This window comes from Ranitomeya imitator, chromosome 4 (genome assembly GCF_032444005.1).
Source record: "Ranitomeya imitator isolate aRanImi1 chromosome 4, aRanImi1.pri, whole genome shotgun sequence".
Classification (NCBI taxonomy): Eukaryota; Metazoa; Chordata; class Amphibia; order Anura; family Dendrobatidae; genus Ranitomeya; species Ranitomeya imitator.
This window is the reverse complement of record NC_091285.1, coordinates 342,567,270-342,639,358: the sequence shown is the minus strand read 5'-3', so window position 1 is coordinate 342,639,358 and position 72,089 is coordinate 342,567,270. Positions and strand designations below refer to the sequence as shown.

At 44.9% G+C, this 72,089-nt stretch overlaps 1 protein-coding gene across 1 annotated transcript; it reads left to right on the top strand.

Moving 5' to 3' along the window:
* Positions 1–37,925: 37,925 nt before the first annotated feature.
* Positions 37,926–65,643, top strand: LOC138674512 (uncharacterized). The gene is made up of 3 exons (XM_069762339.1): positions 37,926–38,204; positions 64,404–64,823; positions 65,110–65,643. The coding sequence occupies exons 1-3, from the start codon at positions 37,926–37,928 to the stop codon at positions 65,641–65,643; spliced, it is 1,233 nt and encodes a 410-aa protein (XP_069618440.1).
* The last annotated feature ends 6,446 nt before the right edge of the window (positions 65,644–72,089 follow it).

Genomic DNA, 72,089 nt, shown 5'->3' with positions numbered 1-72,089 from the left:
CCTGGGTATCCGAGTTCCGCCAACGTCAGGCGGTCCTTGGTAGTGCTTTTAAGCGCGGGCACCTACAGCTTAGTAACCGGGTTTCAGCACCGTCAGCTGGTCCTCGGTCGTGCCATTGGCTCTTGCACACTGGGGCAACGCATCTGGGTTCCAGCACCGCCAGCTGGTTCTCGGCAGTGTTTTTGTCACAGGTACTCCCTCGTGCCAAGCCTGGTTTCAGCACCGTCAGCTGTTTCCGGGTTGTGTCAAGCTCACTGAGACGCCTATGCTTGCCCCGTCGTGGTGCGGTCGGGTTAGCCAACTCCAGGGTGCCTCCAGTTTAGGAGCTTCCTATGTGGGCTGCGTGAACTGGTAGTCAAGGCTGGTTCTGTAGTGCCAGTAGGCCCAGCCCCCCCTGTAGGACTGTTGGGGTTCGGTAACTGCGGCTGCCTCGCGGCCTAGCTGTTCTCTCCTCTCCTGTGGGCCTTCGGGTCCACCACCTGGTTCCAGCACCGTCAGCTGGTTCCGGGCCGAGCCTTTGGCTTAGGTGCCTCCTCCTGGGTATCCGAGTTCCGCCAACGCCAGGCGGCCCTTGGTAGTGCTTTTAAGCGCGGGCACCTACAGCTTAGTAACCGGGTTCCAGCACCGCCAGCTGGTCCTCGGTGCCATTGGCTCTTGCACACTGGGGCAACGCATCTGGGTTCCAGCACCGCCAGCTGGTTCTCGGCAGTGTTCTTGACACAGGTACTCCCTCGTGCCAAGCCTGGTTTCAGCACCGTCAGCTGTTTCCGGGTTGTGTCAAGCTCACTGAGACGCCTATGCTTGCCCCGTCGTGGTGCGGTCGGGTTAGCCAACTCCAGGGTGCCTCCAGTTTAAGAGCTTCCTATGTGGGCTGCGTGAACTGGTAGTCAAGGCTGGTTCTGTAGTGCCAGTAGGCCCAGCTCCCCCTGTAGGACTGTTGGGGTTCGGTAACTGCGGCTGCCTCGCGGCCTAGCTGTTCTCTCCTCTCCTGTGGGCCTTCGGGTCCACCACCTGGTTCCAGCACCGTCAGCTGGTTCCAGGCCGAGCCTTTGGCTTAGGTGCCTCCTCCTGGGTATCCGAGTTCCGCCAACGTCAGGCGGTCCTTGGTAGTGCTTTTAAGCGCGGGCACCTACAGCTTAGTAACCGGGTTCCAGCACCGCCAGCTGGTCCTCGGTGCCATTGGCTCTTGCACACTGGGGCAACGCATCTGGGTTCCAGCACCGCCAGCTGGTTCTCGGCAGTGTTCTTGACACAGGTACTCCCTCGTGCCAAGCCTGGTTTCAGCACCGTCAGCTGTTTCCGGGTTGTGTCAAGCTCACTGAGACGCCTATGATTGCCCCGTCGTGGTGCGGTCGGGTTAGCCAACTCCAGGGTGCCTCCAGTTTAGGAGCTTCCTATGTGGGCTGCGTGAACTGGTAGTCAAGGCTGGTTCTGTAGTGCCAGTAGGCCCAGCTCCCCCTGTAGGACTGTTGGGGTTCGGTAACTGCGGCTGCCTCGCGGCCTAGCTGTTCTCTCCTCTCCTGTGGGCCTTCGGGTCCACCACCTGGTTCCAGCACCATCAGCTGGTTCCAGGCCGAGCCTTTGGCTTAGGTGCCTCCTCCTGGGTATCCGAGTTCCACCAACGTCAGGCGGTACTTGGTAGTGCTTTTAAGCGCGGGCACCTACAGCTTAGTAACCGGGTTCCAGCACGGCCAGCTGGTCCTCGGTGCCATTGGCTCTTGCACACTGGGGCAACGCATCTGGGTTCCAGCACCGCCAGCTGGTTCTCGGCAGTGTTCTTGACACAGGTACTCCCTCGTGCCAAGCCTGGTTTCAGCACCGTCAGCTGTTTCAGGGTTGTGTCAAGCTCACTGAGACGCCTATGCTTGCCCCGTCGTGGTGCGGTCGGGTTAGCCAACTCCAGGGTGCCTCCAGTTTAGGAGCTTCCTATGTGGGCTGCGTGAACTGGTAGTCAAGGCTGGTTCTGTAGTGCCAGTAGGCCCAGCTTCCCCTGTAGGACTGTTGGGGTTCGGTAACTGCGGCTGCCTCGCAGCCTAGCTGTTCTCTCCTCTCCTGTGGGCCTTCGGGTCCACCACCTGGTTCCAGCACCGTCAGCTGGTTCTCGGCAGTGTCTTTTGCTCTTGTACCTTCTGCTCCCCATCCTGATTCCAGTACCGTCAGCTGGTTCCGGGCAGAGCCTTTGGCTTAGGTGCCTCCTTCTGGGTATCCGAGTTCCGCCAACGTCAGGCGGTCCTTGGCAGTGCTTTTTAGCACGGGTACCTCCTGCTTAGTAACCGGGTTCCAGTAACGTCAGCTGGTCCTCGGTAGTTCCATAGGCTCTTGAACCTTCGGGTAGCCATCCGAGTTCCAGTTCCATCAGCTGGTTCTTGGCATTTTCTCTGCCTTCTTGTACCTTCTGCTACATTTCCAAGTTGAAGACCCTAAAGTAGACGACCCGGAAGACCACCCCGATGACGACGACGACGACGACCTGGAAGACCACCCCGATGACGACGACGACGACGGCGGAGACGACGACGGCTGAGACGACGACGGCGGAGATGACGACACTGGAGACGACGACCCTGGAGACGACGACATGGAAGACCGAGAAGCAGAAGAACAAGAGGCTGCAGAACAAAGAGCAGAAGAACATTAAGCATAAGACTTAATATCAGAGCAAAAGATATTATCTAAATTATATGCAGAAGAAGACTAAGCAGTGTATGGGGGTGAGTCCGTTCCTCCTCGTGGTGCCCCTGGATAAAGCCTGATGCTGCAGGCCAAACTGAACGCGGACAAATGTAACTTTTGTGACTGGCAGAACGGAAGGTGTATTCTTCCAACTTTTATAGATAACAACTACGGGAATGCCTGTCACAAATGAGAATATGATGAAGAAGTAGAATAGGAAGAATAATAACAGTGGAATAAAAAGAATATGTAGAATAGGAAGAATAATAATAGTTGAATAAAATGAATATGAAGAATGTAATAAAAAAAAAAAAAAGGTAAAGGATGAAGAAGAAGATGAATAAGGTGAAGAAGAAGTTGATGTCAAAGATGCTGATGATGATGAAGATGAAAGTGTGGGAAAAGAAAAAAAAAAAAAGAAAAAAAAAAGGGGAAGGGCGTGGAATAGTGAAACATCAATATCTGACAAAATAAAAAAAAAATTTACATAGTCAATATCTTTGTCACTCCGAACGTCTTAAAAAAAAACAAAAAACATGCTATTCTATTTGATTGGGATAAACCTCTATGACTTTAATGTCTCCGCCACCTCCCCAAATACATCCGGCATTATTCTTAGTTCTTTTCCTTCATGTAGAATGAACCTACAAGGCAAGAAAGGGTTTATTTTAATTCCGATATTTTGGTCCCATTGACTTGCATTGGGATCGGGTATCGGTATCGGCGATATCCGATATTTTTTGAATATCGGCCGATCCTATCCGATACCGATACTTTCCGATATCGGAAGGTATCGCTCAACACTTATGTCAAGGTACATCCTTTGCAGGTTAATGACTTGCCTGTAAGGCCAAATATTTAACCCCAGACCAAAAATTTCCTCCCCCAAACTTAGGCTTTGTTTAGACGCTGCGTTTTTGAAGCATTTTTCAACTGTAACATTGCTTTCAACCGCTACAAATGCATTCACTGTGAAATGTCATTGTAACATTTAACACCCCTAGCTGGCCATGTGGTGTGTGACACATAAGCAGACCCATCTTGTTTCATTTATGAAGGAGGGACTCTTAGAGTCACAGAGCCTATTTTTACTGGTGCATCAGGCGGCATTAATCTTCTTTTACCCCAAGGGTGGTTTGCATGTTAATGACCAGGCCAATTTTTACAATTCTGACCACTGTCCCTTTATGAGGTTATAACTCTGGAACGCTTCAAGGGATCCCAGTGATTCTGACACTGTTTTCTGGTGACATATTGTACTTCATGATAGTGGTAAAATTTCTTTGATATTATCTGTGCTTATTTGTGAAAAAAACAGAAATTTGGCGAAAATTTTGAAAATTTCACAATTTTCCAAATTTGAATTTTTATGCAATTAAATCACAGAGCTATGTCACACAAAATACTTAATAATCACATATAACCCTTTCAATAGTAAAGTAATAGAAAAAAGGTCCAAGGGTATTTATGTAAAAAATCTAACAAATTTTATTTAATCAAAAGATGATAAAAGATAAATAACAGAATGACACTAAATAGCAGGAATAGAGGAAATATTAAGAATTATATCCATATAAAGATATCAAAAATGTTACATAGAATTGCACCAGTAGGAATCCTAATATATAGGGGATTAAGCACAATCAGTATGGCTAATTGCAGCAACAGCAATGTCTCCCATATAGTACAGGGTGGAGCGCGGTAATTTGCTGATTTGGGAATGAAATAAAAAAATTATGATCATTAGAAAAATTTATTTTATATTTTAATTATACTGAACAGTAATGGAATTTTTAAATTACATGGTTTTAAATAGTGTATCTGGCAAATGTCGACCTTCGCTATCCACACACTGCTGCATACGTTTTCTGAAGTTTTCATGAACTCTAACAAGCATGTCCACTGGTATTCTGCCAATTTCAGCTTCAATATTGTTCCTTAGGTCTTCCAAGGTGTTGGGACGGTTGATATACACCTTAGACTTCAGGTAACCCCAAAGGAAAAAATCGCATGGGGCTAAATCTGGTGAGCGTGCTGGCCAGTTCACATCTCCCCTCAAAGAGATAAGCCGTCCAGGAAACATTTGCCTCAAACAATTCATGGTAACCCTCGCTGTGTGTGCAGTGGCACCATCCTGTTGGAACCATGTATCCTCTAGTTCCATTGCCTCAAGAGCCGGCTGAAAATAATCCTGTATCATAGACAAGTACCGTTCGGAGTTCACAGTTATGGCATGACCATTATCCTGAAAAAAGTAAGGCCCAATGATGCCTACTCGTGATATGGCGCACCACACAGTGACGCGGTCCGAATGCAGAGGTCTCTCGTGAACTTCTCTGGGGTTTGTTTCACTCCAGTAACGCATATTTTGTTTGTTTACACACCCACTGAGGTGAAAATGTGCCTCATCAGAAAAAAACACAATTGCGTCACGGGGTATCGTTGCTAACATGTCTTCACAAGAGGTCCGCCGTGTCAAATAGTCCCATGCTGACAAATGTTGGACCACGCACATTTTATACGGGTGAAAATTCAGTTCATCATGAAGAATCCGGTGGAGAGAACGTCTTGAAATGCCAAGAGCAAATGATTGCTTCCGAGCAGAGCGTTTTGGAGATTGCAGTACTGCTGCTCTAACTCTCTCGATGTTTTGTGGTGTTGTAATCCTTCTCTCAGGTCCCCTTCGTACACATGACACATTCCCTGCTGTTCTGAATGCATTCACCCAATTTACAATTGATTGCCGTCCAGGAACACGTCCGCGTGGAGGAACAGCGAATTGTAAACGAAAAGCACGCTGCACTGCAATGATCGAGTGGGCATTTGAAAAATACGCTTCAACACAAAATGACCTCTCCTCACGTGTCCACTGCATGATGGCAACTGAAAGGCAGAGGAATACAAATCTCCCATCAGCCACTGTAAGCCACACCCACTCTCCCCTCTCTTCGACCGACAGTGCCGCCACAGCATGCAGTGCAAAAAAGCAAATTACCGCGCTCCACCCTGTATATAGTTACTCAGTCAAGTCTGAAAGTAAAGGGGTAGTGCTACATGTTAGAGCCAAAATAAAGTGCGATAGTGCGTACTATTTGTATGTCACGTAAGTGCTTCAGTGCAAAAATAACTGGCACCTAATAAAGTAGTGTAACTTACATGGAAATGTAGATGGTATGTAATGGATCCCCCACCTGCCGCCTCGACGCGCGTTTCGGAGGCGTCTTACTTTACTATAGAAAGGGTTATATGTGATTATGGTATGTTTTGAGTAGTAGTTATCACTGGTTATTGAATCTGCTTTTGGGGATTATTTGATTCAAAATACTTAATAAGTAACATTTCCCACATGTCTACTTTACATCAGCACAATTTTGCAACCAAAATTTTTTTTTGTTAGGGAGTTATAAGGGTTAAAAGTTGACCAGCAATTTCTCATTTTTACAACATTTTTTTTAGGGACCACATCTCATTTGAAGTCATTTTGGGGGGTCTATATGATAGAAAATACCCAAGTGTGACACCATTCTAAAAACTGCACCCCTCAAGGTGCTCAATACCACATTCAAGAAGTTTATTAACCCTTCAGGTGTTTCACAGGAATTTTTGGAATGTTTATATAAAAATGAACATTTAACTTTTTTTCACAAAAAATTTAATTCAGCTCCAATTTGTTTTATTTTACCAAGGGTAACAGGAGAAAATGGACCCCAAACGTTGTTGTAAAATTTGTCCTGAGTACGCCGATACCCCATATGTGGGGGTAAACCACTGTTTGGGCGCATGACAGAGCCTGGAAGCAAAGGAGCGCCATTTGACTTTTCAATGCAAAACTGACTGGAATCGAGATGGGACGCCATGTGGCGTTTGGAGAGCCCCTGATGTGCCTAAACATTGAAACCCCGCACAAGTGACACCATTTTGGAAAGTAGACCACCTAAGGAACTTATCTAGAGGTGTGGTGAGCACTTTGACCCACCAAGTGCTTTACAGAAGTTTATAATGAAGAACCGTAAAAAATAAAAAAATCATATTTTTTCACAAAAATTATTTTTCGCCCCCAATTTATTATTTTCCCAAGGGTAAGAGAAGAAATTGGACCCCAAACATTGTTGTACAATTTGTCTTGAGTACGCTAATACCCCATATATGGGGGTAAACCACTGTTTGGGCGCATGGGAGAGCTTTGAAGGGAAGGAGCGCCATTTGACTTTTCAATCCAAAATGGACAGGAATTGAGATGGGATGCCATGTTGTATTTGGAGAGCCACTGATGTGCCTAATCATTGAAACCCCCAACAAGTGACACCATTTTGGAAAGTAGACCCCCTAAGGAACTTATCTAGAAGTGTGGTGAGCACTTTGACCCACCAAGTGCTTCACAGAAGTTTATAATGCAGAACCGTAAAAATAAAAAATCATATTTTTTCACAAAAATTATCTTTTTTGCCCCCAATTTTTTATTTTCCCAAAGGTAAGAGAAGAAATTGGACCCCAAAAGTTGTTGTACAATTTGTCCTGAGTATGCTGATACCCCATATGTGGGGGGGAACCACCGTTTGGGCGCATGGGAGGGCTCGGAAGGGAAGGAGCGACATTTGGAATGCAGACTTAGATGGAATGGTCTGCAGGCGTTACATTGCGATTGCAGAGCCCCTAATGTACCTAAACAGTAGAAACCCCCCAGAAGTGACCCCATATTGGAAACTAGACCCCCCAAGGAACTTATTTAGATGTGTTGTGAGAACTTTGAGCCCCCAAGTGTTTCACTACAGTTTATAACGCAGAGCCGTGAAAATAAAAAATCCTTTTTTTCCCACAAAAATTATTTTTTAGCCCCCAGTTTTGTATTTTCCCAAGGGTAACAGGAGAAATTGGACCCAAAAAGTTGTTGTTCTATTTGTCCTGCGTACGCTGATACCCCATATGTTGGGGTAAACTCCTGTTTGGGCACACGGGAGAGCTCGGAAGGGAAGGAGCACTGTTTTACTTTTTCAATGCAGAATTAGCTGGAATTGAGATCGGACGCCGTTTCGCATTTGGAGAGCCCCTGATGTGCCTAAACAGTGGAAACCCCCCAATTATAACTGAAACCCTAATCCAAACACACCCCTAACCCCAATCCCAACAATTACCCTAACCACACCTCTAACCCTGACACACCCCTAACCCTAATCCCAACCCTATTCCCAACCGTAAATGTAATCTAAACCCTAACCGTAACTTTAGCCCCAACCCTAACCCTAACTTTAGCCCCAACCCTAACTGTAGCCTTAACCCTAGCCCTAACCCTAGCCCTAACCCTAACCCTAACCCTAGCCCTAACCCTAGCCCTAACCCTAGCCCTAATGGGAAAATGGAAATAAATACATTTTTTCAATTTTTCCCTAACTAAGGGGGTGATGAAGGGGGTTTGATTTACTTTTAAAGCGGGATTTTTTAGCGGATTTTTATGATTGGCAGCCGTGACACACTGAAAGACGCTTTTTATTGCAAAAAATATTTTTTGCATTACCACATTTTGAGAGCTATAATTTTTCCATATTTTGGTCCACAGAGTCATGTGAGGTCTTGTTTTTTGTGGGACGAGTTGACGTTTTTATTGGTAACATTTTCGGGCACGTGACATTTTTTGATCGCTTTTTATTCCGATTTTTGTGAGGCAGAATGACCAAAAACCAGCTATTCATGAATTTCTTTTGGGGGAGGCGTTTATACCGTTCTGTGTTTGGTAGAATTGATAAGGTAGTTTTATTCTTCAGGTCAGTATGATTACAGTGATACGTCATTTATATCATTTTTTATGTTTTGGCGCTTTTATACGATAAAAACTATTTTATAGAAAAATAATTATTTTTGCATCGCTTTATTCTGAGGACTATAACTTTTTTATTTTTTTGCAGATGATGGTCTATGGCGGCTCGTTTTTTGTGGGACAAGATGACGTTTTCAGCGGTACCATGGTTATTTATATCTGTCTTTTTGATCGCATGTTATTCCACTTTTTGTTCGGCGGTATGATAATAAAGCACTGTTTTTTGCCTCGTTTTTTTTTTCTTACGGTGTTTACTGAAGGGGTTATGCTGTGAGTGGATGGGCTGCCAAGAATTACAACGCACCATAAGACCCCTGTTATAATATGTCCAGGGGGGACTCCTGAAAAAGTGTTGCATTGAATTCAAGGCCTGCCCTGCTACCAAATCATATGCACCCCAATAAGCCTTTGAACCCACATACTGGATGGGCCCGTGAAAGTCCACTTCACAATATGCATTTTGTACTCCCGTACTCCTTTGTTTTACACATTGGCAGCAAGGCCAGCCCAGCTGCATAGTCTGTCATATGCACCCCATTATGCCTTTGAAACCATATACTGGATGGGCCCATGAAAGTCCTCTTCACAATATGCATTTTGTACTCCTGTACTCCTTTGTTTTACACATTGGCAGCAAGGCCAGCCCAGCTGCATAGTCAGTCATATGCACCCCATTACACCTTTGAACCCACATACTGGATGGGCCCATGAAAATCCACTCGTATTTTTTAATGGTATGATGGTTCCCTCTTTGCACAATTATTTACAGGAGAATTTGGCAATTTTATTTGCCATGTTTTAACACTAAGGTTCAGAAACGGCTTTAAAAAAGGCTAATACTTGCAATACAACGCAATTTTATTGCAAACTACAAAATTCAAGGAATAGTATGATTAAAAAGTGTGAGTGCGTACACTTTTGTACAAGTTAACATACACATATTAATAAGTACGTATAGGGATAAAATAAATATATTGATTATGTATATATGAAGATTAACTACATACAGTATACTTAGATCATCACCAAGAGGCTTTGAAACATCATCTGTCAGGAATATCTGAGAAGCAACACCAAGACAGTGAACCCCTGGGAGATAACCCACACTGCATGGATGTCCCCAATTATTGCAGGTATCAGCACACTGTACATGTACAGGTACCCCAGTTTTGGCATTTGTCTTAGTCATGTTTCTCTGGTCTTATATAGTGATTTACACTATGTAGTAACTCTAGTTTCACCCAGACCTTCAAGTGGACACTTTTCAAGGTTGGATGAAACTGAGATATCTGTTACGAAACTGCAGCTCAGAACTAGGAGAGATAGAGGAAAGCTGACCCTGCACTAGGACTAGGCTGAAACCCTATGATGGAGTGGGCAACACATTCCTTGCAAATAGACCCACCGATGATCCTAGTCAAAACTCAGCGAAGACCAATAGATAAGGGGAAGGAGGTCCCTAAAAGATCTAAGGACTGGGTACAAAAAACAGGTCACCTCCTATTAGGAACACAGAGAAGGCTGCAGAAACAAACTGAAAACAGAAACAAAAGATAGCAGAACCAGAGATCCCAGAACTGCAAAATATCAAACACAGAAAGCTGTCTAAGCACCAAGCCAGAACTCTAGCGGATTAACACTGTTGTCCAGCAAGGAATGGGAGGCAGGTGCTGGGTAATAAAGGGTGATACAATCACCTGACCAAGACAACCCAGCACCACGGAAAAAAGACCAGCAGCTAGAAAACCACAAGATGGCAGATGGTCAAAACAAAACAGATTCTAACAATATCTTGGACTCATCAGACGAGGGGCCATAAACCCCTAGAAAATAAAAGCCACAGGGATTTAGATCCACCCACCACTGGCATAGTTCAGTAAGCCAATGACAAACAGCAAACAAATAGAGGCTTAGAACTGTTTGTGAAGTGAATAAACAAACATTTATCAAGATTGTGTATCTATGAGGAGGTGGTGATGGCGAACTCAGTCGAGGGGTTCAAGAGAGGCCTGGATGTCTTCCTGGAGCAGAACAATATTGTATCATACAATTATTAGGTTCTGTAGAAGGACGTAGATCTGGGGATTTATTATGATGGAATTCTATAGGCTGAACTGGATGGACAAATGTCTTTTTTCGGCCTTACTAACTATGTTACTATGTTACTATGAGCATTGTCTGTTACATCTGTAAATGTTTTACAAGAAATGCAGCTATGTAATTTGTCTGAATGCATTGGGTATACAGTATTTTAATTGGTTACAAATCGCCATTTGTATATTCGCCATTTGTACATTTGAGGCTGCTAAAGTTATGGCTCTCAAAGAGAGAAACTAATATAGTTGACAAATAAATAGTTGTAATGGACTACTGAGCCAAACTAACAGCATTGCTTTATAAAATGTATATGAAGAGTATTGTGTCCAATGTGAGCAACCAGGCAACACAAATAGGAACTTTTTAAGGGAGCTTTTTAAGGTACACAAATGTTATCAAGTCTTTGACAACAAGGATGTGGTTTCACCCATGTGGGATACCTTTTTTAAAAATAGACTAGTGCCATCGCAGGCCCCTTTCCTAAAATTCACCGGCCTATAACAGTACAAAGCACGTTCACCCTGGTGATCTAGTGGCAGTTAAACAAGAGACATTGCAGGAGACAGAATTAAGAAGTAAGTCCAATGTAGTGATGTGGGTCACTAAGAATTGTAATGCAGTGCATAAGCTGTCAAACAATTCCCCAATGGGAGTACCTTTTTCAAAAATAGACTAGTGCCATCACAGCCCCCTTGCCCAAAATGCTCCATACAGAGCACGTTCACCCTGGTGATCTAGTGGCAGGTGAAGGACACACTGCAGGAGACAGACTTATGAAGTAGGCCCAATGTAATGTAATGCCCAATTCCCCAATGTGTGGTCTTTTCTTTACAAATTAAAATAGTGCCATCACAATTCCCTTGCCCAAAATGCATTGTACAGAGCACGTCCATCCTGGTGATCTAGTGGCAGGTGAAGGACACACTGCGGGAGACAGACTTAAGAAGTAGTCCCAATGTAATGTAATGCCGAATTCTCCAATGTGGTGTCCTTTTTTTTACTAAATTAAATAGTGCCATCACAGCCCCCGAGGCCAAAAATTCACCGGCCTATAACTGTATAGAGCAGGTTCATCCCTGTCATCTAGTGGTTGTGGATGATGATGATAAGGATAAGGAGGAGGATAAAAATAAACAGACCAAATGTGGAAGCATATACCTATGTGTGGTTGTGAAGAGGTGCATGAGAATACACCTCCCCAAAAGAGAGAATGTATTTGAGGTTATGTTTCGCTGATTTCACTTGGTGGTGTACAGAAGTCTTTCCCAATCCAGCCCTTGTTCATTTTTATAAGAGTTAGCCTGTCAGCATTTTCAGTTGACAGGTGGATGCGCTTATCTATGATAATTCCACCAGCGGCACTAAAAACCCGCTCTGACAGAACGCTAGCACCAGGGCAGGCCAGGACCTCCAAGGCGCAAAGAGCCAGTTCATGCCACATGTCCTGCTTGGATACCCAATAATTAAAAGACACAGAGGAATCAAGGAGGACGTTTGTACGATCTGCAAGGTACTCCCTCACCATCTTAACAAGCATTGCACTTCTTGTGACAGCACCCCTTGCCTATTTTGCGTCACGATGGGAGGGTCTGAGAAAACTGTCCCAAAACTTTGCCATTGTTCCCCTGCCTGAGCTGGATTTTAGTTCTGTCTCTCTCGCTTGGATTTCTTGGTTGTAAAACAAACTCTGATGTCTGCTGCCAGCATTCTCACATGGGAATTTTCTAAGTAATTCCGCTACAAGGGCCCTTGTACACCTCTCTGCCTCTGGTAGATGAGATTGAAAGTTCTCCTTGTAGCATGGGTCTAGAAGTATCACCAACCAGTAATGAGTGTCACCCAAAATTTTTATAATGCGAGGGTCAAGTGAAACGCAGCACAACATAAAGTCAGCCATGCGTACCAGACTGCTAACAAGCAAGACTTCTGTATCCTCACCAACAGAATGACTGACCATGCTGTCCTCCTCCTCCTCATCCTCTTCCTCCCTGTCCTCAGGCCATCCCCTCTGAACAGACGGTATGACAGCTGTGTTTGTTGTACCATCTATAGTGCATGAAAGTAGCTCCTGTTCTTCCTCCTCCTCACTGACTACCAATCCACAATGAGAAGACATGAGTCTGGGCTGAGTGTAATCCCCCTGTAAGCCAGTGAGCTGGAAGCTGCAAACGCTACTGACGCACGGCAAGGGTGGCTGAAGCTGTAGCTGACTTTCTAAAATGGGCAGACAGATGGCATACTTTCACTAGCAGATCTGGTAGCTCCAGGTAGCTTTTCAGAAAATGTTGAACCACGAGATTAAGCACATGAGCCAAGCAAGGTATGTATGTGAGCTCACCTTGCCACAGAGCTGCCACCAGGTTATGGCCATTGTCACACACGACCATGCCTGGCTGTAGGTTCAGCGGTGTCATCCAAACATCTGACTGCTCTTTCAGTGCTGTCCACAACTCTTCTGCATTGTGCGGTTTGTCACCTATGCAGATTAGCTTCAGCACAGCCTGTTGCCACTTGGCTGAGGCAGTGCTGCAGTGCTTCCAGCTTCTGACTGATGTGTTGATTTCAGTGATGAAGGATGAGGAGGAGGAGGTGCAGGAGCTGTAGACTGTGGGGGCAACCCTGATTGACGTAGGGCCAGCAATTCTCGGCATGGGGAGGATGTGTTCCATCTCAAGGTCCGACGGGGTCCCACCTTCCACTATGTAACCCAGTGTGCCATGAGTGAGATGTACCGTCCCTGCCCACAAGCACTTGTCCACATGTCCGTGGTTAGGTGGACTTTCCCTGTAACAGCATTGTTGAGGGAACGGGTAATGTTGTGGGACACATGCTGGTGTAATGCCGGTACGGCACACCAGGAGAAATAGTGGCGACTGGGGACCGAGTACCTTGGGATGGCCGACACCAACAGGTTGCGGAAAGCTTCCATCTCAGCGAGCTTAAAAGGCATCTTCACATGCACGGTGTCCTGGGGATCGGCTTCTCTGCAAAACAGTGGAAGAAGCAGTGGTGTGACCTGCAGGCAGTGGTCCTGGAGCCTGGGGTTCGGCCCACAAAGTCGGGTGCTTTGCTACCATGTGTCTGATCATGCTGATGATGGTCAGGCTGCTTGTTTTGCTACCCCTGCTGATGCAGACATGGCAGGTGCTGCAAATGGCCTGTTTGGGGTTATCATCAGAGTCTTGAAAAAATAACCAGACTCGGGAAGATCTAACAGTTGGAATGGCAACTTCCCTCATGTTGGTGTTACAGGGAACAGATGCACATCTTCTGTCTGTGGCCACCACACTGCTTTTTTTCTGCCTGTTGGGGTGATATACCACCTTCCCCATGTGTGCTGCTGCCCTCACTCTGCATGTCCTCCTGCCAGGTTGGGTCAGTCACATATTCATCCACTACCTCATCTTCCACATCCGCACCCTGCTCCTCCTCTTGACTTTCTGGCAATTGTGTCTCATCATCGTCCACCTCTTCTGAAACTTTCCCAACATTGCCTTCGCGTGACCGGGGCTGGTCAGAGCTTTGGGCATCTCTACATGTGATCTCATCTGTCCTCACTTCAAGTTGACCGGCCAATAATACTGAATCTTGAAATGGAAAGCTGAATAGCTTTTCAGAGTGTCCAAGTGTGGGATCAGTTGTTTCAGGGCACTCGGCATGGTGGAGGAATGAGGATCAGGGTGAGGAATATCCGGGCCAAACTCATGGCTACTCAGACTAGACCGTGTGGAACACATGGTGGTGGTGGGTAAGTGACTGGAAGCATTATCCGCTATCCAACCAACAACCGTTTCACACTGCTCTGGCTTCAATATTGGTGTGCTGCAGTCCCCTAGAAACTGGGACAGGAAGGTCGAGCGAGAAGATGTGGGTCTTTGTTGTTGCCCACTTTTGCCTTGGCCACGGCCTCGTCCTCTGCACCACCATCATCATCATGTCCACTTCCCTGTCCATGGCCCCTTGCCATGCCCATTTTAAATGGACTAGTGTGCTATTTCAAATCCTCAACACAAATATATTTATTAGTAGCGAAATAATAGCTGATCAGTACGCCTGCAAATCTACGATTTTTACAACCCAAACACCAGGCAGGCCTCACCCTGATAGACCAGACTGTATTCAATTTTTGGGGGCTTTTTTGTGAAGTAAATTTATGCTAAATAGTGCTGTATAGAATTATAGTATTAGACAACAAAAAAGGTGTACATCGTCCTACAATGACCAAACTTGGAGCACGCAGATATAAGAGGGCTGTCACAGAAATACTACACTGACAAATATGTGGCCTATTTTTATATGCTAAATAGTGCTGTATAGAATTATAGTATCAGAAAGCAAAAAAAGAGGTACACCGGCCTACAATGCCCAAATTTGGAGCACGCAGTTATATGCGGGCTGCAACGGAAATACCACAGTGGCAAATATGTGGCCTTTTTTAATATGCTAAATAGTGCTGTATACAATTACAGTATCAGATAGAAAAAAAGAGGTACATCGGCCTAGAATGACCAAACTTGGAGCACGCAGATATATGAGGCCTGTTACGGAAATACCACACTGGCAAATATGTGGCCTTTTAATATTTTTTTATGCTAAATAATGCAGTATATAATTTCAGTAACAGACAGCAAAAAAAGTATTCCTCCGGCCTACAATGACCAAACTTGGAGCACAGAGATATATGAGGGCTGTCACGGAAATACAACACTGGCAATTATGTGCCCTTTTTATTTTTTTATGCTAAATAGTGCTGTATATAATTTCAGTAAGAGACAGCAAGAAAAGTGGTCCTCCGGCCTTCAATGACCAAACTTGTAGCACGCAGATATATGAGGGCTGTCACGGAAATACCACACTGGCAAATATGTGGCCTTTTTGTAATTTTGGAAGCTAAATAGTGCTGTATAGAATTAGAGTCTCAGACAGCAAAACGGGGTCCACCGGCCTACAATGCCCAAAGTTGGAACACGCAGATATATGAGGCCTTTTTCGGTGAATTTAAAACAGAAAAAAAAGTGGCACAAGGATAACCCACACAATTATGCTACGTATACCTGACAAACTATGATTTTTCAACAGGCCTCAGTCTGACAGAACAGACTGTATATTTTTGTTTTTTGGGGGTGAATTTTTTGAAAAAAAAAATGCAACTAGGTATATAGTAAAGAAGCTGCAGCAGCAGACAGTTATGGAGCTTTGAGAGGGATGCAGTGGGAATAATGGAAGCACATACAGTGCCTGCAGGCCTTGCACTGATGTGGACACGCTGTGCCATGCCTACATAGCGCTGCAATATCGGGACCCACGAATTAGCCCTAAAAAGGACTTTTGGTTTCTGAGGAGTTGTGGATTTAAGAGTTGCAGACCTACACTAACTCTAAAAACAACGATTCTGACCCTATTTTGGCACCAGCTCTCCCTACTCTCGCTGAATCAGGAACAGAATGCGGTGAGCAGGGTGGCACCAGGTGTCTTATACTCGGGATGATGCTGTGCGGCCAAGCCAATTACTGCATGACCACAACAAAGATGGCTGCGGTGTTTCATGGCCTGGCAGACAATCCCTGCACTGTGATTGGGTCTCTAAAGTCTGCCAAAAACACTGAGTCGAGACACCAGTTACCGCAGAATAATCCCGGAAATGCTCGCTGCTCGCCGAGTACACCGAGCATAGTGGTACTCAGGTGAGTAACGAGTAGTGGTGAGCACGTTCGCTCATCACTAGTAGTAATGAATCTGTATCCTCACTCGTCAGGATGGCAGTACCATGAAACATAATGCAGTTGGTGATTATCCTTTGTCTTTGTCTATTGCCTGCTCACCCTCAAAACATAGCACGTTGCATGGAGAACATGGATCCAGTGCTAACAGGAGTTTGGGACCAAGAATCTGCAGGACAGTCAGGCATATCCACCTCCCCTGTTGCACGTTGCACTGGATCTTTCCCTTATTGCTTGTCGGCCCGCTTATTGCTAGTTCAAGGTGGTCCAATCCTCTCATGTGTGCCTCCCTCTGTACCTCCTCGACAGTCCTTTGAGCAGTGACCCCAGTGCCGTGTGAAGGTCTGCCTCTTTTGTGCGAGTTTCCCCTTTGCGTTCAGATGTCTTTCCATCTGAGGTCTATGGGTGTTTATTTTACACATGATAAGTTGCCAGTATCTCATTGAAATGCATAGTGGATAATAAAGAACCTTCTAATGAATATCACAGCAAGAGACTTCTTTGCAGTAGCGCAGCCAATTTTTAAACATGTTTTTTTCTGTTTTGGCAATTTAAAAAAAATGTTAGTGACCAAGATAACTACCTTTCTTTTCAATGACAGTCATAAGCCTTCCAGCCATGGAGTCTGTTAGTTTCTTAATCTGATGACAAGTATCTTTTTGATAGTCCAAACCAAAGACCCCGAACGCTGTATAGAGAGGTGAACTGTTTTCCTTCACCGTAAAATCTCCCATTTAAGAATGGCAAACACGTTCTCAATAGGTCTAAAGTCAGGTAAGGAAGGATCCATGTCATTATTCTTTAATCTTTAAGGCCTTTACTAGCCAGCCCAGCAGTTGAGTTCTTTGATGTATGCAATGGAGTATTGTCCTGCATAAAATTCACGCTTTTCTTGAAAGATGAAGACTTTTTCCTGCACCACTGCCCTAGGAAATTGCTTTCTAAAACTGGCAGTAGGTTTGTAAGTTGATTTTAAGATGAACTTGAACCCCAAAACGTCCAACTAACTCATCTTAAATCATGGCAGCCTATGGCAGTACCCCATCTTTACATTGCATGTGTCTGAGATGAGCTTGACATCTGTGCCTGTTACAGATCTAGCCACGGGCCCATTAATCTGCTTCATCAAAAATCACTCCCATCTTATCAGTCATAAAACCTTCGAAAAATATGTCGTCATAAAATTCTTGGCCCAGGTGATATGTCTTGTTTAACCCCTTTACCCCCAAGGGTGGTTTGCACGTTAATGACCAGGCCAATTTTTACAATTCTGACCACTGTCCATTTATGAGGTTATAACTCTGGAATGCTTCAACGGATCCCAGTGATTCTAACACTGTTTTCTCGTGACATATTTTACTTCATGATAGTGGTAAAATTTCTTTGATATTACCTGCGATTATTTGTGAAAAAAATGGAAATTTGGTGAAAATGTAGAAAATTTTGCAATTTTCCAACTTTGAATTTTTATGCAGTTAAATCACAGAGATATGTCACACAAAATACTTAATAAGTAACATTTCCCACATGTCTACTTTACATCAGCACAATGGGTGCATGGCAGAGCTCGGAAGCGAAGGAGCGCCATTTGACTTTTCAATGCAAAATTGACAGGAATTGAGATGTTACGCCATGTTGCGTTTGGAGAGCCACTGATGTGCCTAAACATTGAAACCCCCCACAAGTGACACCATTTTGGAAATTAGACCCCCAAAGGAACTTATCTAGATGTGTGGTGAGCACTTTGACCCCGCAAGTGCTTCACAGAAGTTTATAATGCAGAGCCGTAAAAATAAAAAATCATATTTTTTCACAAAAATGATCTTGTCGCCCCCCATTTTTTATTTTCCCAAGGGTAAGAGAAGAAATTGGACCCTAAAAGTTGTTGTACAATAGCCACTGATGTGCCTAAATATTGAAACCCCCAACAAGTGACACCATTTTGGAAAGTAGACCCCCTAAGGAACTTATCTAGATGTGTGGTGAGCACTTTGACCCACCAAGTGCTTCACAGAAGTTTATAATGCAGAGCCGTAAAAATAAAAAATCATATTTTTTTCACAAAAATGATCTTGTTGCCCCCAATTTTTTATTTTCCCAAGGGTAAGAGAAGACATTGGACCCCAAAGGTTGTTGTACAATTTGTCCTGAGTACGTTGATACCCCATATATGGGGGTAAACCACTGTTTGGGTGCATGACAGAGCTCGGAAGGGAAGGAGCGCCATTTGACTTTTCAATGCAAAATTGACAGGAATTGAGATGGGACGCCATGTTGCATTTAGAGAGCCACTGATGTGCCTAAACATTGAAACCCCCCACAAGTGACACCATTTTAGAAAGTAGACCCCCTAAGGAACTCATCTAGATGTGTTGTGAGAGCTTTGAACCCCCAAGTGTTTCACTACAGTTTATAACGCAGAGCTGTGAAAATAAAAATTATTTTTTTTCCCACAAAAATTATTTTTTAGCCCCTAATTTTGTATTTTCCCAAGGGTAACAGTTGAAATTGGACCCAAAAAGTTGTTTTCCAATTTGTCCTGAATATGCTGATACCCCATATGTGGGGGGGAACCACCGTTTGAGCGCATGGCAGAGCTCGGAAGGGAAGGAGCGTCATTTGAAATGCAGACTTAGATGGATTGGACTGCAGGCGTCACATTGCGTTTGCAGAACCCCTAATGTCCCTAAACAGTAGAAACCCCCCACAAGTGACCCCATATTGGAAACTAGACCCCCCAAGGAACTTATCTAGATGTGTTGTGAGAACTTTGAACCCCCTAGTGTTTCACTACAGTTTATAATGCAGAGCCGTGAAAATGAAAAATCTTTTTTTCCACAAAAATTGTTTTTAGCCCCAAGTTTTGTATTTTCTCATGGGTAACAGGAAAAATTTTTTATAATGCGAGGGTCAAGTGAAACGCAGCACAACATAAAGTCAGCCATGCGTACCAGACTGCTAACAAGCAAGACTTCTGTATCCTCACCAACAGAATGACTGACCATGCTGTCCTCCTCCTCCTCATCCTCTTCCTCCCTGTCCTCAGGCCATCCCCTCTGAACAGACGGTATGACAGCTGTGTTTGTTGTACCATCTATAGTGCATGAAAGTAGCTCCTGTTCTTCCTCCTCCTCACTGACTACCAATCCACAATGAGAAGACATGAGTCTGGGCTGAGTGTAATCCCCCTGTAAGCCAGTGAGCTGGAAGCTGCAAACGCTACTGACGCACGGCAAGGGTGGCTGAAGCTGTAGCTGACTTTCTAAAATGGGCAGACAGATGGCATACTTTCACTAGCAGATCTGGTAGCTCCAGGTAGCTTTTCAGAAAATGTTGAACCACGAGATTAAGCACATGGGCCAAGCAAGGTATGTATGTGAGCTCACCTTGCCACAGAGCTGCCACCAGGTTATGGCCATTGTCACACACGACCATGCCTGGCTGTAGGTTCAGCGGTGTCATCCAAACATCTGACTGCTCTTTCAGTGCTGTCCACAACTCTTCTGCATTGTGCGGTTTGTCACCTATGCAGATTAGCTTCAGCACAGCCTGTTGCCACTTGGCTGAGGCAGTGCTGCAGTGCTTCCAGCTTCTGACTGATGTGTTGATTTCAGTGATGAAGGATGAGGAGGAGGAGGTGCAGGAGCTGTAGACTGTGGGGGCAACCCTGATTGACGTAGGGCCAGCAATTCTCGGCATGGGGAGGATGTGTTCCATCTCAAGGTCCGACGGGGTCCCACCTTCCACTATGTAACCCAGTGTGCCATGAGTGAGATGTACCGTCCCTGCCCACAAGCACTTGTCCACATGTCCGTGGTTAGGTGGACTTTCCCTGTAACAGCATTGTTGAGGGAACGGGTAATGTTGTGGGACACATGCTGGTGTAATGCCGGTACGGCACACCAGGAGAAATAGTGGCGACTGGGGACCGAGTACCTTGGGATGGCCGCCACCAACAGGTTGCGGAAAGCTTCCATCTCAGCGAGCTTAAAAGGCATCTTCACATGCACGGTGTCCTGGGGATCGGCTTCTCTGCAAAACAGTGGAAGAAGCAGTGGTGTGACCTGCAGGCAGTGGTCCTGGAGCCTGGGGTTCGGCCCACAAAGTCGGGTGCTTTGCTGCCATGTGTCTGATCATGCTGATGATGGTCAGGCTGCTTGTTTTGCTACCCCTGCTGATGCAGACATGGCAGGTGCTGCAAATGGCCTGTTTGGGGTTATCGGCAGAGTCTTGAAAAAATAACCAGACTCGGGAAGATCTAACAGTTGGAATGGCAACTTCCCTCATGTTGGTGTTACAGGGAACAGATGCACATCTTCTGTCTGTGGCCACCACACTGCTTTTTTTCTGCCTGTTGGGGTGATATACCACCTTCCCCATGTGTGCTGCTGCCCTCACTCTGCATGTCCTCCTGCCAGGTTGGGTCAGTCACATATTCATCCACCACCTCATCTTCCACATCCGCACCCTGCTCCTCCTCTTGACTTTCTGGCAATTGTGTCTCATCATCGTCCACCTCTTCTGAAACTTTCCCAACATTGCCTTCGTGTGACCGGGGCTGGTCAGAGCCTTGGGCATCTCTACATGTGATCTCATCTGTCCCCACTTCAAGTTGACCGGCCAATAATACTGAATCTTGAAATGGAAAGCTGAATAGCTTTTCAGAGTGTCCAAGTGTGGGATCAGTTGTTTCAGGGCACTCGGCATGGTGGAGGAATGAGGATCAGGGTGAGGAATATCCGGGCCAAACTCATGGCTACTCAGACTAGACCGTGTGGAACACATGGTGGTGGTGGGTAAGTGACTGGAAGCATTATCCGCTATCCAACCAACAACCGTTTCACACTGCTCTGGCTTCAATATTGGTGTGCTGCGGTCCCCTAGAAACTGGGACAGGAAGGTCGAGCGAGAAGATGTGGGTCTTTGTTGTTGCCCACTTTTGCCTTGGCCACGGCCTCGTCCTCTGCACCACCATCATCATCATGTCCACTTCCCTGTCCATGGCCCCTTGCCATGCCCATTTTAAATGGACTAGTGTGCTATTTCAAATCCTCAACACAAATATATTTATTAGTAGCGAAATAATAGCTGATCAGTACGCCTGCAAATCTACGATTTTTACAACCCAAACACCAGGCAGGCCTCACCCTGATAGACCAGACTGTATTCAATTTTTGGGGGCTTTTTTGTGAAGTAAATTTATGCTAAATAGTGCTGTATAGAATTATAGTATTAGACAACAAAAAAGGTGTACATCGGCCTACAATGACCAAACTTGGAGCACGCAGATATAAGAGGGCTGTCACAGAAATACTACACTGACAAATATGTGGCCTATTTTTATATGCTAAATAGTGCTGTATAGAATTATAGTATCAGAAAGCAAAAAAAGAGGTACACCGGCCTACAATGCCCAAATTTGGAGCACGCAGTTATATGCGGGCTGCAACAGAAATACCACAGTGGCAAATATGTGGCCTTTTTTAATATGCTAAATAGTGCTGTATACAATTACAGTATCAGATAGAAAAAAAGAGGTACATCGGCCTAGAATGACCAAACTTGGAGCACGCAGATATATGAGGCCTGTTACGGAAATACCACACTGGCAAATATGTGGCCTTTTAATATTTTATTATGCTAAATAATGCAGTATATAATTTCAGTAACAGACAGCAAAAAAAGTATTCCTCCGGCCTACAATGACCAAACTTGGAGCACAGAGATATATGAGGGCTGTCACGGAAATACAACACTGGCAATTATGTGCCCTTTTTATTTTTTTATGCTAAATAGTGCTGTATATAATTTCAGTAAGAGACAGCAAGAAAAGTGGTCCTCCGGCCTTCAATGACCAAACTTGTAGCACGCAGATATATGAGGGCTGTCACGGAAATACCACACTGGCAAATATGTGGCCTTTTTGTAATTTTGGAAGCTAAATAGTGCTGTATAGAATTAGAGTCTCAGACAGCAAAAACGGGGTCCACCGGCCTACAATGCCCAAAGTTGGAACACGCAGATATATGAGGCCTTTTTCGGTGAATTTAAAACAGAAAAAAAAGTGGCACAAGGATAGCCCACACAATTATGCTACGTATACCTGACAAACTATGATTTTTCAACAGGCCTCAGTCTGACAGAACAGACTGTATATTTTTGTTTTTTGGGGGTGAATTTTTTGAAAAAAAAAATGCAACTAGGTATATAGTAAAGAAGCTGCAGCAGCAGACAGTTATGGAGCTTTGAGAGGGATGCAGTGGGAATAATGGAAGCACATACAGTGCCTGCAGGCCTTGCACTGATGTGGACATGCTGTGCCATGCCTACCTAGAACTGCAATATCGGGACCCACGAATTAGCCCTAAAAAGGACTTTTGGTTTCTGAGGAGTTGTGGATTTAAGAGTTGCAGACCTACACTAACTCTAAAAACAACGATTCCTTTGTCTTTGTCTATTGCCTGCTCACCCTCAAAACATAGCACGTTGCATGGAGAACATGGATCCAGTGCTAACAGGAGTTTGGGACCAAGAATCTGCAGGACAGTCAGGCATATCCACCTCCCCTGTTGCACGTTGCACTGGATCTTTCCCTTATTGGTTGTCGGCCCGCTTATTGCTAGTTCAAGGTGGTCCAATCCTCTCATGTGTGCCTCCCTCTGTACCTCCTCGACAGTCCTTTGAGCAGTGACCCCAGTGCCGTGTGAAGGTCTGCCTCTTTTGTGCGAGTTTCCCCTTTGCGTTCAGATGTCTTTCCATCTGAAGTCTATGGGTGTTTATTTTACACATGATAAGTTGCCAGTATCTCATTGAAATGCATAGTGGATAATAAAGAACCTTCTAATGAATATCACAGCAAGAGACTTCTTTGCAGTAGCGCAGCCAATTTTTAAACATGTTTTTTTCTGTTTTGGCAATTTAAAAAAAATGTTAGTGACCAAGATAACTACCTTTCTTTTCAATGACAGTCATAAGCCTTCCAGCCATGGAGTCTGTTAGTTTCTTAATCTGATGACAAGTATCTTTTTGATAGTCCAAACCAAAGACCCCGAACGCTGTATAGAGAGGTGAACTGTTTTCCTTCACCGTAAAATCTCCCATTTAAGAATGGCAAACACGTTCTCAATAGGTCTAAAGTCAGGTAAGGAAGGATCCATGTCATTATTCTTTAATCTTTAAGGCCTTTACTAGCCAGCCCAGCAGTTTAGTTCCTTGATGTATGCAATCGAGTATTGTCCTGCATAAAATTCACGCTTTTCTTGAAAGATGAAGACTTTTTCCTGCACCACTGCCCTAGGAAATTGCTTTCTAAAACTGGCAGTAGGTTTGTAAGTTGATTTTAAGATGAACTTGAATCCCAAAACGTCCAACTAACTCATCTTAAATCATGGCAGCCTATAGCAGTACCCCATCTCCACCTTGCATGTGTCTGAGATGAGCTTGACATCTGTGCCTGTTACAGATCTAGCCACGGGCCCATTAATCTGCTTCATCAAAAATCACTCCCATCTTATCAGTCATAAAACCTTCGAAAAATATGTCGTCATAAAATTCTTGGCCCAGGTGATATGTCTTGTTTAACCCCTTTACCCCCAAGGGTGGTTTGCACGTTAATGACCAGGCCAATTTTTACAATTCTGACCACTGTCCATTTATGAGGTTACAACTCTGGAATGCTTCAACGGATCCCAGTGATTCTAACACTGTTTTCTCGTGACATATTTTACTTCATGATAGTTGTAAAATTTCTTTGATATTACCTGCGATTATTTGTGAAAAAAATGGAAATTTGGTGAAAATTTAGAAAATTTTGCAATTTTTCAACTTTGAATTTTTATGCAGTTAAATCACAGAGATATGTCACACAAAATACTTAATAAGTAACATTTCCCACATGTCTACTTTACATCAGCACAATGGGTGCATGGCAGAGCTCGGAAGCGAAGGAGCGCCATTTGACTTTTCAATGCAAAATTGACAGGAATTGAGATGTTACGCCATGTTGCGTTTGGAGAGCCACTGATGTGCCTAAACATTGAAACCCCCCACAAGTGACACCATTTTGGAAATTAGACCCCCAAAGGAACTTATCTAGATGTGTGGTGAGCACTTTGACCCCGCAAGTGCTTCACAGAAGTTTATAATGCAGAGCCGTAAAAATAAAAAATCATATTTTTTCACAAAAATGATCTTGTCGCCCCCCATTTTTTATTTTCCCAAGGGTAAGAGAAGAAATTGGACCCTAAAAGTTGTTGTACAATAGCCACTGATGTGCCTAAACATTGAAACCCCCAACAAGTGACACCATTTTGGAAAGTAGACCCCCTAAGGAACTTATCTAGATGTGTGGTGAGCACTTTGACCCACCAAGTGCTTCACAGAAGTTTATAATGCAGAGCCGTAAAAATAAAAAATCATATTTTTTCACAAAAATGATCTTGTCGCCCCCAATTTTTTATTTTCCCAAGGGTAAGAGAAGACATTGGACCCCAAAGGTTGTTGTACAATTTGTCCTGAGTACGTTGATACCCCATATATGGGGGTAAACCACTGTTTGGGTGCATGACAGAGCTCGGAAGGGAAGGAGCGCCATTTGACTTTTCAATGCAAAATTGACAGGAATTGAGATGGGACGCCATGTTGCATTTAGAGAGCCACTGATGTGCCTAAACATTGAAACCCCCCACAAGTGACACCATTTTAGAAAGTAGACCCCCTAAGGAACTCATCTAGATGTGTTGTGAGAGCTTTGAACCCCCAAGTGTTTCACTACAGTTTATAACGCAGAGCTGTGAAAATAAAAATTATTTTTTTTCCCACAAAAATTATTTTTTAGCCCCTAATTTTGTATTTTCCCAAGGGTAACAGTTGAAATTGGACCCAAAAAGTTGTTTTCCAATTTGTCCTGAATATGCTGATACCCCATATGTGGGGGGGAACCACCGTTTGAGCGCATGGCAGAGCTCGGAAGGGAAGGAGCGTCATTTGAAATGCAGACTTAGATGGATTGGACTGCAGGCGTCACATTGCGTTTGCAGAACCCCTAATGTCCCTAAACAGTAGAAACCCCCCACAAGTGACCCCATATTGGAAACTAGACCCCCCAAGGAACTTATCTAGATGTGTTGTGAGAACTTTGAACCCCCTAGTGTTTCACTACAGTTTATAATGAAGAGCCGTGAAAATGAAAAATCTTTTTTTCCACAAAAATTGTTTTTAGCCCCAAGTTTTGTATTTTCTCATGGGTAACAGGAAAAAATTGGACCCCAAAAGTTGTTGTCCAATGTGTCCTGAGTATGCTGATACCCCACATTTTTGGGTAAACCCCTGATTAGGCGCATGGGAGGGCTCAGAAGGGAAGGAGCACTGTTTTACTTTTTCAACGCAGAATTGGCTGGGATTGAGATCGGACGCCATGTAGCGTTTGGAGAGCCCCTGATGTGCCTAAACAGTGGAAGCCCCCAATTATAACTGAAACCCTAATCCAAACACAGCCCTAACCCTAATCCCAACAGTAAACCTAACCACACCCCTAACCCTGACACACCCCTAGCCCTAATCCCAAATCCTATTCCCAACTGTAAATGTAATCCAAACCCTAACCCTAACTTAAGCCCCAACCCTAACCCTAACTTTAGCCCCAACCTTAACTGTAGCCTTAGCCCTAGCCCCAACCCTAGCCCTTACCCTAACCCTAGCCCTAACCCTAACCCTAGTCCTAACCCTAACACTAGTCCTAGTACCACATTTTGAGAGCTATAATTTTTCCATATTTGGGTCCACAGATTCATGTGAGTTCTTGTTTTTTGCGGGACGAGTTGATGTTTTTATTGGTACCATTTTCGGGCACGTGACTTTTTGATCGCTTTTTATGCCGATTTTTGTGAGGCAGAATGACCAAAAACCAGCTATTCATGAATTTCTTTTGGGGGGGCGTTTATATCGTTCCGCGTTTGGTGAAATGGATAAAGCAGTTTTATTCTTCGGGTCAGTACGATTACAGCGATAGCTCATTTATATCATTTTTTAATGTTTTGGCGTTTTTATACGATAAAAACTATTTTATAGAAAAAATAATTATTTTTGCATCGCTTTATTCTGAGGACTATAACTTTTTTATTTTTTCGTTGATGATGCTGTATTGTGGCTCGTTTTTTGTGGGACAAGATGACGTTTTCAGCGGTACCATGGTTATTTATATCCATCTTTTTGATTGTGTGTTATTCCACTTTTTGTTTGGCGGTATGATAATAAAGCGTTGTTTTTTGCCTCTTTTTTAACGGTGTTCAGTGAAGGGGTTAACTAGTGGGACAGTTTTATAGGTCGGGTCATTACGGACGCGGCAATACTAAATATGTGTACTTTTATTGTTTTTTTATTTATATAAAGAAATGTATTTATAGGAACAATATATATTTTTTTCATTCTTAGGAATTTTTTAAATTTTTTTTTCACATGTGAATATTTTTTTTTACACTATAACATTGCCCCAGGGGGTGGCATCATGTTATAGTGTAAGATCGCTGATCTGAAACTTTGCTGTGCACTGTGTCATATCAGCGATCTGACATGCACTCCTGGAGGCTTCACGGCGCCTGCTCCGAGCAGACACTGTGAAGCCACCTCCCTGCAGGACCCGGATGCACCCCGTGGCCATTTTGGATCCGGGCCTGCTGCATGGAGGAGGTAAGAGACCCTCGCAGCAACGTGATCACATCGCATTGCTCCGGGGGTCTCAGGGAAGCACGCAGGGAACCCCCTCCCTGCACGATGCTTCCCTATACCGCCGGAACACTGCGAACATGTTTTTTTTACCCTGTTGGTTACATGCAAGAAAACTTTTAAGAGTTCTGTGATCACATCCCAGTATCTTAGCAACTTCAAGAGTGCTGCATCCCTCTGTAATACTTTTAATAACGTTATGACTTTTCAGAGTCAGTTAACCCCTTAGCGACCGCCGATACGCCTTTTAACGGCGGCCGCTAAGGGTACTTAAACCACAGCTCCGTTAATTAACAGCGCTGTGGAAAAAGTAAATAGCGCCCCCCAGAGTCGGATATTATCCGGGGTCTCGGCTGCCGGGGGTAGCCGAGACCCCAGAGAACATGATTCAGGGGGTTTTGTACCGACCCCGCATTTGTGATCGCCGGTAATTAACCGTTTACCGGCGATCGCAAAAAAAAAAAAACGCGATTTCTTTTTAATTTCTCTGTCCTCCGATGTGATCGCACATCAGAGGACAGAGAAAAGGGGTCCCTGATCGCCCCCCGATACTCACCTATCTCCCCCGGTGCTCCTCGTGGCTCCCGATGGGCGCCGCCATCTTCAAAATGGCGGGCGCATGCGCAGTGCGCCCGCCGGCCGGCCCCGGGAGAATCTTTGGGGTCTCGGCTACCAGGGGTAGCCGAGACCCCAAAGAGCATGATCGGGGTCGGTTTTACCGACCCCTGTTTTGCAATCGCCGGTAATTAACTGTTTACCGGCGACCGCAAAAAAAAAAAAAAAGCAAAGTGTAATTCTCTGTCCTCTGATGTGATTGCACATCAGAGGACAGAGAAATAGGGGGATTCGGGGACCCTATCATACTCACCGGTGTCCCTGGGTCCTCCTGCTGCTCCTCCTGGCCGCCGGGGAAAAGAAAATGGCGGGCGCATGCGCAGTGCGCCCGCCATCTGTCTCCATCTGCCGGCCAGCAGGAGAAGAGCAGTTGGGGCTAAAATTAGGGTTAGGGCTAGGGTTAGGGCTAGGGTTAGGGCTAGGGTTAGGGCTAGGGTTAGGGTTAGGGTTAGGGTTAGGGCTAGGGTTAGAGTTAGGGCTAGGGTTAGGGCTAGGGTTAGGGCTAGGGTTAGGGTTAGGGCTAGGGCTAGGGTTAGGGCTAGGGTTAGGGCTAGGATTAGGGTTAGGGCTAAATTTAGGGTTAGGGTTGGGGCTAAATTTAGGGTTAGGGTTGGCGCTAAATTTAGGATTAGGCTTCTTTCACACTTACGTCGGTACAGGGCCGTCGCAATGCATCGGCTCAACATACCGACACACGTTGTGAAAATTGTGCACAACGTGGGCAGCGGATGTAGTTTTCCAACGCATCCGCTGCCCAATCTATGTCCTGGGGAGGAGGGGGCGGAGTTACGGCCACGCATGCGCGGTCAGAAATGGCGGATGCGACATACAAAAAAAGTTACATAGAACGTTTTTTTGTGCTGACGGTCCACCAAAACACTGATCCAGTGCACGACGGACGTGACGTGTGGCCATCCGTCACAATCCGTCGGCAATACAAGTCTATGGGCAAAAAACGCATCCTGCGGGTACATTTGCAGGATCCGTTTCTTGTCCAAAACGAGGGATTGCGATGGATGCCAAACGATGCAAGTGTGAAAGTAGCCTTAGGGCTAGGGTTAGGGTTGGGGCTAAAGTTAGGGCTAGGGTTGGGGCTAAAGTTAGGGTTAGAGCTGGGATTAGGGTTAGGGTTTGGATTAGGGTTAGGGTTGGCATTAGGGTTACGCTTGGGATTAGGGTTAGGTTTGGGATTAGGGTTAAGGTTAGGGTTGTGATTAGGGGTGTATTGGGATTAGGGTTAGGTTTGAGGTTAGGGTTGAGATTAGGATTAGGGGTGTGTTGGATTTAGGGTTTTGATTAGGGTTATGGTTAGGGTTGACATTAGGGTTGTTTTGGGGTAAGGGTTGTGATTATCGTTAGGGTTAGTGATTAGAATTATGGATCGGGTTGGGATTAGGGTTAGGGGTGTGTTGGGGTTAGGGTTGGAGCTAGAATTGGGAGGTTTCCACTGTGTAGGTACATCAGGGGGTCTCTAAACACGACAGCCAATTTTGCGCTCAAAAAGTCAAATGGTGCTCCCTCCCTTCTGAGCTCTGCCCTGCGCTCAAACAGTGGGTTACCCCCACATATGGGGCATCAGCGTCCTCGGGATAAATTGGACAACAACTTCTGGGGTTCAATTTCTCCTGTTACCCTTGTGAAAATAAAAACTTGGGGGCTACAAAATCTTTTTTGTGGAAAAAAAATTTTTTTTTATTTTTATGACTCTGCATTATAAACTTCTGTGAAGCACTTGGGCATTCAAAGTTCTCACCACACATCTAGATAAGTTCCTTGGGGGGTCTAGTTTCCAAAACGGGGTCACTTGTGGGGGGTTACTACTGTTTAGGTACATCAGGGGCTCTGCAAACGCAACATAACGCCCACAGGCCATTCTATCTAAGTCTGCATTCCAAAACGGCGCTCCTTCCCTTCCGAGCTCTGCCGTGCGCCCAAACAGTGGTTTACCCCCACATATGGGGCATCAGCGCACTCAGGATAAATTGAACAACAACTTTAGTGGTCCAATTTCTCCTGTTACCCTTGTGAAAATAAAAACTTGGGGGCTACAATATCTTTTTTGTGGAAAAAAAAATATTTTTTATTTTCACGACTCTTCATTCTAAACTTCTGTGAAGCACTTGGGCATTCAAAGTTCTCACCACACATCTAGATAAGTTCCTTGGGGGGTCTAGTTTCCAAAATGGGGTCACTTGTGGGGGGTTACTACTGTTTAGGTACATCAAGGGCTCTGCAATCGCCACATAACGCCCACAGGCCATTCTATCAAAGTCTGCATTCCAAAACGGCGCTCCTTCCTTTCCGAGCTCTGCCGTGCGCCCAAACAGTGGTTTACCCCCACATATGGCGCATCAGCGTACTCGGGATAAATTGGACAACAACTATTGCAGTCCAATTTCTCCTGTTACCCTTGTGAAAATAAAAACTTGGGGGCTACAATATTTTTTTGTGGAAAAAAAAATATTTTTTATTTTCACGACTCTGCATTCTAAACTTCTGTGAAGCACTTGGGCATTCAAAGTTCTCACCACACATCTAGATAAGTTCCTTGGGGGGTCTAGTTTCCAAAATGGGGTCACTTGTGGAGGGTTTCTACTGGTTAGGTACATCAGGGGCTCTGCAAACGCAACATAACGCCCGCAGACCATTCTATCAAAGTCTGCATTCCAAAACGGCGCTCCTTCCTTCCGAGCTCTGCCGTGCGCCGAAACAGTGGTTTACCCCCACATATGGGGTACCAGCATACTCGGGACAAATTGGACAACAACTTTTGGGGTCCAATTTCTCTTGTTACCCTTGTGAAAATAAAAACTTGGGGGCTAAAAAATCTTTTTTGTGGAAAAAAAAATATTTTTTATTTTCTTGACTCTGCATTCTAAACTTCTGTGAAGCACTTGGGCATTCAAAGTTCTTACCACACATCTAGATAAGTTCCATGGGGGGTCTAGTTTCCAAAATGGGGTCACTTGTGGGGGATTTCTACTGTTTAGGCACATCAGGGGCTCTCCAAATGCGACTTGGCGTCCAATCTCAATTCCAGACAATTTTACATTGAAAAAGTAAAACGGCACTCCTTCTCTTCCAAGCTCTGCGGTGCGCCCAAACAGTGGTTTACCCCCACATATTGGGTATCAACGTACTCAGGAGAAATCACACAATAACTTTTGTGGTCTAATTTCTCCTGATACCCTTGTGAAAATAAAAATTTGGGGTCAAAAAGATCATTTTTGTAGAAAAAATGCGATTTTTTTTTTCACGGCTCTACGTTATAAACGTCTGTGAAGCACATGGGGGTTCAAAGTGCTCACCACACATCTAGATATGTTCCTTAAGGGGTCTAGTTTCCAAAATGGTGTCACTTGTGGGGGGTTTCCCCTGTTTAGGCACATCAGGGGCTCTCCAAACGCGACATGGTGTCCAATCTCAATTCCAGCCAATTTTACATTGAAAAAGTAAAACGGCACTCCTTCTCTTCCAAGCTCTGCGGTGCGCCCAAACAGTGGTTTACCCCCACATATTGGGTATCGATGTACTCAGGAGAAATTGCACAACAACTATTGTGGTCTAATTTCTCCTGTTACCCTTGTGAAAATAAAAATTTGGGGGCAAATATCATTTTTGTAGAAAAAATGCGATTTTTTATTTTCACGGCTCTACGTTATAAACTTCTGTGAAGCACATGGGGGTTCAAAGTGCTCACCACACATCTAGATAAGTTCCTTAAGGGGTCTAGTTTCTAAAATGGTGTCACTTGTGTGGGGTTTCCACTGTTTAGGCACACCAGGGGCTCTGCAAACGCAACATGGCGTCCGATCTCAATTCCAGACAATTCTACATTGAAAAAGTAAAACGGCACTCCTTCCCTTCCAAGCTCTGCTGTGCGCCCAAACAGTGGTTTATCCTCACATGTGGGGTATCGATGTATTCAGGAGAAATCGCACAACAACTTTTGTGGTCTAATTTCTCCTGTTACCCTTGTGAAAATAAGATTTTGTGGGTGAAAAAATCATTTTTGTGTAAACAAAAGCGATTTTTTATTTTCACGGCTCTACGTTATAAACTTCCGTGAAGCACTTGGGGGTTCAAAGTGCTCACCACACATCTAGAAAAGTTCCTTAAGGGGTCTAGTTTCCAAAATGGTGTCACTTGTGGGGGGTTTCCACTGTTTAGGTACATCAGGGGCTCTTTAAACGTGACATGGCATCCGATCTCAATTCCAGCCAATTCTGCATTGAAAAAGTCAAACGGCGCTCCTTCACTTCCAAGCTCAGCGGTGCGCCCAAACAGTGTTTTATCCCCACATATGGGGTATTGGCGTATTCAGGAGAAATTGCATAACAAAATTTATTGTTACATTTCTGTTTTTACACATGTGAAAATAAAAAAAAATGGTTCTGAATTAAGATGTTTGCAAAAAAAAGTTAAATGTTCATTTTTTCCTTCCACATTTTTTCAGTTCCTGTGAAGCACGTAAAGGGTTAATAAACTTTTTGAATGTGGTTTTGAGAACCTTGAGGGGTGCAGTTTTTAGAATGGTGTCACACTTCATTACTTTCTATCATATAGACTCCTCAAAATGACTTCAAATGTGATGTGGTCCCTAAAAAAAATGGTGTTGTAAAAATGAGAAATTGCTGGTCAACTTTTAACCCTTATAACTCCCTAACAAAAAAAAATCTTGTTTCCAAAACTGTGCTGATGTAAAGTAGAAATATGGCAATTGTTATTTATTAACTATTTTTCTCTCTGATTTAAGGGCATAAAAATACAAAGTTTGAAAATTGCTAAATTTTAAAAATTTTCGCCATATTTCCGTTTTTTTCATAAATAATCGCAAGTAAAATTGAAGAAATGTTACCACTAACATGAAGTACAGTATGTCACGAAAAAACAATCTCAGAATCAGCGGGATCCGTTAAAGCGTTCCAGAGTTATAACCTCATAAAGTGACAGTGGTCAGAATTGTAAAAATTGGCTCGGTCATTAAGTACCAAATTGGCTCTGTCACTAAGGGGTTAAATCTCTTTAAATCTCTTTTTGGGCCCATTTTTGCCTGAGAAAAACAAGCTGCTTTATAATTCTTTATAAAGGGTGTTGATATCTTTGTTTCACCTTCCCTCATTACACAAATACGCATCACTTGATCTTGTTCAAACCAATAAGCATTTAAGTTTTGACAACTTGGAGCTGGTAAGTCTGCAAAAAATGAGGATTTGGTCCCTTGCCTAATAATTATGCACACGATGTAGAGCTGTCAACTCATAAAAGCAATGACCCTGAAAAGGGCCACACTATGCTAATGACTTATAGAAGGATTCTGCAATATTCAGTATGTCATCTTGTACTTTATGTACAATGAATGAGCTATATGTCTCTTTATGATGCAACATGCACTCTTCCATATGATCAAAGAGTGAAGAAATCTGTAAAGGTACCTTCACACATAACGATATCGTTAACGATATCGTTGCTATTTGTGACGTAGCAATGATATCGTTAAGGAAATCGTTATGTGTGACAGCGACCAACGATCAGGCCCCTGCTGGGAGATCGTTGGTCGCTGAGGAAAGTCCAGAACTTTGTTTCGTTGCTGGACTCCCTGCAGACATCGCTGGATCGGCGTGTGTGACACCGATCCAGCGATGTCTTCACTGGTAACCAGGGTAAACATCGGGTTACTAAGCGCAGGGCCGCGCTTAGTAACCCGATGTTTACCCTGGTTACCAGCGTAAAAGTAAAAAAAACAAACACTACATACTTACCTACCGCTGTCTGTCCCCGGCGCTCTGCTTCTCTGCACTCCTCCTGCACTGGCTGTGAGCGTCGGTCAGCCGGAAAGAAGAGCGGTGACGTCACCGCTCTGCTTTCCGGCCGCTGTGCTCACAGCCAGTGCAGGAGGAGTGCAGAGAAGCAGAGTGCCGGGGACAGACAGCGGTAGGTAAGTATGTAGTGTTTGTTTTTTTTACTTTTACGCTGGTAACCAGGGTAAACATCGGGTTACTAAGCACGGCCCTGCGCTTAGTAACCCGATGTTTACCCTGGTTACCCGGGGACTTCGGGATCGTTGGTCGCTGGGGAGCTGTCTGTGTGACAGCTCTCCAGCGACCAAACAGCGACGCTGCAGCGATCGACATCGTTGTCGGTATCGCTGCAGCGTCTCTGAGTGTGAAGGTACCTTTACTGGTAAATGGAGAATGAAAGACCTGCATATCTTGCAACAGGCACTAAACTACAGCTGCAATAGGATTAGATGATGTACCATGAGAGATAATGGAGTAAAAGAGTCTTCACAGATAGGGGACAGTTATACACAGTGTCTGAGATACAAAAGGATGAAGTGTGACTGTCATGCTGTGCAAGTAAATATTTAGAATTATTGATCTTATTACAGGCTGAAGCTTCCTTATGTGGGTGTAGGCCATCTATGTTATATTTGTGCAGTTTAAATATCCATGAAATAAAATGAATCTACCATAAATAAATCATCTAATTTAAAGTTCTGCTACAATATTTATAATATGGCAGTTTGGGTATATGTTTTTTTCACATGAGACTGGATTTCTTTTGCAATCCCCTTTAGCTAAGCTAGGATTTCCTACAAGCAATTAATTCAAGGAAATATTTAATTTTCAGATGGAATTGCATATAACAGCCAACACGGAGGCTCTGCTATTGCTTCAAAAATTACAGAGGAAAATTGGCAGAGGGATGTCATCACTTTTTACTTCACGGACGTGAATTGGCTGCTAGAGTTCTGTGATAAATTACTGACTTTATTTCTTATTGTTAATCTGACACTAGCAAAACTGTGTGATCAAATCAAATAAGCTTTCATTAAAATTGTCTGCTTGAAAAAATATTGCAATTTTAGCTCAATATGTAGATTGCTTTTAGTGTCATCGCAACTGCAACAGAAATAAAACAGGATAACGAGCAATATACAATAACTCTGAAATAGTTGCGGATACGTCAAACAAATTAGCATTTATTAGCGTCAACCCAGTATATTTGATTTTTCTTTTGAAGATGAAAATTTTAACGTTTAACTGCTCATTCTAAAGACTAGGGCTTTCCATTTTTTCTTACCTAATTATACAGTAAGTCAATGTTTAACAAGTTGAAAGAATGAAAGGCTTTTTTGCAGGGCACATTCATCATGCGTTGCTACATTTCTATTATGTTGCTGTGGTAACAGAGTCTTGTTTCTTCTGTTGTTCTCTCTAATAATTGCAATATCTTATTTCCAGTAAAAAAAAAAAAAAACAGCTAATCCTAAAATATATTTATTTTTACTTGTTCAGAAAGATTGTTGCCAATATAACAAATTTGCTTTCCACGATTATCTCAAAATTTAAGAAAGTTAATAAACTTTCAAAAATTGACTATGATTACTGTAGAGGTTTATACTCACACAGCTGCGGTTGAGGTAGGCACAGGAAATTGCTAAAAAGTCCAGGCAAGTTTATTCAACGTTCATAAACTGCTCCAGATGGCAAAAAAAAAAACACAGCCTTTTTCTGGCACAAAGTGAAAACAAACTGAAAATAAGTAGTCCATATAGTGCTGCGGATCCGCCTGCTTAGGTCTGTGTCTTTAGCAACACACACTGGAGGTCTCCACACCTCCAGCCGCAGACACTGAATGAGAGACTGTAATGGCCTGATAACTCTCTCAGCACTATATGTGCTGGTGCATGCTTCCGAGCTCACACCACCACAGCTAATAGCCGCGATTAAACATATCTCCCCTGAAGGACTTGACTGGCGGCCATCTTATACAACCCCTGGCAAAAATTATGGAATCACAGGCCTTGGAGGAAGTTCATTCAGTCATTCAGTTGTTTAATTTTGCAGAAAAAAAGCAGATCACAGACATGGCACAAAACTAATGTCATTTCAAATGGCAACTTTCTGGCTTTAAGAAACACTAAAAGAAATCAAGAACAAAAAATGTGGTAGTCCGTAATGGTTACTTTTTTTAACCAAGCATAAGGGAGAAATTATGGAATCACTCAGTTCTGAGGATAAAATTATGGAATCATGAAAAACAAACAAAAAAAAACACTCCAATACATCACTAGTATTTTGTTGCACCACCTCTGGCTTTTATAACAGTACTCTTCATCAATGTCAAACAGTACTCTTCATCAATCTGGCTCCAACTTTTTCTGATTGCTGTTGCCAGATCAGCTTTGCAGGTTGGAGCCTTGTCATGGACCATTTTCTTCAACTTTCACTAAAGATTGTCAATTAGATTGAGATCCGGACTATTTGCAGGCCATGACATTGACCTTATGTGTCTTTTTTCAAGGAATGTTTTCACAGTTTTTGCTCCATGGCAGGATGCATTATCATCTTGAAAAATGATTTCATCATCCCCAAACATCCTTTCAATTGATGGGATAAGAAAAGTGTCCAAAATATCAACATAAACTTCATCAACATTCACTTCATCAACTGCATTTATTGAAGATGTAATGACAACCATCTCCCCAGTGCCTTTACCTGACATGCAGCTACATATCATCAATGACTGTGAAAATTTGCATGTTCTCATCAAGCAGTCATCTTTATAAATCTCATTGGAATGGCACCAAACAAAAGTTCCAGCATCATCACCTTGCCCAATGCAGATTCGTGATTCATCACTGAATATGACTTTCATCCAGTCATCCACAGTCCACGATTGCTTTTCCTTAGCCCATTATAACCTTGTTTTTTTCTGTTTAGGTGTTAAAGATGGCTTTCGTTTAGCTTTTCTGTATGTAAATCCCATTTCCTTTAGGCGGTTTCTTACAGTTCGGTCACAGACGTTGACTCCAGTTTCCACCCACTTGTTCCTCATTTGTTGTGTTGTGCATTTCCTGCTTTGGAGACATATTGCTTTAAGTTTCCGGTCTTGACGCTTTGATGTCTTCCTTGGTTTAACCAGTATGTTTGCCTTTAACAACCTTCCCATGTTGTTTGTATTTGATACAGATTTTAGACACAGCTGACTGTGAACAACCAACATCTTTTGCAACATTATATGATGATTTACCCTCTTTCAAGAGTTTGATAATCCTCTCCTTTGTTTCAATTGACATCTCTCGTGTTGGAGCCATGATTCATGTCAGTCCCCTTGTACAACAGCGCTCCAAGGAGTGATGATCACTCCTTTTCGGATGCAGACTAACGAGCAGATCTAATTTGATGCAGGTGTTATTTTTGGGTATGAAAATTTACAGAGTGATTCCATAATTCTTTGCTCAGAATTGAGTGATTCCATAATTTTTCCCCTATGCTTGGTTAAAAAAGTAACATTTACTGACTACCACATTTTTTGTTACTAAATTACTTTAGTTTTGTGCCATGTCAGTGATCTGCTTTTTTTCCCACAAAACTGAACAACTGAAAGCAGGGGGGGGGGGGTTGTAATGGGCGCAGATGGATGGAAGCCCCCCATGACTGCGTTGCCAAGGGGAGGGGAGTCCATTCAAAGGGAAACAAAGAGTGGTACAGGGATTGGGTGGTAAAAGTAGGGGGGGTGGATTAGTAGGTTGAAGGGGCGGGGGCTGGGGCAGAAAGTGTGGAAACGGACCATTACCTCAATGGCAGTTGAGGTGAGAAGACCTGTCACAATTAACTCACCATGGCCACGGTAGATAGCCTCGTCGACCAGCTGAGGAGGGTGGCGCGGTCCAGGAGAGGTGGCTGGTTGGAGGAGCAGTTGACCGCGCTGCTGGGCGGCAGCGGGAGCCATGGCAGCAGGACGAGGAGGACAAGGCCTCCTGAAAGATTATCCCCCGACAATGTGCCGCACGGCAGGCGCAGACCGCGGAGCCCCTCCGGGGACCCTGCGGAGGCTGGGGGTCATGGTGCGGCAATCCCGCCCGGTCCCCCTGCCAGCAGGAATCCAAACGGCTGCTCTGCCGGCGCGAGTCGGCATCGCACAGTGGGGAAATCTCAGGTGTGGCTGGAAGTGAGGGCCGCACCGGAAGTGCGGCCTAGTCCCGGAGTAAGTGGAGCAGCGGCACTCGTAAGAGGCAGTAGCACCCGCCGTGATCAGCGTGAGTAGCTGCAGTGACAGCAGTGAGGGGGCGGAGTCAAGAAGGTGCAGCGGCAGCGAGGATTCCAGAGGCAGACAGAGCAGCGGAGGGTACCCCAGGATCGGTGCCGTCGGGGGTACCTGGCAGCGCGGTGGGATGGCAGGGTAGGTCGATGGCAGGCTGAATTCAGCGGTTCAGCCATGCCTGGGATGCGGGGGTCACGCTACGGGGGCAGCTGGCAGCGGGGCCGGACCGGCCGATGGGCCCAGATGACTACAGGCGGTGGACGGGTCTTGATCCAGCAGGAGGTCAAGGGATCGGGATGTTTCACCAGCTTCAGTCCCCACTGGTGACGTGGAGGACAGGGGTGCGGGCCAGGGGCAACAGAGCGGCAACGAAGACTGTGGATCAGGCAGCGATCACCAGGACGATGGAGAGCAGCAGGATTATGGAGGCCCGGCTGGTGGGGTCACAGCACCCGCGCAGCCTCGTGAGTATTCGTCTACGTCTTTTTTGGCACCGGGTGGTGTCCGGTCAGGTGAGATTGGGGGGAGTATGAGTTTGGGGGTAGGTTATGGGGCGCAGGTAGGGGTCGATAGTTCAGGGTTACCGGGCGTTAGGGAGATTTTGGCTGGAATGTCGCATTTTTTGAGGAGACTCGATGGGGGGTGTGGCAGATAGCGTTGTGGCGTCACCCGTGGGGGCTTGGCTACCAGGGGCTGGCTACAGAGCAGGGATGGCTGGCGAGACAGGGAGGTCCAGAGGTTTGGCTCCTGCGCCATCGGCTGGGGTGTCGGTGTCGGTTCAAACTGAAAAGGACAAAGGCAATTTGGTGAAGTTGGATGATAGGGCGAAAGGGGAGGTTTACGTGTGTTTTGAGGGTCCTCTCGGGGCTCATTTAAAGAAAGAGGTGAAAGAAAAAATTTGGAAGGATGAATATGTGGAGATTTTCTCCTTCCTTCCTTTAGAAAAATGTAACTTGGACAAAGGGAAAAGGATGATAGCAAAAAGGAAGATGAAGAAAAGAGACGTTGGCGTTTGATACCTCAGACGTTTGTGAACTGTCAGCAGGCTTTTGCTATTCTGGCAAGTGTTATAGGCGAAAAATTTCCAGAGAATTGCTCAGGCCTTTTTTGTTACTTGGATGCGATATGGGAAGCTCATTGGACTTATGGTTGCCAGGCATGGCTGGGTTACGATGAGCAGTTCAGGCAGCATAAGGCGGTCAGGCCTGAGATTAAATGGGATCAGAAGGACATTGGGCTGTGGTTAAAGGTGATGGCACCGGGGTGGAGGACAGGGTACACAGGGTACAAAAGAAAAAATGGGAACGTGTTGGCAATTTAATGACGGCCAGTGCAAATATGGGAACACCTGCAAGTTTAAACACGTCTGTTCCGATTGCAATGGGGCCTCACATGGGGCATCCAAATGCTTTAAAAAAGCAAGGGGCAAACCATCAGTGGGTAGCGGTCAAGGGGGTGACGCCAGTGAAGCTTCAAAAGATGGCCCCCTATCTAAGAAGGTACCCGGATCGCGTGAAGACAAAGGTTCTTTTGACGGTTTTGCTGTTGGTTTTAGGATACCTCACCCTAATCACGTGGTTCCTTTTTCTATGAAGAACTTGAGGTCGGCAAATTTACGCGCAGACATGGTGATGGCGAAGTTGCTAAAGGAGGTGGAATTGGAAGGATGGCGGTGCCGTTTAGCTGTTTGCCCATGGAGGGGGTGATCATTTCCCCATTGGGAGTATTACCTAAGAAGGAACCGAATAAGTTTCATTTGATTCAGCATCTGTCACATCCCAGGGGATGCTCAGTGAATGATGATATTGCAGAAGAGTTATGCTCCGTAGTATACACATCATTTGACGCAGCAGTGCAATGGGTTCGGCGGTACGGGCTAGGGGCTTTGCTGGCTAAAACAGATATTGAATCAGCTTTTAGGTTGCTTCCGGTGCACCCAGACAGTATTCCTTTATTGGGTTGCTGCTGGGAAGGAGGGTTTTATTTGGACAGATGTTTGCCTGTGGGCTGTTCGATTTCTTGTTCATTGTTCGAGACATTCAGTACTTTTCTTGAATGGGTTGTTAGAGACGTTTCTGATGTTCCCTCCGTCATTCATTATTTGGATGATTTTTTGTTTGTAGGCCCTCCTGACTCTGCTGTATGCGGGGATTTATTGGCTACTATGGAATGGGTAGCTGGGCAGTTTGGTGTGCCGTTAGCACAAGAGAAGACTGAGGGCCCCTGCACGGTTTTAAGTTTTTTCGGGATTCTTATTGATTCAGAAAAGATGGAGTGTAGGTTGCCGGAGGACAAGTTGTTGCTTAGGCAGGAAGTGATTAGAATTGGAAAATTAGTGACACTGAAGGAGTTGCAGTCGCTGCTCGGTCGTTTGAATTTTGCATGCCGTATCATGCCTATGGGCAGAATTTTTTGACATAGATTGTCTAGAGGTATGGCGGGAGTTCGGGCAGCTTATCATTTTATACGTTTGCATAAAGAGCATAAGGTGGACCTGCGGGTTTGGCAGCATTTTTTGGCAAATTATAATGGCAGGGCGTTGATCCAACAGGAGGATTTGAATGATTTTGATTGCGAAATTTACACAGACACGGCAGGTGGAGTCGGTTATGGTGCCTATTGTGGAGGAAAATAGAGCGTTGGGGTGTGGCCGGAATGGTGGCACAAGAATGGGTTTACCAAGAATTTGGCGTTGCTTGAGCTTTTCCCAATTGTGGTGTCAGTGTTTATTTGGGGCGACATCTTTAAAGATCGGCGGGTGGGGTTTCATTGTGACAACTTAGGTGTGGTGTCGGTGATTAATAGCTTATCTTCTTCTCCCCCCCCCCCCCCGGTTATCAGGTTGGTCAGGGAGTTAGTGTTGCGGTGTGCCTGGAATTGAATGCGTGGATTTCAGCTGTACATGTGCCGGGTGTTCAAAACTCCATAGCTGATGCTTTGTCTCGTTCGCAGTGGGAGCGATTCCGGGAGTTGGCACCAGGCGCGGAGGCTGCAGGAACAGGATGTCCTTCGGATTTGTGGCAGATTGTTGCGGACGAGGAGGTCATTTGATCCAGGCCTCGGTGTCGAGCCGAACATGGTCAGATTGTGAAGCGTCTTGGCATATGTGGGAAAGTTGGTTGGGTCAATGCGGCCCGGTTGAATCCGATAACGATAGGACTCTGGCGTTGCTGTTGTTGGTAGGCAAAGCGGCTGAATGGGGTTGGTCTGTGTCAAAGTTAAACAAATATATTGCTGGCAGGCAGGCATTGAAGGGTTTTAGGAAAGGCAACGTGACTTTTGATAAGCACAGGCCCATTTCTTTTGGGGTGTTGGAGCGATTGGGTGAGGCCTTGGTGAGTATTTGTTCTTCTCATTTTGAGGCGGTACTTTTTAGGTTGGCCTTTCCTTTAGCATTTTTGGGGCTTTGCGATTAGGAGAATTGGTGTCCCCCAATAAAGACAAGGCTGGGGGTTTGTTAGCGGAAGATGTTGATTTTTGGGCGGGAGGCATCATTTTTTGGATCAGGCGTTCAAAGACGGACCAGCTAGGAAAAGGAAAACGGGTGGTGCTAGGAATTGTTGCTGGTGGTTTGATGTGCCTGCAACGTTGTTTAGAAGCGTATTGGAGTTTGTGGCCAGAAAGGTCTGGCCCTTTGTTACGGCACAAAAAAGGGGACTTTTTGTCGTGTTTTCAATTTACGGAGATATTAAAAAAGGGATTGGGGTGTCTGGGTTTGAACACAGTCAGTTACGGGTCGCACTCGTTTAGAATTGGTGCTGCATCAGAAGCTGATGGTTTGGGCTTGGGAGAGGAGGTGATTAAGAGAATTGGAAGGTGGAGTTCGAACCGCTATTTGTCTTATGTCCAGCATTGAGTTAAGAGGGCAGTGGGGCAATTTTTGGCCTGGTGTTTAATTGTTGTTATGTTGTCAAGGTCGGACTCCCCTGTTGGCCTGGATTTTTGGACATTCCTTCATTTATTGGGGTGCGATTCGGGCTGATGCTAGACCGAATGGTAGGCAATTAGGTTTTAGTAGGGATGAAGTGGTTATTAGATGGCTGGGGTTTCGGGGCATGTTGTGGCATAGGTTTTTGTTGGAATTTTCTCGCGCCTCTCATTTGGATCGATCCCCAGACATTGTTGTTGTTCAACTGGGAGGCAATGATCTGGGAATAGTGTTGAGCATTCCGATACCGCAAGTATCGGGTATCGGCCGATACTTGCGGTATCGGAATTCCGATACCGAGATCCGATACTTTTGTGGTATCGGGTATCGGTATCGGATCCATAGTGAGGTGTAAAATAATGAATTAAAATAAAAAATATTGATATAATCACCTCTCCGGCGGCCCCTGGACATCATCGCGGGTAACCGGCAGGCTTCTTTGTTTAAAATGAGCGCGTAGGACCTGAGGAATGACGTCGCGGCTTCTGATTGGTCGCGTGCCGCCCATGTGACCGCGACGCGACCAATCAGAAGCCGCGACGTCATTCCTCAGGTCCTAAATTCCTAGAATGAGTGCGTTTAGGACCTGTGGAATGACGTCGCGGCTTCTGATAGGTCGCGTGCCGCCCATGTGACCGCGACGCGACCAATCAGAAGCCGCGACGTCATTCTCAGGCACTAAAATCCTCATTCTAGGAATTTAGGACCAGAGGAATGACGTCGCGGCTTCTGATTGGTCGCGTCGCGGTCACATGGGCGGCACGCGACCAATCAGAAGCCGCGACGTCATTCCTCAGGTCCTAAACGCGCTCATTTTAAACAAAGAAGCCTGCCGGTTACCCGTGATGATGTCCAGGAGAGGTGAATATATCAATATTTTTTATTTTAATTCTTTATTTTACACATTAATATGGATCCCAGGGCCTGAAGGAGAGTTTCCTCTCCTACAGACCCTGGGAACCATCAGAATACCTTCCGATACTTGGTGTCCCATTGACTTGTATTGGTATCGGATATCGGTATCGGCGATATCCAATACTTTTCGGGTATCGGCCGATACTATCCGATACCGATACTTTCAAGTATCGGACGGTATCGCTCAACACTATCTGGGAACAAAACCTGTGAGGGAATTGATTCGGGATATCCGTTTCGATTTTTTGCGATTATGGTTATCTTTTCCCGGCGTTCTGACGGTTTGGTCAGATATTGTGCCACGGTGGAAGTGGCGGGATGCCCGTTCTCAAAAAGGTATTAATAGTGCCAGGGTGAAGCTGAATAGGGCGGTGGCGAGCTTTGTTTCTCGGAATGGGGGCATTGCTGTACGGCATTTCGAGTTGGAATCTGGGATTGGTAATTTTTGGAGGGATGACGGGTTCATCTCAATGACATATGTATGGATTTGTGGGCGCTCGCGCTACAGGAAGGTATCAAGCGAGTGGTGGCGGTGGTGGGGCACTCACGAGCCTGAGGTGGTCAGGGCTGTTCATGTTTGATGGGGTGGGGTTCTTGGAGTTGCTGATGTTTTAACCCTGCTGTTCTGTTGGTCAAAAATGACCGACTTTGAACTTCAATATTCTTTAAAATATTCAAGATGTGGCTCTGAAACCCGTGGCCGACCGACCCATCCTCATTTAAGTCAATCAACCACAAGTTTCAGAACCGCATCTTGAACACCCCAAAAAATACCAAAGTTCAAAATAGGTCTCCCCAGACCGAACAGAACAGCAGGGTTAAGGGGGTGATCTGGCTTTCGGTTATGGGCTCTGGACGGGGAGTTTACCTCGGGAGCTTTGGGGTTGGTTTGCCCAAAACGGGTTACATGGTGCCCTCGAGCTGGTGGTTACGGCTGAGAGTAAAGAAGTGTTTGGTTAAAATTTTGTGGCGGCTTTTGCTTATTGTGACCCAGATTTTTTAGCTCCAAGAACCCTCCCCTCAAGTTTTATATATGTAATGGTATTATTTATGTCATTTGTTTGTTAATAAAATGGCCGCTGTGGCCAATTTATCCAAAGAAATTAACGTGTGTTTTGTTTATTTTAATAAGTCATAAGCGGAGTTTTTATTTAGTTATGGTAGGGGGGTGGAGGATTCGTTACAGAGAAGACCCAGTCTTGGCCATACGCAGTCAAGCAGGGGGGCTGTAATGGGCGCAGCTGGATGGAAGCCCCTCATGACTGCCTTGCCAAGGGGAGGTGTGTCCATTCAAAGGGAAACAAAGAGTGCTACGGGATTGGGTGGTAAAAGGAGGGGGGTGGATTAGTAGGTTGAAGGGGTGGGGGCTGGGGCAGAAAGTGCGGGAACGGACCATTACCTCATTGACAGTTGAGGTGAGAAGACCACCCACCCTCCCTTTGTTTGGTGTTGTTTTGGGCCCTTCCTTTTTTCCTGTGGGTAATTTGTAATCGGAAGGTTTTCTCCTTCAAGTCCATTCTGGGAGGTGGAGTTTTTTCGCATTGTCACAGTGGCTTGTTCGGCGGGGGGTGGGGTTCTTGGAGTTGATGATGTTTTAAGGAGGTGATCTGGCTTTTGGTTACGGGCTCTGGACGGGGAGTTTACCTCGGGAGCTTTGGGGTTGGTTTGCCTGAAACGGGTTATATGGTGTCCTCGAGCTGGTGGTTACGGCTGAAGGTAAAGAAGTGTTTGGTTAAAATTTTGTGGCGGCTTTTGCCTATTGTGAGCCAGATTTTTTAGCTCCAAGAACCCTCCCCTCAAGTTTTATATATGTAATGGTATTATTTATGTCATTTGTTTGTTAATAAAATGGCCGCCGTGGCCAATTTATCCAAAGAAATTAACGCGTGTTTCGTTTATTTTAATAAGTCCTAAGCGGAGTTTTTATTTAGTTATGGTAGGCGGGTGGAGGATTCGTTACAGAGAAGACCCAGTCTTGGCCATACGCGGTCATGAACATCCTCCAGGGTCGGTGATTCCATAATTTTTGCCAGGGGTTGTACTACCAACTACACTATATGGGTGGTCTTTGCTTTCAAACTCCCTTCAATTGTTTATAGATGTAAATAAATCCCACTGGTTTTCTTTACTAATGGGTTGTTTAGGCAATGGGAAGTCAGATAATCCATCTGTAAGGGAATAGTTAAAACATTTTTATTTAATGTGCAAGACAAAAATTAATTATATATTTTTTATGTTGGAATTCAAGTCAGATATAACAGGTGTGATATTATAAAAACAAAAGCCCTTAGCAAATTATTTTGTTTCAATAAAATCATAAAGAATTTGGATATTTTCAGTGAATTACCTATCCCAGTACATAATGTTTGGTGGATATTTGGAGTCATTAATGCACCTGTGTGTCATATGATCAAGAATAGATTAAAAATAATTTTATCTAGGAATTTTGTAATCTATGGAAAGGTGCATAAAAGTACAAGAAACGTTCCACTAGCTCATCTGTGCTCATGTCCATCGTCCCACTCATACAGTCATGGCCGAAAGTATTGACACCCCTGCAATTCTGTCAGATAATACTCATTTTCTTCCTGAAAAATGATTGAAAACACAAATGATTTGGTATTATTATCTTCATTTAATTTGTCTTAAATGAAAAAACACAAAAGAGAATGAAGCAAAAAGCAAAACATTGATCATTTCACACAAAACTCCAAAAATGGGCCAGACAAAAGTATTGGCACCCTCAGCCTAATACTTGGTTGCACAATCTTTAGCCAAAATAACTGCGACCAACTGCTTCCGGTAACCATCAATGAGTTTCTTACAATGCTCTGCTGGAATTTTCGACCATTCTTCTTTGGCAAACTGCTCCAGGTCCCTCATATTTGAAGGGTGCCTTCTCCAAACTGCCATTTTTAGATCTCTCCACAGGTGTTCTATGTGATTCAGGTCTGGACTCATTGCTGGCCACTAGGGTTGAGCGAAACGGGTCGAACATTTTCAAAAGTCGCCGACTTTTGGCTAAGTCGGGGTTTCATGAAACCCGATCCGACCCCTGTGCGGGGTCGGCCATGCGGTACGCGACTTTCGCGCCAAAATCGCGTTTCAATGACGCGAAAAGCGCCATTTCTCAGCCAATGAAGGTAAACGCAGAGTGTGGGCAGCGTGATGACATAGGTCCTGGTCCCCACCATCTTAGAGAAGGGCATTGCAGTGATTGGCTTGCTGTCTGCGACGTCACAGGGGCTATAAAGAGGCGTTCCCGCCGACCGCCATGTTACTGCTGCTGATCTGAGCTTAGGGAGAGGTTGCTGCCGCTTTGTCAGAAGCAGGGATAGCGTTAGGCAGGGTCCATTAACCACAAAACCGCTTGTGCTGCAGCGATTTGCACTGTCCAACACCACCCTCGGTGTGCAGGGACAGTGGAAGTTTTTTTTTTTTTTTTTTTCCCCTCAGCGCTGTAGCTCATTGGGCTGCCCTAGAAGGCTCCCTGATAGCTGCATTGCTGTGTGTACGCCGCTGTGCAAACCAACTGCTTTTTTCAAAGCACAAATCCTCTTGTTCCTTCCTTTCTGCACAGCTATCTTTTTTGTTTGTCCACACTTTTTATTTCATTTGTGCATCAGTCCACTCCTTATTGCTGCCTGCCATACCTGGCTGAGATTACTGCAGGCAGGGAGATAGTAGCTGCCTGCCATACCTGGCTGAGATTACTGCAGGCAGGGAGATAGTAATTGTAGGACATTCCCTGTTTTTTTTTTGTTTTTTTTTTTGGTGGGAGATTAAGATTGGCAATTTGGCATTTCTGCTAGAGTGCCATCCCTGTGTGTGCCATCTCTCTCACATAGTGGGCCATAGAAAGCCTTTTCATTTTTCTGTATTTTTTTTTGTGGGGTGTATAAATTCTCCCTGATAAAAATACAGTGGGAGATTAATATTGGCCTTTGGGCTTGTGTGCCAGTCCTGAGTGTGCCATCTCTCTCACAAATAGTGGGCCATAGAAAGCCTATTTTATTTTTTTTGGGGTTTTATAAATTCTCCCTGAAAAAAAGGGAGATTAATATTGGCCTCTGGGCTTGTGTGCCAGTCCTGAGTGTGCCATCTGTGCCAGCCCTGAGCGTGCCATCTCTCTCACAAATAGTGGGCCATAGAAAGCCTATTTATTTTTTTTTTTGGTTTTATAAATTCTCCCTGAAAAAAAGGGAGATTAATATTGGCCTCTGGGCTTGTGTGCCAGTCCTGAGCGTGCCATCTGTGCCAGCCCTGAGCGTGCCATCTCTCTCACAAATAGTGGGCCATAGAAAGCCTATTTAATTTTTTTTTTTGTTTTATAAATTTTCCCTGAAAAAAGGGAGATTAATATTGGCCTCTGGGCTTGTGTGCCAGTTGTGAGCGTGCCATCTGTGCCAGTCCTGAGCGTGCCATCTCTCTCACAAATAGTGGGCCATAGAAAGCCTATTTAAATTTTTTTTTGGTTTTATAAATTCTCCCAGAAAAAAAGGGAGATTAATATTGGCCTCTGGGCTTCTGTGCCAGTCCTGAGCGTGCCATCTGTGCCAGTCCTGAGCGTCCCATCTCTCTCACAAATAGTGGGCCATAGAAAGCCTATTTTATTTTTTTTGGGGGTTTTATAATTTCTCCCTGAAAAAAAGGGAGATTAATATTGGCCTCTGGGCTTGTGTGCCAGTCCTGAGCGTGCCATCTGTGCCAGCCCTGAGCGTGCCATCTCTCTCACAAATAGTGGGCCATAGAAAGCCTATTTATTTTTTTTTTTTGTTTTATAAATTTTCCCTGAAAAAAGGGAGATTAATATTGGCCTCTGGGCTTGTGTGCCAGTTGTGAGCGTGCCATCTGTGCCAGTCCTGAGCGTGCCATCTCTCTCACAAATAGTGGGCCATAGAAAGCCTATTTAAATATTTTTTTGGTTTTATAAATTCTCCCAGAAAAAAAGGGAGATTAATATTGGCCTCTGGGCTTCTGTGCCAGTCCTGAGCGTGCCATCTGTGCCAGTCCTGAGCGTCCCATCTCTCTCACAAATAGTGGGCCATAGAAAGCCTATTTTATTTTTTTTTTGGGTTTTAGAAATTCTCCCTGGAAAAAAAAAGGGAGATTAATATTGCCCTTTGGGCTTGTGTGCCAGTACTAAGCGTTCCATCTCTCTCTCTCTCTCTCTCAGTCAGTGGGCCATAGAACGCCTATTTTTGGTTTTATTTGTTTTATAAATTCTCCCTGAAAAAATCATTTTATTTTATTTGGTTTCTAAATTCTTCCTGATAAAATCTTTTTTTTTTTATTATTTTTTTTTCTAAAGTCTCCCTGAAAAAAAAAAAAAAAAACAGTGGGAGATTAATATTGGCCTTTCTGCTTGTGTGCCAGTCTTGACTCCTGGGTGTGCCATCTCTCTCTCTCTCTCTCTCTCTCTCTCTCTCCAATTGTGGTCCATAGAAAGCCTATATTTTTTTTCCTTGATTTGGGTTCTAAAATCTACCAGAGAAAATAACTACATCAATCATTGGTAGAAAAATATTGGCCTCTGGGTTTGTGTGCCACTCCTGACTCCTGTGTGCGTCATCTCTCAGTCAGTGGGCCATAGAACGCCTATTTTTGTTTTTATTTGTTTTATAAATTCTCCCTGAAAAAATCATTTTATTTTATTTGGTTTCTAAATTCTTCCTGATAAAATCATATTTTTTTTATTATTTTTTTTTCTAAAGTCTCCCTGAAAAAAAAAAAAAAAAACAGTGGGAGATTAATATTGGCCTTTCTGCTTGTGTGCCAGTCTTGACTCCTGGGTGCGTCATCTCTCAGTCAGTGGGCCATAGAACGCCTATTTTTGGTTTTATTTGTTTTCTAAATTCTCCCTGAAAAAATCATTTTATTTTATTTGGTTTCTAAATTCTTCCTGATAAAATCACATTTTTTTTATTATTTTTTTTTCTAAAGTCTCCCTGAAAAAAAAAAAAAAAAACAGTGGGAGATTAATATTGGCCTTTCTGCTTGTGTGCCAGTCTTGACTCCTGGGTGCGTCATCTCTCAGTCAGTGGGCCATAGAACGCCTATTTTTGGTTTTATTTGTTTTCTAAATTCTCCCTGAAAAAATCATTTTATTTTATTTGGTTTCTAAATTCTTCCTGATAAAATCACATTTTTTTTATTATTTTTTTTTCTAAAGTCTCCCTGAAAAAAAAAAAAAAAAACAGTGGGAGATTAATATTGGCCTTTCTGCTTGTGTGCCAGTCTTGACTCCTGGGTGCGTCATCTCTCAGTCAGTGGGCCATAGAACGCCTATTTTTGGTTTTATTTGTTTTATAAATTCTCCCTGAAAAAATCATTTTATTTTATTTGGTTTCTAAATTCTTCCTGATAAAATCATATTTTTTTTATTATTTTTTTTTCTAAAGTCTCCCTGAAAAAAAAAAAAAAAAAACAACCAAAAAAAACAGTGGGAGATTAATATTGGCCTTTCTGCTTGTGTGCCAGTCTTGACTCCTGGGTGTGCCATCTCTCTCTCTCTCTCTCTCTCTCTCTCTCTCTCTCTCCAATTGTGGTCCATAGAAAGCCTATATTTTTTTTCCTTGATTTGGGTTCTAAAATCTACCAGAGAAAATAACTACATCAATCATTGGTAGAAAAATATTGGCCTCTGGGTTTGTGTGCCACTCCTGACTCCTGTGTGCGTCATCTCTCAGTCAGTGGGCCATAGAACGCCTATTTTTGTTTTTATTTGTTTTATAAATTCTCCCTGAAAAAATCATTTTATTTTATTTGGTTTCTAAATTCTTGCTGATAAAATCATATTTTTTTTATTATTTTTTTTTCTAAAGTCTCCCTGAAAAAAAAACAAAAACAAAAAAAACAGTGGGAGATTAATATTGGCCTTTCTGCTTGTGTGCCAGTCTTGACTCCTGGGTGTGCCATCTCTCTCTCTCCAATTGTGGTCCATAGAAAGCCTACATTTTTTTTCCTTGATTTGGGTTCCAAAATCTACCAGAGAAAATAACTCCATCAATCATTGGTAGAAAAATATTGGCCTCTGGGCTTGTGTGCCACTCCTGATTCCTGTGTGCGTCATCTCTCACTCAGTGGCCCATAGAAAGCATATAGTTTGTTACATTTGTTTTCTAAATTCTCCCTGCAAAAATCTTTTTTTTTTTTTGGGGGGGGGTTTCTAAAGTGTTCCTGAAAAAAATAAAAATAAAAAAAAAATAATAGTGTGACATTAATATTAACATTTGTGCTTCAGTGACAGTCCTGCGTGTGGGGCATCTCTCTAATTTGCAGCCACCAAAAAAAGAGTGTGTAACATTGGGCCTGATTTTCGCTGTGGTCTCACCAACCTGTAAAGGGGTAGCTAAATCATACTGAAGTTATAGCTCACCGTGTAAGTTGTGTGACTACAACAAATAACGTTAGTTTGGTTACGTTTTTAAAACAATGAGGAAGTCTAGTGGAAGAGGTCGTGGCCGGGGGCGTTCATTGTCAGCTGGTAATGAGGGTAGTGGTAGTGGTGGAGCATCAGGTGGTCGTGGGGGAAAAAATATTGCACCTAAGTCTGGAGCTGTGGAGCCAGGTTCGTCGTCCGGCTACACAAGGCCTCGAACGCTCCCTTTTCTGGGATTAGGAAAACCGCTTTTAAAGCCGGAGCAGCAAGAGCAAGTTTTGGCTTATCTTGCTGACTCAGCCTCTAGCTCTTTTGCCTCATCTCGTGAAACTGGTAAAAGTAAAAGCAGCGCGTCGTTAGTGGATGTTCACGGTCAGGGACAAGTCACTTCCTTGTCCTCTTCAGCAAAAACAACAACAGAGAAGAATGCAGCAGGCGACACAACGGGTTACTCCATGGAGCTCTTTACACATACCGTCCCTGGCTTAGAAAGTGAAGCAGTTAACAGTCCATGCCCATTACAAATTGAATCTGACATGGAGTGCACTGACGCACAGCCACAGCCAGACTACTATGCTGGTCCTTTGACTCAGACCACAACATTGCCCTCGCAGGGTGCTGATCAAGAATCAGACCCTGATGAGACTATGTTGCCCCATCACGAACGCTATACCACCGAACGACACGGTGACACAGACGAAGTTGCGCAGGAGGTACAAGAAGAGTTATTAGATGACCCAGTTCTTGACCCCGATTGGCAGCCATTGGGGGAACAGGGTGCAGGCGGCAGCAGTTCTGAAGCAGAGGAGGAGGAGGGGCCGCAGCAGGCATCAACATCGCCACAGGTTCCATCTGCCGGGCCCGTATCTTGCCCAAAACGCGTGGCAAAGCCAAAACCTGGTGGAGGACAGCGTGGCCATCCGGTTAAAGCTCAGTCTGCAATGCCTGAAAAGGTATCCGATGCTAGAAAGAGTGCAGTCTGGCATTTTTTTAAACAACATCCAATTGATCAGCGCAAAGTCATCTGTCAAAAATGTTCTACTTCCTTAAGCAGAGGTCAGAATCTGAAAAGTCTCAATACTAGTTGCATGCATAGACATTTAACCACCATGCATTTGAAAGCTTGGACTAACTACCAAACGTCCCTTAAGGTTGTTGCACCCTCGGCCAATGAAGCTAGTCATCAACGCAACATCCCTTCCGGCAGTGTAGGACCACCATTTAGCGCACCACCTGCTGTATCTGTGCAGGTATCTTTGCCAGGCCAAAGCAGTCAGGGTCAGGGAATCACCAGTTTCGTAGTAGGAAACACTGCATCTAGGGCACCGGCGGCAACAATACCATCTCCCACCGTCTCTCAGTCTGCCATGTCCACCGGCACCCCCGCTAGTTCCACGATCTCCAGCTCTCCAGTCCAGCTCACCCTACATGAGACTATGGTTAGAAAAAGGAAATACTTAGCCTCGCATCCGCGTACACAGGGTTTGAACGCCCACATAGCTAGACTAATCTCGTTAGAGATGATGCCCTACCGGTTAGTTGAAAGCGAAGCTTTCAAAGACCTGATGGACTACGCTGTACCACGCTACGAGCTACCCAGTCGACACTTTTTTTCCAGAAAAGCCATCCCAGCCCTCCACCAGCATGTTAAAGAGCGCATCGTCCATGCACTCAGGCAATCTGTGAGCACAAAGGTGCACCTGACAACAGATGCATGGACCAGTAGGCATGGCCAGGGACGTTACGTGTCCATCACGGCACACTGGGTAAATGTGGTGGATTCAGGGTCCACAGGGGACAGCAAGTTTGGGACAGTTCTGCCTAGCCCACGGTCTAGTAAACAGTTGTCTGTAGCCGTTCGCACCCCCTCCTCCTCCTCCTCCTCCTCGTCCTCCTGCAGAAGCAAGAGCTCGTCCACAGACCGCAGTCGCACAAACACTCCATCCGCACCTGCCACTGTTGCACACCAGGTCTCCCATTATGGGGCAGCTACTGGCATACGTCAGCAGGCTGTATTGGCTATGAAGTGTTTGGGCGACAATAGACACACCGCGGAAGTTCTGTCCGAGTTCTTGCAGCAAGAAACGCAGTCGTGGCTGGGCACTGTAGATCTTGAGGCAGGCAAGGTAGTGAGTGATAACGGAAGGAATTTCATGGCTGCCATCTCCCTTTCCCAACTGAAACACATTCCTTGCCTGGCTCACACCTTAAACCTGGTGGTGCAGTGCTTCCTGAAAAGTTATCCGGGGTTATCCGACCTGCTCCTCAAAGTGCGTGGACTTTGCGCACATATCCGCCGTTCGCCTGTACACTCCAGCCGTATGCAGACCTATCAGCGTTCTTTGAACCTTCCCCAGCATCGCCTAATCATAGACGTTGCAACAAGGTGGAACTCAACACTGCACATGCTTCAGAGACTGTGCGAACAGAGGCGGGCTGTTATGTTTTTGTGGGAGGATACACATACACGGGCAGGCAGTAGGATGGCAGACATGGAGTTGTCAGGTGTGCAGTGGTCGAAGATTCAAGACATGTGTCAAGTCCTTCAGTGTTTTGAGGAATGCACACGGCTGGTTAGTGCAGACAACGCCATAATAAGCATGAGCATCCCCCTAATGCGTCTGCTGATGCAAAGTTTGACGCACATAAAGGATCAGGCGTCTGCACCAGAGGAAGAGGAAAGCCTTGATGACAGTCAGCGATTGTCTGGTCAGGGCAGTGTACATGACGAGGTACCGGGCGAAGAGGAGGTGGAGGATGAGGAGGATGATGGGGATGAGTATATTTTTAATGAGGAAGCTTTCCCGGGGGCACGGGAAATTGGTGGCGTGGCAAGGCCGGGTTCTGGTTTTTTGAGGGACACAAGTGACGTAGATTTGCCTGCAACTGCCCCTCAACCAAGCACAACCGCAGATTTGACAACGGGAACTTTGGCCCACATGGCGGATTATGCCTTGCGTATCCTCAAAAGGGACACACGCATTACAAAAATGATGAACGATGACGATTACTGGTTGGCCTGCCTCCTTGATCCTCGCTATAAAGGCAAATTGCAAAATATTATGCCACATGAGAACTTGGAACTAATATTAGCAACAAAACAATCAACTCTTGTTGACCGTTTGCTTCTGGCATTCCCTGCACACAGCGCCCGTGATCGTTCTCACACGAGCTCCAGGGGCCAGCAGACCAGAGGTGTTAGAGGGGCAGAAATCAGAAGTGGCGTTGGCCAGAGGGGTTTTCTGACCAGGTTGTGGAGTGATTTTTCTATGACCGCAGACAGGACAGGTACTGCAGCATCAATTCAAAGTGACAGGAGACAACATTTGTCCAGTATGGTTACAAACTATTTTTCATCCCTTATCGACGTTCTCCCTCAACCGTCATTCCCATTTGATTACTGGGCATCCAAATTAGACACCTGGCCAGAATTGGCAGAATATGCATTGCAGGAGCTTGCTTGCCCGGCAGCTAGTGTCCTATCAGAAAGAGTATTCAGTGCTGCAGGTTCAATACTAACAGAAAAAAGGACTCGTCTGGCTACCCAAAATGTAGATGATCTAACCTTCATTAAAATGAACCACAACTGGATTTCAAAATCTTTTGCCCCACCCTGCCCGGCTGACACCTAGCTTTCCTATGAAAAGGTCTTGCCTGTGGACTATTCTGAATGACTTTTCCAATCTCGTAATTTTCTTCACCTGATTGTCCAGCATACGACATGTTTCCACCTCACGAAATGGCCAAACTCCCCACACGGGCCCGTGCTATCGCCACTTTGCGCTTGGACCCTTGAGAGTGCTGTTTGTCTGAAGAGGTGGGTGTGGCCGCTTTTGGTCGACGGCACTGCCACTGGGTCCCTCATAGTACAATAAAGTGTCTCTGGCGGTGGTGGTGCGCACCCAACGTCAGACACACCGTTGTAATATGAGGGGCCCTGTGCCTGTAACGCCGGCCACAAGACAGTTCCCCCCCCCAGCTCAAACAGTGCTCTACCACTAGCAAAATTATCTCTCACAGCTTCACCAATGTGTAGTCTAGGCGCTGACATCCTTCAATGCCTGGCACTGACAATACCATTGTTTTGACATTTTTGTTATGTTAGGCCTTCGAAGCCTGTCTGCGGTCCCTTCTTTCTACAACTACTACACTGACCAGGCCACTGCTGGCCGTGTTACCCTGGAACCAATTTAAAAGTGCCTACAGTCAGCCCAATTTTGTTATGTTAGGCCTTCGAAGACTGTCTGCCGTCACTCCTTCCACTAGACTTCCACTGACCATACACTGCTGCCCATGTACCCCTGGAACCAATTTAAAGTGCCTACAGCCAGCCCAATTTTGTTATGTTAGGCCTTCGAAGCCTGTCTGCGGTCACTCCTTCCACTAGACTTCCACTGACCAGACCACTGCTGCCCGTGTACCCCTGGAACCAATTTAAAAGTGCCTACAGCCAGCCCAAGTTTGTTATGTTAGGCCTTGGAAGCCTGTCTGCGGTCACTCCTTCCACTAGACTTCCACTGACCAGACCACTGCTGCCCGTGTACCCCTGGAACCAATTTAAAAGTGCCTACAGCCAGCCCAAGTTTGTTATGTTAGGCCTTGGAAGCCTGTCTGCGGTCACTCCTTCCACTAGACTTCCACTGACCAGACCACTGCTGCCCGTGTACCCCTGGAACCAATTTAAAAGTGCCTACAGCCAGCCCAAGTTTGTTATGTTAGGCCTTGGAAGCCTGTCTGCGGTCACTCCTTCCACTAGGCCTCCACTGACCACACCACTGCTGTCCGTGTACCCCTGGAACCAATTTAAAATTGCCTACAGCCATGTGTTATTATTTTAGGCCTTCGATGCCTGTCTGCGGTCACTCCTTCCACTAGGCCTCCACTGACCACACCACTGCTGTCCGTGTACCCCTGGAACCAATTTAAAATTGCCTACAGCCAGCCCAATTTTTTTATTTTAGGCCTTCGATGCCTGTCTGCGGTCCATTCTTTCAACTACTACTACACTGACCAGGTCACTGCTGCCCGTGTACCCCTGGAACCAATTTAAAATTGCCTACAGCCATGTGTTATTATTTTAGGCCTTCGATGCCTGTCTGCGGTCACTCCTTCCACTAGGCCTCCACTGACCACACCACTGCTGTCCGTGTACCCCTGGAACCAATTTAAAATTGCCTACAGCCATGTGTTTTTATTTTAGGCCTTCGATGCCTGTCTGCGGTCCATTCTTTCAACTACTACTACACTGACCAGGTCACTGCTGCCCGTGTACCCCTGGAACCAATTTAAAAGTGCCTACAGCCAGCCCAAGTTTGTTATGTTAGGCCTTGGAAGCCTGTCTGCGGTCACTCCTTCCACTAGACTTCCACTGACCAGGTCACTGCTGCCCGTGTACCCCTGGAACCAATTTAAAATTGCCTACAGCCATGTGTTATTATTTTAGGCCTTCGATGCCTGTCTGCGGTCACTCCTTCCACTAGGCCTCCACTGACCACACCACTGCTGCCCGTGTACCCCTGGAACCAATTTAAAATTGCCTACAGCCAGCCCAATTTTTTTATTTTAGGCCTTCGATGCCTGTCTGCGGTCCATTCTTTCAACTACTACTACACTGACCAGGTCACTGCTGCCCGTCTACCCCTGGAACCAATTTAAAATTGCCTACAGCCATGTGTTATTATTTTAGGCCTTCGATGCCTGTCTGCGGTCACTCCTTCCACTAGGCCTCCACTGACCACACCACTGCTGTCCGTGTACCCCTGGAACCAATTTAAAATTGCCTACAGCCAGCCCAATTTTTTTATTTTAGGCCTTCGATGCCTGTCTGCGGTCCATTCTTTCAACTACTACTACACTGACCAGGTCACTGCTGCCCGTCTACCCCTGGAACCAATTTAAAATTGCCTACAGCCATGTGTTATTATTTTAGGCCTTCGATGCCTGTCTGCGGTCACTCCTTCCACTAGGCCTCCACTGACCACACCACTGCTGTCCGTGTACCCCTGGAACCAATTTAAAATTGCCTACAGCCAGCCCAATTTTTTTATTTTAGGCCTTCGATGCCTGTCTGCGGTCCATTCTTTCAACTACTACTACACTGACCAGGTCACTGCTGCCCGTGTACCCCTGGAACCAATTTAAAATTGCCTACAGCCATGTGTTATTATTTTAGGCCTTGGAAGCCTGTCTGCGGTCACTCCTTCCACTAGACTTCCACTGACCAGACCACTGCTGCCCGTGTACCCCTGGAACCAATTTAAAATTGCCTACAGCCAGCCCAATTTTTTTATTTTAGGCCTTCGATGCCTGTCTGCGGTCCATTCTTTCAACTACTACTACACTGACCAGGTCACTGCTGCCCGTGTACCCCTGGAACCAATTTAAAATTGCCTACAGCCATGTGTTATTATTTTAGGCCTTGGAAGCCTGTCTGCGGTCACTCCTTCCACTAGACTTCCACTGACCAGACCACTGCTGCCCGTGTACCCCTGGAACCAATTTAAAATTGCCTACAGCCAGCCCAATTTTTTTATTTTAGGCCTTCGATGCCTGTCTGCGGTCCATTCTTTCAACTACTACTACACTGACCAGGTCACTGCTGCCCGTGTACCCCTGGAACCAATTTAAAATTGCCTACAGCCAGCCCAATTTTTTTATTTTAGGCCTTCGATGCCTGTCTGCGGTCCATTCTTTCAACTACTACTACACTGACCAGGTCACTGCTGCCCGTCTACCCCTGGAACCAATTTAAAATTGCCTACAGCCATGTGTTATTATTTTAGGCCTTCGATGCCTGTCTGCGGTCACTCCTTCCACTAGGCCTCCACTGACCACACCACTGCTGTCCGTGTACCCCTGGAACCAATTTAAAATTGCCTACAGCCAGCCCAATTTTTTTATTTTAGGCCTTCGATGCCTGTCTGCGGTCCATTCTTTCAACTACTACTACACTGACCAGGTCACTGCTGCCCGTGTACCCCTGGAACCAATTTAAAATTGCCTACAGCCATGTGTTATTATTTTAGGCCTTGGAAGCCTGTCTGCGGTCACTCCTTCCACTAGACTTCCACTGACCAGACCACTGCTGCCCGTGTACCCCTGGAACCAATTTAAAATTGCCTACAGCCAGCCCAATTTTTTTATTTTAGGCCTTCGATGCCTGTCTGCGGTCCATTCTTTCAACTACTACTACACTGACCAGGTCACTGCTGCCCGTGTACCCCTGGAACCAATTTAAAATTGCCTACAGCCAGCCCAATTTTTTTATTTTAGGCCTTCGATGCCTGTCTGCGGTCCATTCTTTCAACTACTACTACACTGACCAGGTCACTGCTGCCCGTCTACCCCTGGAACCAATTTAAAATTGCCTACAGCCATGTGTTATTATTTTAGGCCTTCGATGCCTGTCTGCGGTCACTCCTTCCACTAGGCCTCCACTGACCACACCACTGCTGTCCGTGTACCCCTGGAACCAATTTAAAATTGCCTACAGCCATGTGTTATTATTTTAGGCCTTCGATGCCTGTCTGCGGTCACTCCTTCCACTAGGCCTCCACTGACCACACCACTGCTGTCCGTGTACCCCTGGAACCAATTTAAAATTGCCTACAGCCAGCCCAATTTTTTTATTTTAGGCCTTCGATGCCTGTCTGCGGTCCATTCTTTCAACTACTACTACACTGACCAGGTCACTGCTGCCCGTGTACCCCTGGAACCAATTTAAAATTGCCTACAGCCATGTGTTATTATTTTAGGCCTTCGATGCCTGTCTGCGGTCACTCCTTCCACTAGGCCTCCACTGACCACACCACTGCTGTCCGTGTACCCCTGGAACCAATTTAAAATTGCCTACAGCCATGTGTTTTTATTTTAGGCCTTCGATGCCTGTCTGCGGTCCATTCTTTCAACTACTACTACACTGACCAGGGCACTGCTGGCCGTGTACCCCTGGAACCAACATCAGAAAATATAAAAATAAGTATTTTGCTTATAAAAAAGAAAATACTGGTGAGATATCAAATGCAGACATTTTAACATTAAAAACAAACACACAACTAAAATCTGGTACAGTACTAAAAATGGCCACCAGCTACAATTACTTTCTCCTGCAAGTAGTTAACTGAAAGTTTTTTTAAATTGAAAACACACATATGGCATCCACCGAGTGTTGTCCTGTCGCGTCTTCTTTATATTATTGCCGAGAAGATGCAAAATAATGAAAATAATAAAATCATTAATTACCAAAATAATAGAGAAAGTCAACACCACATTGCAAATAAACATTCATTCCAAATAAAGAAGCAGGGCGCGTCCGAGGGTGAGTATATACCTAATAAGAATCTAATCACCCTCGGACGCGCAATGCTTATTTCCAACAGCCTTCCTTCCTAAGAATCATCCCTTCCGTGGTGTAGAGAGACGTTGTGTTACACTCCAAGGTGTTCCCCAGGTTGCCTTTCCTGAGCTTCGATCTACCGGCTCTCGTTTAGTAGTTGTTGGAAACTACGCTGCATTAGGCCTTCAAATTGGGTATGGGGTGTAGAGAGATGGTGTGTTCCACTCCAAGGTGTTCCCCAGGTTGCCTTTCCTGAGCTTCGATCTTCCGGCTCTCGTTTAGTAGTTCTTGGAAACTACACTGCATTAGGCCTTCAAATTGGGTATGGGGTGTAGAGAGAGGGTGTGTTACACTCCAAGGTGTTCCCCAGGTTGCCTTTCCTGAGCTTCGATATTCCGGCTCTCGTTTAGTAGTTGTCGGAAACTACGCTGCATTAGGCCTACAAATTGGGTATGGGGTGTAGAGAGAGGGTGTGTTACACTCCAAGGTGTTCCCCAGGTTGCCTTTCCTGAGCTTCGATCTTCATGCTCTCGTTTAGTAGTTGTCGGAAACTACGCTGCATTAGGCCTACAAATTGGGTATGGGGTGTAGAGAGAGGGTTTGTTACACTCCAAGGTGTTCCCCAGGTTGCCTTTCCTGAGCTTCGATCTTCCGGCTCTCGTTTAGTAGTTGTTGGAAACTACGCTGCATTAGGCCTTCAAATTGGGTATGGGGTGTAGCGAGAGGGTGTGTTACACTCCAAGGTGTTCCCCAGGTTGCCTTTCCTGAGCTTCGATCTTCCGGCTCTCGTTTAGTAGTTCTTGGAAACTACACTGCATTAGACCTTCAAATTGGGTATGGGGTGTAGAGAGAGGGTGTGTTACACTCTAAGGTGTTCCCCAGGTTTCCTTGCCATTGCTTCGGTCTTCCGACTCTCGTTTAGTAGTTGTAGAAAAGTACACTGCATTAGGCCATACAAAATGGGTATGGGGTGGAGAGAGATGGTGTGTTACACTCCAAGGTGTTCCCCAGGTTGCCTTTCCTGAGCTTCTATCTTCAGGCTCTCATTAAATTGTGGTTAAATGGAACAACTGCATTTGGCGTACTAGTTGGTTTGGGGCCTACTATCGGTGTCTGCCACTCCTTGCTGTTCTCCTCCACTGAACAAAGCTGTGCCGCCTGTTTACTACGGTTGCCAATTTTGAACTGCATTTCGACTACTTACTGATTTGGCCCTACTCTCTGTGTCAGCCTCTCATTCCAGTTGTCCTCCACTGCAATGCCCCCTGGTTATTCCTGTGTTACCAATTTTGAACTGCATTTAGCCCACTTTCTTCTTTGGGCCTATATCTGTGTTTCCACTTCATCGTGCCCATTGCCCAGCCAGTGATAGATGAGTCTGCTGGTACATTGACCCATAACGCAACATTCCCCGTGCACGCTACACAACAACATTGTGACCCTGCTGAAAGTCAGGTTGCTCTTCCCGCATACCATACCACCTTACACGGGGACAAAGAGGAAGGTGCAGATGAAAGTGCAGGTTCCTTCATCAGGTGGGGGGAGGAATACTAGTTGGCGACGTCACTGGCACAGGGCCTCTCATAGTACGCAAAAGTGTTGCTGCCGGTGGGAGGCGCCCCCGCCGTGCAAACACACCGCTGTACTTTGAGGGGCCCTGTGCCAGTGCCAATGCCAACGAGTGGGCCCCCCCTGCTTGCTCAGGTTCACAGCACTTGCAAAGTTGAAATACTTACCTCTCCCTGCTCCACTGCCGTGACGTGGTCCAGATTTCCTGGGCCCACTAATTACTTGAACCAGCCCTACCCCCCACAACTTTAGCCAAATGACCCCCAATTTCAAATGCCTTCCAATTATTATAAGGTAAATTACGCTTGACAAGCTTCATTAAGAAGAATGGATGGTTTTGACATTAAAATGGGCACTCTAGGTGTTTTCCTGGCCCCCACTCACTGCCGACTATGCTGCCCCATTGACTTGCATTGGGTTTCGTGTTTCGGTCGATCCCGACTTTACGTCATAATCGGCCGATTTCACTCGACCCGACTTTGGACATAGTCGGGTTTCGCAAAACCCGGCTCGACTCTAAAAAGGTCAAGGTCGCTCAACTCTACTGGCCACCTTAGAAGTCTCCAGTGCTTTCTCTCAAACCATTTTCTAGTGCTTTGTGAAATGTGTTTTGGGTCATTGTCCTGCTGGAAGACCCATGACCTCTGAGGGAGACACAGCTTTCTCACACTGGGCCCTACATTATGCTGCAAAATTTGTTGGTAGTCTTCAGACTTCATAATGCCATGTGCACGGTCAAGCAGTCCAGTGCCAGAGGCAGCAAAGCAACCCCAAAACATCAGGGAACCTCCGCAATGTTTGACTGTAGGGACCGTGTTCTTTTCTTTGAATGCCTCTTTTTTTCTCCTGTAAACTCTATGTTGATGCCTTTGCCCAAAAAGCTCTACTTTTGTCTCATCTGACCAGAGAACATTCTTCCAAAACGTTTTAGGCTTTTTCAGATAAGTTTTGGCAAACTCCAGCCTGGCTTTTTTATGTCTCGGGGTAAGAAGTGGGGGGCCTTCCTGGGTCTCCTACCATACAGTCCCTTTTCATTCAGATGCCGACGGATAGTATGGGTTGACACCGTTGTACCCTCGGACTGTAGGGCAGCTTGAACTTTTTTGGATGTTAGTCGAGGGTCTTTATCCAACATCCGCACAATCTTGTGTTGAAATCTCTTGTCAATTTTTCTTTTCTGTCCACATCTAGGGAGGTTAGCCACAATGCCATGGGCTTTAAACTTCTTGATGACACTGCGCACAGTAGACACGGGAACATTCAGGTCTTTGGAGATGGACTTGTGGCCTTGAGATTGCTCATGCTTCCTCCCAATTTGGTTTCTCATGTCCTCAGACAGTTCTTTGGTCTTCTTTCTTTTCTCCATGCTCAATGCGGTAAACACAAGGACGCAGGACAGATGTTGAGTCAACTTTAATCCATGTCAACTGGCTGCAAGTGTGATTTAGTTATTGCCAACACCTGTTAGGTGCCACAGGTAAGTTACAAGTGCTGTTAATTGCCCAAATTAGAGAAGCATCACATGATTATTCGAACAGTGCCAATACTTTTGTCCACCCCCTTTTTTATGTTTGGTGTGGAATTATATCCAATTTGGCTTTAGGACAATTCTTTTTGTGTTTTTTCATTTAAGACAAAGTAAATGAAGATAATAATAACAAATAATTTGTGTTTGCAATCATTTTCAGGAAGAAAATGAGTATTATCTGACAGAATTGCAGGGGTGTCAATAATTTTGGCGATGACTGTAGTAATTGCCCACCATCCCACTCTGGCTAAGGTCTCATCTGTGCTCATATCCATCATCCCACTCATAGTAATTGCCCGCCATCCCACTCTAGCTAAGGTCTCGGGCATGTGCTGTCTCCTGATTACTGAAAAGTTCTGTCCCCTAATTTAATATCACTCTTGCACTCTTGACCTCTGCTAAAGCCCTAGAGCCCAAGTTTTTGGTAAATTTCTCCCATCTCTCCTTACTTGTGCAATAAGGTGCAATTACCAAACTAGCTTACATACCCATCTGTTCTGACTCTGCCTCCATTAAAGTCTTTATCAAACTGTAAGACTTATAACAACATCATGAAACACAATATTAATCACTGTAAATTCTAAAAACTAGCCCTTCATATTAAATAATGCTGAGCTAAGGACAAACAATCTGTTAGGGGTCGAGTTCCCACCTCTGCACAGGGGGAATCTCGGGCCATCTCCACTGCTGTCTCCCATTCTTCTCCTGCCGCAGTGGAGCCTACTCAGCAGAGACATCGGTCCCAGCGTCTCGCTTGGTCTGACTCTGTACAAAGAGTTACTGCTGCTTTTCCTGCTTCTGCTATTGAAGTCAGTGCTGGGCAGCGGCGAGCAGACGCTTCTAGGACTAAGTCCTGCTTTTTTCGTTCTGAGTATGTCCAGAGTAAAATCTCTCAGTGGAGATCGAGGGTCACATGTTCAGATACTGCAGCTAAATCCATTGGTCCTCCAGGAAGGTCCTGTACGTGCTGCAACTATTTAAGGCTTGCATGGCCGCACGGCCATGCGCTAGTATCTTTCTAAGTTATGTGCTTTGCGCCTGTGTGGTCATGTAAGATTGTGTTCAGGGACCCGGCTGAAATAAGCCCCTAGAATGCTGGCACCTCCGGCAAGGAGATTGTGTTTGTATGTATTCAGGGACCTGGCTGAAAAAGCCCCTAGAATGCTGGCACCTCCGGCGAGGAGTTTTGTGTGCATGCATGACCACTGACTGCTCTCATTTGGGTAGTTAGCTTGTGCCTCTGTGAAGTCTAACAGGGCACAGTGCTTTGCTTTCACGGCTACTCTGTGAAATAACAGAGCTAGTTCATACCGCCATATAGTGCCGCCGTTTGCTAGCAGCAGGTTCTCCTGCACGGTGGACCCCGGGCTGCGAACGAATCAATTACAATAAAACATCTATATTTACTCAGTGCGTTCCGCTAGCCCTAAGGGTACCATCATACAGTGCAATTTTGATCGCTACGACGGCACGATTCGTGACGTTACATCGTCGCTTAATTATCGCTCCAACATCGTAGACTGCGGTCACACTTCACGATGCACGGCGCTGGAGCGATAATTTCATGACGTATTTGCGATGTAGAAGTCGTATGGGACAGTCGTACGGTCGTGTCACACAAGATGATTCAGAGCAAATTTTGCATAATCTGTGCGTGACGTTGTTCACTAGGGGCGTGTTGTGCTGCTAGCTAGTGTGCTGATAGGCCAAAGGTTCTGTGCACACAATTGGTTGGAAAATTTGTCACCTGAGCGCTATTGTTCCCAATGCCACCTCACTGCTTTCAAAATTTCCTTTCTTCACTTCGTACTTGGACACTTGGTGGACCTGGACATCGGATTTTTGTACTTCTCAGAATATACCATGCTTTGCACCGCAGCTTCGAGGTATGTAAACCGCTTGGGCGTGGTGGATGTAACGCTGTATGGTCGGCATGAGTGCTTCGTTCCGCCGCTGAAGCGAAGCGGATAGTACGCTGTTGTGACTGGAGGGCTACAGCGTGGCAGATGGTACGCTGTATGGTCGGCAGGAGCACTTCGTTCCGCCGCTGAAGCGAAGCGGATGGTACGCTGTTGTGACTGGTGGGCTAGAGCATGGCAAATGGAACAATGTGTGGTCAGCATGAGCGCTTTGTGCGGCTGCTTGTATGTATGTGGTGGTTCGCTGTTTTGGGTTATGGTGGCCTAGGGCGTGGCAGGTGGAACAATGTATGTTCGGCATGAGTGCTTTGTGCAACTGCTGTAGTGAAGCGGGTGGTACACTGTTGTGGGTTATGGTGGCCTAGGGCGTGGCAGATGGAACAATGTGTGGTCAGCATGAGCGCTTTGTGCGGCTGCTTGTATGTATGTGGTGGTTCGCTGTTGTGGGTTATGGTGGGCTAGAGCATGGCAAATGGAACAATGTGTGGTCAGCATGAGCGCTTTGGGTGGCTGCTTGTATGTATGTGGTGGTTCGCTGTTTTGGGTTATGGTGGCCTAGGGCGTGGCAGGTGGAACAATGTATGTTCGGCATGAGTGCTTTGTGCAACTGCTGTAGTGAAGCGGGTGGTACGCTGTTGTGGGTTATGGTGGCCTAGGGCGTGGCAGATGGAACAATGTGTGGTCAGCATGAGCGCTTTGTGCGGCTGCTTGTATGTATGTGGTGGTTTGCTGCGACAATGTGTGTAATGTGTTTATTGTGTGACTGCTGTAGCGAAGCGGGCGGTACGCTGTTGTGGGGTTATGGTGGCCTAGGGCGTGGTAGATGGAACAATGTATGGTCGGCATGAGTGCCTTGTGCGACTGCTGTAGTGAAGCGGGCGGTACGCTGTTGTGGGTTATGGTGGCCTAGGGCGTGGCAGATGGAACAATGTATGGTTGGCATGAGTGCTTTGTGTGACTGCTGTAGTGAAGCGGGTGGTGGCATATGGCGTGGCATATGGGAAAATGAATGCTGTTTTTCAAAGTGGCGTTTGCACCTCTGTGACGTTTTTTTTATTTTTTGTCCACCTTTCGCTGTTGCTGTTTTAATGTACTATTTGTCAAACGCCTAACTTTATTTGTTTTTATTTTTACAGATGTCAAATCGTATAGAATTTATACGCGAGTTCCTGGAGATCTACCAGTCTTTCCCATGCCTTTGGAAGATAAAATCGCCTGAGTATTCTAACAGGGAAAAGCGTAAGGCTGGATATTCCAAGCTGATCGAATTATACAATCTCCATGCACCGGAAGAGCAAGCCACAGAAACAGTAGTAAAGAAGAAAATTCAGGCGCTGCGCACGGTCTGGAGGAAGGAGCTCAATAAGGTCCTTCACAGTTCCAAGTCTGGGTCTTCAACAGAAGAGGTTTATGTCCCGAAGCTATGGTATTTTGATTACCTGAATTTTCTTCGGGACCAAGAGGTGCCACGGTCATCAACGTGTTTGCGGTTGTTGGCACCCGTGGAACCGACAGTGCCTCAGAACCACGTCGAGCTGGACTCACAAGGGCAACCAGTAAGTACATCTTTGCAGCACTGTTTCACCAATGTGGCCTATAATTCGATATTATTTTTCAGCATTTTCTCCATCTGATTATACCATGAATTCGAAGTTTTATAATTTTTCTGTACAGACCATAACCCTGTCGCAGAAAAGTATTACATGGCGACATTCTTAACCCATACCATCTATATATAGCAACTTTTCACATGTATACGAATATATATTTTTTATGCGGTTAGGCTGGTGTACCTCGTTTCTTTTTTGTTTTTAATAATTTCCTTTTTTATTTTCTCCCTAGGAGGAGAGTGCACAGGACAGTGGACAGGACAGTGCACAGGACAATGCACAGGACTGCTCCACAAGTGAAATAGTGGAGGCTGCACCTGCACGGAGTCAATGGAGGCAGGGTTCAAGGAAGCGGAAAGCCACCTCGGACGTCTCCCATGAACTGTTGAGCATGGCAAAAAAGGTGTTGACGCGCAAAACCAGCCCTGCTTTGGAGGGTTTTGGACTGTACATCGCTGATAAACTTTCTACAATGGAGGCAAGGCAGCGAACTTTAACCGAGCGTCTTATTTTTGAGGCTGTTAGTAAGGGATTGGATGGCAGTTTGGATGAAAACACACGGTTGGTTTCTTCCCGTCCAATCGAGCGGCCAGAGTCCGCATATTGTCCACCATATTGGCCACAAACACCAGTACGGCCCAATTTCCCCATGTCCCACTTTGGCCCGTCACCCCAAAACTCATACCCGACAATGCCGTCTCACATTTCTTCGCCCATCAGGCACCTTCATGTTTGCAACGAAGATTCGGTGTATCACGATTTGTGATTTTTTTTTTTTGTTTTCTTACGGATTTTTAAATTGTAATGTTGTTAAGAATTGGTTCATAATAAAAACTTTTCATTTAACTTCACTCTCAACAGCTTGATTGGTGGGATATATATATATTTTTAAATTAACAAACTTTTTTTAGCTGTACAACACACAACCAAAAATGTTCAGACACTTGGTTTCTATTTTGGCCCCGCCGCCAACTGTTGGCACATGTCCCGAAGCTTCTGCAGCTCCCCCATTGCCACATTCTGCTGCTCCTGAATCCGCGCCATAGTGTGGATAAGCCTTTCTATTCCGGCTTCCAGATCCTCCTTGTTCACACTGACGTCAGCTGTGGGTCAAAAAACATAACATTAATAACACAGTAGTCTCCCGATGTGTCTTTGCTTCTGTGAAGGAAAAAAACAAAACTGTCAGCATATATGGCAATACTGACTGCGGGGGGGTGGGGGGGTGGGGGTGTTGGGGGTGAAAGAGGGGGCCTGCAACCAAATCAAAATCACTTTATTGTGGGAACCTAGTAGGATGTTGAGGCACGGAGGGCACTTCGGGATCAGAGTCCGTGTCGAATGCCTCGTGCTGTCGGCGGCGGCGCTGTTTCTTTGCCTCTGTGAAGGTTAAAAAAAAAAAAGGTCTGTCAGCATATATGGCAACACTGGCTGCCGGGGGAGGGGGGGAGGGGGGGGAAGAGGGGACCTGCAACCAAATCCAAATCACATTATTGTGGGAACCTACTAGGATCTGGAGGAGTTGAACCTGAGGGCTCTGGGACATCAGAGGCGGTGTGTGATGCCTCGTGGCGGCGGCCCTGTGTCTTTGCCTCTGTGAAGGAAAAAAAATAAAAAAGGTCTGTTAGCATATATGGCAACACTGGCTGCCGGGGGAGGGGGGGGGAAAGGGGACCTGCAACCAAATCCAAATCACATTATTGTGGGAACCTACTAGGATCTGGAGGAGTTGACCCGGAGGGCTCTGGGACATCAGAGGCGGTGTGTGATGCCTCGTGGCGGCGGCGCTGTGTCTTTGCCTCTGTGAAGAAAAAAAATTAAAAAAAAATAGGTCTGTTAGCATATATGGCAACACTGGCTGCCGGGGGAGGGGGGGGGAGGTGGACCTGCAACCAAATCCAAATCACATTATTGTGGGAACCTACTAGGATCAGTTGTCGTTGACCCGGAGGGCACTGGGACAGTTGACCCGGAGGGCACAGATCCAGAAGAGGCTGTGCGGGATGCCTCGTGGCGGCGGCGCTGTCTCTTTGCCTCTGTGAAGGAAAAAAAAAAGTTCGGTCAGCAGTTAGCTGTGCCACATAGTACTTTTCACCGTTCATACTGCCCCATAGCTGTGGCACATAGTGGCTCTGCAACGTTCAAACTGTCCCATAGCTGTGCCACATAGTACTTTTCACCGTTCATACTGCCCCATAGCTGTGGCACATAGTGGCTCTGCAACGTTCAAACTGTCCCATAGCTGTGCCACATAGTGGCTCTGCAACGTTCAAACTGCCCCATAGCTGTGGCACATAGTGGCTCTGCAACGTTCAAACTGTCCCATAGCTGTGCCACATAGTGGCTCTGCAACGTTCAAACTGTCCCATAGCTGTGGCACATAGTGGGGTCCCTGATCGCAGGAGCGTGTCACACACTGCGATATCGTAACTATATCGCTCGAACGTCACAAATCGTGCCGTCGTAGCGATCAAAATCGTCACTCGGCCCGCCTCCACGCAGTAGAAACTTGCTGTGAGGTAAAAATTCAAAAATCACACCAAAATGGTGGGCGGAGTGTGTCACAGTACGGCACGTTTCTGATTGGTCGCTCGCAGCAGGCGGCAACCAATCAGACACTGGACACTGTTGACGTCACTTATCTCCGGACATTAGCTCCGGACATTAGCTCCGGACATTAGCTCCGGACAAAGCCACGGAAGTTGGCACAAATTGCAGGAAGTAGTATTCTAGGCAATTATATATTAGACTAGATGGCAGCCCGATTCTAAAGAATCGGGAGTCTAGAATCCATATATACTTTATTTATTCAAATGTAAGAATAATACAATTAATAAATAATAGTAAGAAAGAACAAAAAATGGCTGCACTCACCAGCTCTTGACAATTCTTGTTATTTAAGGTACAGTTACACAGGATCCATGAACATGCTTATGAGGGGAGGGATGAAAGACATCAGACGACAACTTTGCGTGTTGTGGCAAATGCCACAACAACGGTTCTTTGCTTAAGAACAATAATGTAAATAATAAATAATATGTATCAATAACTATGTATATTGGTATGTTCTATGACATTTTAAAATATTTCATTATTATGTGGAAAGGCTCTTAGTACCCATACTGGCGCATACTTGTGTGCCCATCAGGTATTTTCACAGTAATTTTACATCTGATGGGTTGGTATGAAACGTTTTTAATCATCTCTTGGGCTTAGCTAAGCCTTCATTTTAAATAATTCTAATAGGTACAACAGAAATAAAAGCCTTTTTGTGTACCCAAATGGTTTGTGTTTATTTTTACAGAAGTGTGAAATTTAAGAAATCAACGTTCATAGTACACCGATGGGCTAATATAAGCATGCCCATCAACCACATCACGGTAGCCTTTGAACTGATGGGTCCTAACTAACTGATTCCTATTTCTTAATACTCAGACCTCTTTCACATCTGCATGTTTCTGATATTTGCAGAAGTAATGTTAAAAACAATACAACTTCCACACTTGGCACCAAAGAACTGACCTACAACACACTTTCAGCAAGTGCCATGCAATGTAGATGAAGCTTGGAGTTAACTTGCAGTAAATGCAGCAAACGCGGCTTCGGCAATTGCATTAAATGCAGCCACAACAAAAACACTGGTAAGTGGAGATTTTGTGGCGAAAACAGCAGAAACCACATGTGCCGCACCTGCCGCAAGTGAAGTACAAATTCCGTATACATTGCATGCAACTTACAGCAAGAGTGGCGTGGGTCAGCCCTTAGGCAGGAAGTGCAGAAATAGCCTTTTTTCCACCATAAATTCTCCAAATAGCAGAAAAATGTTGATGTGAAAGCAAAATCTCTATTCTTTCCCTATCTATCTAAAAATGTACCTATCTATATATCTATTTCTATGTACAGAACACACCTGAAGATAGAGATGTGTGTGAACAGCCATCCCACCCGTCTCTTACCTGTTCACAAAAACCTCACCCTTTTTAAAAACAAAATGAAATCTCTCAGCAGCTATACTGCTGGAGCTTCAAATACAGGTTCCTATCACCAAATACAGGCATTTGAATGATACACATCTTACATCTTGTACTTAATGTGTGTTCTACCTACCTATAAAAATATGCATTGATATATCATATTTCTAAATTTATGTAGATATGATATAGAGTTATTAACCCTATATGCTAATGAGTACGTATGTTATATACGTATTTCCTACATAAGTACTTAAAATCTATATGTCTATGGCTACACTAATTTTTTTTTATTTTTTATTTTTTTCCTTATCTCTACACATAGAATTTGCCTATTGCTGTCTGTTATTAGAAAAACTGAATAATGAAAAAAAAGAAAATTAAGTTTAAACTAAAATATTTTTGTACACAATATTACGTGTGAAGACTTTAGTACTATCAGCCAATAATTGTCCTTGAAGTGGTGTATTAACCACTTTAACCCTCACATTGCAACATTGCTTCACCCTGGAAAAAGCAACATACAATTGACCATGGGCAAAAGCAGGTTCTGGTAGATAAATGCCAACTCGATGGAGGGTCTGGCCTTGAGATTTATTTATGGTCATTGCAAATGCGGGCTTGATGGGAAATTGTCTCCGTCTTAATTTAAAAGGTAATCCAGTCTCTGATGGACACAAATCAATTCGTGGAATGAATACCACATTTCCTGCTGCTGACCCACTAATTACTTTAGCCAGTATGATATTGGCATGTAAGGCAGTGACAATGAGCCGCGTACCATTGCAGAGACCTTTGTTCGTGTTCACATTACGTAATAACATGACAATGGTGCCAATTTTAAGTTTCAGCCGATGTGAAGGCATACCAGTTGGTGTTAGTGAATTCAAAAACTCAAGTGGGTATTGATCGAGGTCATCAGCTTCATCTGGATCGATGGAATCATCACTGATATATTCAGTATAGTCACCTATCAATAAATCCATGACTTGGGAATTGACTTTCTCAACGTCCTCATTTTTTGGACATAAAATAGCATGAGATGCAGCTGTATTTATACTTTCGGTGTCATTCACATCAATACAAAGATTATCTCCAAAAATTTCAATTATTAAAGAGCCAGTACATACCATGTCTGGAGGAATTTCAATTACATCATCTCCAAGGTTATGTTCATTAGATAGTTCACCATTTCCCAGTTGAAGCAACCAACTGCTGTAGTGAGGATCAATGGAGCGCATGTTGTTAATAAGTGGCAGGCGAGTAAAATGTTGCCAGTGTTGTGAATATTTTATACAGCTCTCTACAACATCAGTTCTTGTCACATGAGGGATGACAGGAAGACATTGTCTAAAGTCGCCTCCAAAAACAATCACTTTACCTCCAAACGGTGTTTTTTCTTTGTGAGCTACATTTGTTGTCATGACATCACGTAAAACTCTATCAATGACATGCAATGCATATTTGGATAGCATTGTGCACTCATCAATAATAAAAAGTTTAGTGCTGTGCAAATCTTTTGCTGCATCGGTATCATTCTTAATCCTGGAAACAGATGTTTCATTCACAGGAATTGGAATCCCATAAAGAGAATGAATGGTTCATCCACCTTGTAGCAAGTTGGCGGCAATTCCAGTAATGGCAGCAGGTGACACAATGTCTCCTTGTCCTCTTAGCTGGTGTAGGAGTAGATGATATAGGTACGTTTTTCCGCTGCCACCAGGACCATCAAGGAAAAAACACTTTGCTGTAGAATTAGTGTCTTCTAAAGCTTGAGTGATAGCATCAAAAGCAAAAAGTTGGTCCTCATTTAGAGTAGCTTTCATTTCAGCAGCTGCTGATAACTCATAATCTTTATCATACTGTGGGAGGAGGTGTTGTTTCTTGACTGGCCGTGGCAAATTAAAATCAATATAAGTTTTGCCATGAGCTTTAAGAACATGTTGGACATCTGTCATAGCATAGCCTTCACAATTGACACACTCCAGAGTGTCGGAGTGGTATGCATGGCAGTAGTCTTCTACAAAGTGTTCCTTAAATTCATCCCATAAGTCCCGAGGTTTAGCTGGAGGACCAAAAATACAAATGTAGGCAAACATGTCACGTAGCTCTGCTGGCATGTTGAGAATACTGGCATCAAGTAATGTATTTCTCCACAGACTATCATCAAATAGTAAGCCAAGAGCTAATGCCGCATCTTTGAAGGTTTCATGTGTGACTCCGTGTACAGTTTTTATGCTGTCAAAACTGGTTGCACCTTTGACATGTAACAATAACAATCTTAAATAGTAGCGTTCTTGGTCTTTCACACTGACAGTATACATTCGTCCAATCACAGAACCACCTGCTCGCTTTCTAACTTCCCAAGAACCTTCTTTCCAAACATAGTTTTCGGGAATTTCACGGTATAAATAAATATGAGCATGATGGTCGTTCTGATTAAGCTTGAAGTAGGCCATAAGTGTAGAATTTTGATGGAGCTTTTGTTTGATGTTTCCAATAGAGTCATCCTCATGAAAATAGAGTGGCTGAGAATGCGGTAGATGTACAGCAAGGCGAATGATGCTATGAGATTGTTTATGCATTGGATATGAGAATATTCGCCAAGCTGCCTCTGGTGCACTGACATATCTTGAATCCATGAATTGGTGTGTTTCATCATGTTGGATGTTAGTCTGGCAGATTTCAAGATTGGCTTTATCATGTCCTTTGTAGACGTATTTAAATAAATATTTCACAGCCTGAATGGAACCACAAACTTCGACATTTATATGGCACTTGTATTTTAATAGCAGGAACGGATTATATGGAACCACCCACGAATTATCAATCATGTTAGAATGGTGTTGAAAAGATGGGCCAAAGTGTCTGCGGTAAGTAGGATAGGCGTCCTTAGCTATGATGGTTCTTGGTTGCAAATCTTTAGGGAAACCTTTTGTACACTTCCCCAGATCCATACAGGGAGAATTTGGGTTGTGTTCTCCACACGGACCATGAATCATATGTTGGAGAACAATTTTATGGAGCTGAGGGTAGTGGGTAGGATTGGGAATTTCAGCCAACACTGTATTGTCTATGTCCTCCTCAGTCCTTAATTTGGAGTTGCTGTCCAGAATAATCAAAATGTGAGCGTGTGGAAGGCCACGTTTTTGAAATTCAATTACATGAACCATAGCGCAAACTTTCCCAAATAATCCATTGTTAATGTCTTTTAAGAGTGCTTCCAGTTTTATTTTGAAAA

Coding starts and splice junctions, on each gene's coding strand:
- LOC138674512 (XM_069762339.1), top strand. CDS start 37,926: ATGGGCCCAGATGACTACAGGCGGTGGACGGGTCTTGATCCAGCAGGA. Junction 38,205..64,403: donor ACCGGGTGGTGTCCGGTCAG/GTGAGATTGGGG, acceptor TTATTTTTACAG/ATGTCAAATCGTATAGAATT. Junction 64,824..65,109: donor TGGACTCACAAGGGCAACCA/GTAAGTACATCT, acceptor TTTTCTCCCTAG/GAGGAGAGTGCACAGGACAG.